The sequence below is a fragment of the Ascidiella aspersa genome, chromosome 2 (genome assembly GCF_963924565.1).
Source record: "Ascidiella aspersa chromosome 2, kaAscAspe10.2, whole genome shotgun sequence".
Taxonomy (NCBI): domain Eukaryota; kingdom Metazoa; phylum Chordata; class Ascidiacea; order Phlebobranchia; family Ascidiidae; genus Ascidiella; species Ascidiella aspersa.
Genome location: NC_139448.1, coordinates 3949993 through 4002563, shown reverse-complemented (window position 1 = coordinate 4002563; position 52571 = coordinate 3949993). Strand labels below are relative to the sequence as shown.

The window sequence follows — 52571 nt, the reverse complement described above, 5'->3', positions numbered from 1 at the left end:
TTGTAAAGAACGACTGCAAATGTTAAACGAATACGTCGATTTATATATGCCGGTATATCTAACTGAAAAAAAAACTATGGCAACTACTATAAGAATTTAGTTCTGATTATTTACTTTTTTAGAAAATGTGATAAACTGATTTTTATAAACACTGAATACAAAGTATATGCTGTAGCTTAGCTTAAAGGTTCAATTTGTAACCTAAACTAGAATACTTAACAATTAAACAACAAAAATATTAGGTTATGTGTCACAAACTGAATATTGTTTAATTGTGTCTGTTGATTTTGCAATTTTAATGATTTATGAACAATGCCTGACTGCATTCCATAATTTGTGGCCGCCAAAGATTTACGCCAAAATTTGTTTTGGCTGCAATTCTACGCCAAAATAGGATAATATAGGCCAAAAACGGCTATTTTTCTTAGTTAATTCACCAGGTCGGCGATACTTCACGCCAAATGACGTCACTGGTATAGTTTTGGGCAAGCATTCCACGCCAAATATCTCTGGCGGGAAGGCAGTGGAATGCAATCAGGTGCCAATGGGCAAGAATCATTTCACTGTTTTAGTTGTAACAAAACCAGTGGTCAAAAGTTCCAAACTGAGAGTATCAAAATAATATTAACACTTGAGTTCATTTTATCCTGTTTGTCAATCAACATTGAAGTTCAACAGTTAATTGAAAAATTTCTAATGTTATCAAGCTCAAAAAATTCTTGTTTGTTTAGACATTCAATTATTTATTTGATGAAAATTCTTGACCTTCAAATAAAGAGAACAATAAACCATACCCTGATTTCATTTGTATTTAACATTAAAGGGCGCTCTTTCACTATTGTACGTAAAAATGAATAAAAAAAAAATTTATTTAAATGCCGCATACCACAACACATATTGTTTGGGTTAGGGTGCGGGTTAGCGTTTGGTTGAGGGTGGGTCAAGTTATTATTAATAATAAACATAATATTACTTGACCCACCCTCACCCAATCGCTAACCCGCACCCTAACCCAAACAATATGCGTTGTGGTATGCGGTATTATTATTTTTTTTTTTGCATAACTTTTCACGTACAATAGTGAAAGAGCGCCCATTAAAGTGCTTTACCCAGTTAAGTCTTCTGTTTTATATATACATTTAAAAATCAAAAAATTTTTTACTTATTTTTAATTTTTTAGAAAAATCACTAATTTTCTTCAAACCCTTTTTTACTGTTTTTTTGATTTACTGCCAAAACATTATCGTGTTTCCAACATGTCAACGACCCCCACTGATTCCAGTTTGGATCTGGAAGATTTGATCCGATGCGTTCACATTGGAAAGTCCTCAGTCGACAAGGTTGCAATCTTAATTTGTAAATATATATTGTGCCACTGAAAATCTTTCTTAGCTAACCATGATAAAGGAATTTTTCTATATTCCAGATAGAAAACTTCAAATATTGCACAGAAATATCTACTGCAGCTGAAATTTGCAAAGCCATTGTTAAACTTTGCGCTGCTTTAAAAATTACTACCAAAAACCACATGCACAAAGTCTTGTGCATTCACTTGGCTCTTAAGTTTTTACAGTTATTTTCAGTAAAATGCGTTGATATTTTGTAAATTTCAAAATGAGGCTGTCATCTTTATCTATATATATATCACACTGTTGTGTGTTTTGCTGATATTAAAAAAGTTGGAACACATGGGTTAAGTTATACCTTTAATGATGCTTTCGATATAACTTTTTGTGGCAACAAGTTAACTAATTATTTCCAAATTTTTATATATCGACAAAATCACTCTCTATAGCTCCTAACCTGAGTTTTTTAGGGTTGGTACTTACACACTTTAATTTATTTTTGGAGCATAATGGTTGGAGGTTGTTGTAAGACGTAATAAGAATATCAAATCCCAAATGGTACCTACTTCTAAATGGGCTTTGATATTCTTATTACATCTTAATTACTTTTGTGGTTGTATTTTTAGATCTTGGGAAAGGTCCTTACAAACTCTCCCATTTCTTCTCGTCCTGTCACCAGCTACCTTTCGACGCCGACAAAAAGTGGCGACTTCGACCCTTTAAGGATTGAAACTGTCCAAACCCTCGTCATTGAGCTCGATGAACGAGATTCGACACCTTGTAAGCGTTTCAAGCTGCAAGAAGAAGCTAAAAGGAAGCTTGCGTCAAAAGACGATGCCGTTTCAGACTGTACTCAAAGTAACTTGGGTTTGAAAAAGTGCAAAGTCTCGAAAGTGCTTTACCCAACAAGTCAAGATGCCAAAGAACAAGAAGTGCCTAAAAATAACGACAACATTCCAGAGGCAAAAATCCTGACTGATAAAAGTAAAATTGTTGACACTGTCAAGGAAAAAATCAAAAATCGTAAAGAAACAAAAAGAAAACGACTTCTGGTGAATGAAGAATGCTTTTTGCTTGGCGAAAATTCCCCGGAACATTTTGGCCCACCGAGTGAAAAGAAGAGATCTATTGAACGCATTGAGGAAATAAAACAGTCAGAACCAGGTGACGAAAATTAAAACTTTTGTTTTACTGTAGTTCAAAGTATATAGAAAATGTTTGGTCCAACTTAACCAGATGAATAATAAAATTAATTTAACTGAAAGTAGTTTTCTTATCAACTTTTTTATTTGACCACAGGCTGAAAAGATGTATTTGTGCAATCAAGATATACTGAATGTGTAATTATTTGTGGTTTGTGCGACCTTATTTGTGGTTTCTATGCAGCTGCCTGTTTTTTCAAATGTTTTTATTCAAAAAGACCTCCCTGGCTATTTGAGTATAATATTTATATTTAGTTTCGAAATCATCACATGTAGTAAGCAACATCCCTTATTTAATCAATTTGAATGTAACGTAGGTATATACCATTTTTAAAATTGGTAAAATTCTGATATTTTAGTGAAAGATGATGGAAAAAGAATCTGGCTCCCTCCATCCCCTGATAGTTTGTCTGAAGAGGAAAAAGATAGACCTTTGACGACAGAAAAATCCGATTCTGTGTCTGTCAATATATTGGAAGAAAAAGAACAAAATCTAGATCAGGCAGAGGGCGAAGATCAAACATGTCAAAGAAATCATGAACAAATTGAAGCCACCGTCACACCAAACACTGATAGCAACGATATAAACTCACAAACTGCTACGCAAAAGTTAGAGACTGATTCTGTTGCACTAGAGAGCAAAGATTCTGGTGCCAATGTACAATTTGAAGTTGAAAACAGTGCCAGTGACACACAAACAAGTTACACAACAGAACATCCTATGTCCCCAGAAGAAGACCAACAGATTTGTATAAACATTACTATTGATGTACCCCTTGACGATAGTTACCCAGCGTGTTCAGGTAATTATCCTAACATAAAGTAAAGATACTTTAAGGTTGAGTAGTTTAAATGCTTTAAATTAGCTTCTAATTTTTTTAAAGTTTCAATTTTTCGTGCTGTTAATAAAGCTTAATTGGTCTTCATGAACCTAAATTAACAGGTTTTACCACAAATTACGTAATTTGCTAACCTTATAGTTTTTTCAATTATACATCTTGGTATAAGCTAGTGTTAATTGCAAGCTTAAATACAAACAAATGAACTATCAACAATATATTTACATATACACACTCAATTGCTGCTGAAACTATTTAGATTTATCTAAATATATAAAAAGGTTAATAAATTGGTATAAGCTAGTGTTAATTGCAAGCTTAAATACAAACAAATGAACTATCAACAATATATTTACATATACACACTCAATTGCTGCTGAAACGATTTAGATTTATCTAAATATATATAAAGGTTAAGAAATTTGTTATTATTTTTATGTAGATATGGTTAAAAAAGACGTTCAATCAGATTCTACAACAACTTCAACTGATGAAGAAAAAAAAACAGAAGAAAATAGTTCCAGGTAAATAAGTAGTTGTGGCACCAACACATCCAAAATTTGTACGACATTTTTTTGAAACTTTATAAGATCTGATCACCAGGTATGTAAGCACTAACCTCCCATAAGCACTAACCTCCCATACTAAAATTTCCTCGGAAATTTTATTTTTTCTTTTGTAATTTTTTAATTTTACTTTTTGTTTATTTTTATTGACAACAGGCACTTTTTGTGTTGCAGTGAAAAACAGGAAAAGCATTCAACCAGAAGTCTGAGAAAGAGAATCCGCAAAACCTTACCGCCACAAAAGGTAACAATATGAGTTATTGTGCTGTGTTCGAAAATCAAATTTAGTATCTGTTGATTAACAATACTATCATTTAACATCGGGTATCAACTCCAAACCAATATTACTGGAATCTCTAATTATTGCAATGTAGTACTGTTCCTTAAATCTAATAAATAAAAACTGTTTAACAGAAAAAAGCACTCTTTAACAGAAAATTATCTTATGTTAAATAAACTAGGAATTTTTTTAAATGTTGTGTTGAAGGCTTTTTTAAAAAACAAAATTTGATTTTTAAAAGGTTAAATTAGTTGTTTGTAGAAAGATGACATTGTATTAACGCATTAAAAGAATTTTGATCAAATTTGACTAAAGTATTTACTTTTTTCACCGGGTGTTATAAATAACATTTTAAATATTTCAAGGTTCGCCAATCTCCGATGGGTTTGCCGCGCCCTCTGCGAATAAAAAAGGAATCTTTTTCCCTCGAAGAAATCTACACAAACAAAAATTACAGCACACCAATCCCAAAATCTTGGGAGACCATATTCGAGTATCCAAAGGAAGAAAAAGATGGCACAGTGAAGTGAGTGAACTGTATTTTTGATCATACGGATAATATCGGGTTGGAGCCGATACCCAGTGCCAAGTCGTGTTGGTACTCGTCCGATACTAGGGTGGTATTGTTGCTGATACGGTTATAAATTGATATGGCCATTTCAGCCATGATTTGCCATCCAACGCTATAACTTCTAACTTGGGTACACTATGCACGGATCGGTAATGTAGCTTAATAATAAATTGCAAAGCCAATCAAGATAATGTCGATCTACTCAACCTTTTTGGCTTTGCAATTTATTATTAAACTTCTAACTTTTTGTGAAATAAAGTGTAAATTTTGCGAAAATAAAGTGTAAATAAGAAAATATGAAGTTAATAACTTAAGTGGAACTAAAACTTCATCATGCTAAAGTCAATTTTGAAAACTTCAAAACGCTGAAGCAAAAAACTTAATAATCAGGAAAAAAGCCTTTAAACATTCCAATTACATATTGATTGCGCATATAAATAACGTCAATCGGTAATGATCGGATCGTGATATTTTTAGTCTAAAATATAGGGTACCGGTACCGGAATAAAATGTATTGAACTTTCCTAGCTAAAACCTATATTGTAACAAAAGTTGTGATTTTTACCTTTTTTCTCGTTTTTGGTGAAACATTCAAACTTCAAAGTAATCTCAAAATATTTTCGAAAGTTTTTAAAATATTTGTTTAATTGTATGTGGTTGTTACTTCAGATATGTTGAAAGAAGGAAAAAGACTCGCGCCATGATTTTTTATACAAACCCATCTGAAAGGCCTATGAAGAAAAGGGTGAGTTGATGATTTTTACAATTCACCAGAATTTTAAAATTTTGTTTACTAACCAGGTGTGAAATTAAAAGCAATTTTTACTATAAATCAAATAAAACAAAATGTTTAAATTGACATTTCCCGGTTTAAAGTTTACATTACATGGCACTTCATGTCAAATTAAACTGAAAGTGTGAAACAAATTTTTAAAACCTAAAAAATGAACCAAGATCTATTGTTTAAGAACTTGTGAATTTCTTGTTGTAGATTTTTATGGATGCGTAATTTAGGGTTAGGATTGACGGACAATTTGGGATATCGAAACAGACACCATGTGTCGGTATTATCCAATACTGGGGTGGCATCGAATACAGTACCTGTGATCAGTGTTTTTTCAAGGTGTTATGGGGAACCGAAACGGTCCCCAAAATTTCTCCGGGGGTTTCCCAAATTTTGGACTTTTTGGCGTTTAGATGAAATACTTGCGGTCTCTTAAAACTACTTAGCGTTCACCCAAACCAAACCTTACAAAAACACTGCCAATAGCTTTAATAATATCCTATCTTATATTTAGTATCCTATCGGTGGTACATTTTGCCAAAATTATCATCGACAAAAGATTGGTTTCACTCTTAAAACAACGTTTGTTGTTTTTCTTGCAGAAAAATCGAACGACAAAGCGAATTTCAACAAGGAGAAACAAAAACAATATTGAACAAAGCCAAAACAAACTTGACAACATTTTAGCTGAGCTGGACCACCAGTTACAATTACACGGGATGTCGCCATAATGTAAAACAAATTTTTTTGTCGAAATTGAAATAAAAATTCAAACTTGCCAATATAGCTGTCATTCTCCAAAAAACAAATTTATAGAATAATTTTATAGGTAGTAGCTGTATTGTGCCTATAAACACTTTTTATGTCATGTTTAATGCGTAAAAACTAAAACAAATGTAGTAGCGTTTAGTAAACTTGATTCTTTCCTTTGTGAAAATTTTTTCAACGATTATGTATTTTGGACATCAAAAAATAATATTTTGAATACATTATTCAGTTCGATTTCTTTTCGAAATTCCCTGTTTCATTTTGTTGTATTCAGTTCAAAACTTGTTTTAAGTAGGAAATCTCCGATTTGCTTTGTGGGATGGGTTTTTGGCAATAGTTAACCATCCTATTGGTTTTCGTGTATCTGTTACACTGCCATCGTTATGTATTTATTTCTAGCCAAATAGTTGTCTTAATAATGGGTTCTTACCAAAGTTGTTTCAATTTTACTGATACACGTTGATATTGCTATGGAAACGTCGTTTTTGCTTTAACGTCTATTCCTTAGTAACAGTGCTCAAAGTAAGCCGGAACGGTGTCTGGTAAAATAATAAAAGGTATTTCGCACCGGTAAAACGAACATTTTTTCCCGTCATCTCTATTAATGAATTTAAACTAAGATATTAGCTGCATGTGAACTACATCAGACAAAAACAACAAAAACCTTACCCACTTTCCTACTTTTCAGCTGTGAGGTTCAACATACTAAGAAGTTAAGTTCAAAATTTACGATTCTTATTCGCAGGTTTTTCGCACCAGTAAAGCAAACATTTTCCCGTTATTTCTTTGAATGTATTTCAACTAAGATTTTAGCTTCATATTTGCGCACTACATCGAACAAAAACCTTAAGTTTCCTAATGTTACTTGGTTTAGACATCCCGTTATGACGTCATCTTTAAAAATATATTGCGTTTCGATAAGACATTTTTCATCGTTCCATGCCGAATTTTTTTTTACTTTTGCCCCTGCCTAACAAGCTATAGGTCATGACGTCACTAGTGGTGCATCCCTTGTTTTGAGAAATACGTCACTGTTGATCGAAATGTCAAAAAACTCCGTTTCTGTTGTGATTTGATTTTAAAAATTAAAGAGGAACCGTATTTCTTTCCCTCACGTGTTTTCGGAATTGATTTGTGCTCTTTCTCGATTCGATGAGTGTGTCGCCAAGAAGACATATCTTGATATTTTTTACGATTGTGCTTTTCCGTGCTGCATTTCTTTTTAATGTTTAAATATATTTTACCAAATTTCCTTAGTATGTTAACATCGTTTTTTATATACAGAGGGCGACAGCTTAAAGGGTTTCTTAACTGTTTGCATGCCCCTGGGGTCTGTTAGAAGTTTTGAAGGGTTCCGTATACCATTTCTCATTTTGTAGGCTGATAATAAATTATATTAGTCGGGTTATTGCTTGTGTACGGTAAGTATAGTTAGTATGAGACCCTATCTGAATGTTAGTGTAACTATTATACCAAAAAAATGTAAATTTTCGCTGTTTTAAACATTAAAGGGATCCCAATATTTTAAGGAAACATAAGGGCTCCCCAAATAAAAACGCTCGAGAACCACTGGTTTAGAGGAAAGCCTTGCATTACAGTCCGCATTTTTAAATACTTATCCTCGTAGCGTGTTTTTAAAACGTATGTGTAAGTTGGCACCGATTTTGATTTCCGACTTTAAGCTAATTTACATTAAAGCGGCGTCAAAACCTTAGGCTTGATACAGAATTTACGATATTTCGCATTTTATTCCGATGCCCGATATTTAAGGAAGAGATTACGTTATCTAAAAAGTGTTGTTTTTAAACAAATACTGTTTTGCAAAGGGTAAATTTAGTACAAAACGCTTAAAATTGAGAAATGCAAGTGAATTGAGTAACCACAGCAAAGACGTTAACAGAATTACTTTTTCAGTAAACTTAGCAATTATTTTATATGCTGTTTCTAGCCACGCTTTGAAAATTCATTGTAGCTTACTTGCGACACAGCTAGCATCAGAGATTTCGAATTGGTTTATTCGGCTTGTTTGTGTTAATTACCTGTTTTTTTTTTTAAAGAATAAGGCAAATGGTCATTTATTACATCCGTTGTGTTTTGATGCCTAACAGAATCATATGGCGGCGCCCTTAAAAAATACAACAACGTACAGTTAATGAAGATCTGATGTAGTTTTGAACCCTTCTTGTGGCTCAAACGTCTACCTTAATTGGGGGTCGGATCTGGACCATATCAAACAAGTACCAATAATTAACTTAGTATATTAGGTTTTGGCTCAAATTCGAAAACATCAGATATCCCTACTTACTGGCAGTGTTGTAATTGACCAATGACTTGACTAAGTCACTGTTTTTAAATGACTTGACTTTTTAAACAAAACGGGCAAATGACTTGACTTGACATAATTCTTTCGTGCAAATGACTTGGTTTCAATTAAGTATTTTTTTTTTATAAAACTGGCTCATATTTTGCACATAAACCATTTGCTTGCTATATGTAGTGTTTTTGTTTTTTTAAGTTAATTTATTGCTCAAAATCAAACGAGTTTACCAATTTTATTAGTTTAAACGTTTCATTTTTATAACAAGGACTTGACTCTAATAATGACTTGACTGGGACTTCAGTTGTTATTTTGTCAAAAAGACTTGACTTGGATGAAGTCATTTCAAAATGATTGTTGGCAACACTACCACGTAATCGTAAATTTCTGTAGGAAGACCTAAATAATCAGGCGAAAGTTTTCGCATATATTCCGATTACTGGCATTGGACAAGTCTAGTTTATGGTATTTCGTTGAAAAAAGGACTAAATTTTTTTCCGCACATTAACAATGCTTTGGAGGAATTTATGAAGATTGGCGTCCTTCAATGTAGCACAATAGACAATGCGTTGCAAACTAACATACATGACTCTACCACGTTTTTCATAAAAAAGCTGTTTTATGCGATGATTCACTAAATGTGCTTCTAGTGAAACATATGTTGGACAGAATGACGATTATTAAATCGCTGCTGTAAATTTTAAATTCCACATTTAGACCTAAACTATATTTTACAACCCACAATATTTACAAGTTGCACAAATTCTGTGATACCGTTTCAAGGAACTTTTATTCTCAATTTCCTTAATCTTCACTGTGTGCCATAAAAACAAAACTCCAAGCACACCAAATTCAAGGCAAATTCATAATAAAAAAAGGTATATTGCACAACTGTCCAATTGTAATGAATGGAGCCGTATAACACCTCCAACGTTTATTGTTCGAGTTAGAAAAAAGACTAATTAATCTTAATGTAACTATTCAGGTTTTTGTTTAAAAAATTGTCTAAAAATGTAAATAAATGCAACAAAAAACGTTTAAAGAAAAAAAGTAAGCGCGCACTACAACAAATAGTCACTAAGCTGTGCCCCAAAAATAATTTTCAAAGTAAAATTGTTCCAAAACGACTAAAAATATTTAGAACGAAATTACAAATGCGATATGGACATGTGGTCAACACCAAGACACCAGCATTTTCATGTGTATTACTCGGGCGAGAAGATTCAGTTCTGTTAATCGGTATCAAGCGTTACGCATTAGATGGCAAAATCAAACGAAAAGTTGTATCTTTAAAAAAATTACAATTGTTAGATTTTTCATCAAATTAAGTTGTTAAACGTATCCTTTTTATTTGCGAAAATAAAATGTATTTTCAAAATATCGTTTAAATTTTTCTTGCCAGGCTATCAATTTAATTAAGAAAGTTTAGTTACCTCTCGTTGTTCACTAAAGATGTTTTTATAAATTTATCTTTCAAGATTGAATTGTTACGTTTGATCTCAAATTATGGCTGAAACTACCGATCATTTTGGTATCGGATCGGCACCGATACGACCCTAGTATCGGACGAGCACCGATCACCCTAGTATCGGACGAGTACCGATACTGCTACATGGCCTTGGGTATCTGCTGCGATCCGATATTTTTATATTATCGGGCGTCCCTAATGTCAACCAATCAACCAAGTAAAATAAGTACTCGACGAGTGATTGTGCAAAACTTGTTACTCGACCAAAACGTTAACCGTTTAAAAAACTCCAAACACGGATTCAAATCAAAAAATGACCTTATCTTCTACCTTTTTTCTTTTTTTGTGACGAATTTTTGTTGTCTTGAACCAGCATAGCGTGACCTGAGGTCTTTAAGTGCTGGAAAAGTTTGTTTCTTGTCGGATATTCGCGGTTACAAGTCACACAGAGGTTGGCTTTCGCTTCACCACCGTGGGCAACTTGCGTAGAAGCGGGTTTCGAATTGTCTTTTTTGGCGCTTTTATTTTTCCGATTCTTCTTAGTGTTTTTAGGCGGGACTGTCGTGGAAGGATCTACGCTCTCCGGCGCCAATTCGTCATTTTTCGAATCGCAGTCTGTTTCTTCAGGGATTTGAGCGTCAGTTTGGTCGCCCGACGGTTTAAGTTCGATTGTTGCGTTGAGTGATTCGCCTTCGTTTGGAGTCGGATTACTTTCGGCTGTTTCCGGCGTTTTTTCGTCGTCTTCATCGCTTTCTTCGATTTCAGCGGCGAAAAAACTGGCTTGCTTTTTCCGTTGCTTCTTCTGCTTTTTTGTTAATCTGCTCGAGAAAGAACGGAAAGTTGACGGAATAGAGGTTTGAAAATTTAACCGCTGCAATAAACCAGAGGTTCTTAAACTTTTTTTAACCTGGACCACTAAAAACAACTTTTTGGTTCGGGTGGACAAGGGTTGGCAAGAAATTTTGTGGAGCCGGCGTCATAAAAGAGGTAAACTTGATAAAACCCGTTGTTTTTCATCCAAAAAAAGTAGAACTGAACTTGGGTTTAAAAACATTGATTAAGCTGGCGCTAAAGCGTTTATTTAATTAAACTGTTTTTCAAAAAGTATCCATCAAACTATTCACTAAGGTTTCATTTTAGTTGGCCTGCAATTTAAATTAAATTTACTTAAAACACACATGACGTACTTTTTAGGCTGAATGTCGAAATCTTCATCGAAATCATCCAATTCTTCTTCTTCTGGTAAAATAGAAAATGCATATGTTACTTCTAATCTGCATATGTTACTTTTTAATAAACCTTAGCCTGAGAAGTCAACCTTTTCCAAATGTTGACTAAATGTTAGGCATTTTTCAGTTTTTAGTACTTAATATTCTTGGGATAACAAATTATATAATAAATACAATTAACAATACTATATGATTCGTATAGGTTGATTAAGTCTTGTTGAAGTTACATAACAAATATTGGTAAAAATAGCATAATTAAAGCGTAAAAAATTCAAAGAAATATTTTCCAAGTTCATAAATAATAAAAACACTAGTTGTAGAAATAAATTTAACCCAAATATTAAAACCTTACCTTCTTGCTGCGAGCTTTTTGTGAAATCTTCTTCCTCTTTCATTTCTGCTTGCAGTTTTGTAATCTTCTCTTTGTGCTTCTTTGACTTTTCATGATTCTTAACTCTGCCCAATAGAACAAGAGGTAATATGAAAAGTGTCGCCCGTAGGTATTACAAATCCGTGTGTTCAGAGCAGGTAAACGAAAGGTCAGGACGATTGTTACGAATAGCGATTGAAGTTTATTCAAAGGCATTGGCAAGTCATTTTGTTTGGCCATTTTACTTCGGTCAAGTCAAGAAGTTTAAATAAAATGATACAAGTCATATAAAGCAGTTTGAACAAAGTACTTCAGTCAAGTCATTCAATTTTAACGCATAACTTCCACTGTCCGGGGTTAAAAAAAACTGTAAAACATAAAAAAATAAAAATCTCAGGTCGTTTTGGTATCTCACAACATATTATGTTAATGAATATCAAAAGCATTTTAAGCCAATAAAAATAACAACATATATATTTAACACCCACGCCATGTTTGTCTTGAAGTGCTTGTTGCAGGCGACGCAATAAAGTTCATCCACATGATCTTCTTCTTCTTCCTCATCATCATTGAGATCCTCGTGGACATCTGATCCTTCCGATTCCTCGTCAGATGAAAAACCAAACTCGTGCTAAAATGAGAGGGTTAAATAAAACATGCAGACAAACTAAATATTGACACATAGTGAGGCATGTTATTTTGCAGGCCTTAACAAATTAAAATTGTACAAGGGCGCAAAACATAAAGCTGAATGCATTATTAGGGAGGGCGTTACAAAGCTACGTAATAACATGGCGTCATACTAAAATAAATATTAAGAACACTGCGTTTATTGGATTTCAATTGGCAAAACTTTCAATTTAAAAGGTGGTTTATTAGGCACATAAACTTGCTTTATATATTGCTCGAAACTACAGATTTAAAGTCTGTTCTAACTATGATTGCTCGGACCAAGCTGTGGTAAAAATTTACCCAGTAAAAGTTGGCAAAAGTAGTAAAACATGGACGTTAAACCATTTGACAATGATATTGTTTGCTTTTTAAACATGTTAGCTGGCCAAAGTGTAACAACATGCTTGTACGCATTATCTACCTAAATTCTATTTATCAAATATATGTTTCGATCATTTCCCAAATACTACGACGCCATATTTGAACCCCTTTCGCATCAAAGCCAGAAGTTAAGTGGGGAAGTTTTCAGCCCACATCTGTTTTGCTTGCAGAAACAAGTTAAGGAAAAAAATATATATATAATATAAAACATACAATAAAAAATACAAAATATCAAAAATAAAAAAAAATTAAAAATTAAAAAAAACCCACCAAGCCCTGAAAATATACCCCCTGACAAAATATACAACAACCGCACCCCCGTCTAGTTTTATATCATTTTTAATTGGTTTTCACAATTATTTTGTGGACTTGTTTTATTAAATTTTTATTTTCAATGCTAACTTTTTTAGAAACAGGAGACAGTAAGTTTTACTATGTGCAAAACTAATTAATTGTGTTAAGTGATAAAAAATAATAAAATAACGGCAAACAAAAGAGTAAAATATACACTTTAAACAAAAAATAGAATAAAAATAAAACATAAACAGTACTAAAACATTGCTGGTAACTAGAAGAAAAACAAATCTAAAATGTGGTATTTAACTCGCATATCTAAATGACGTTAGGCAGACCAATAAAAACCGAAGTATAGGCGAAACAGGTGAAAATTATAACTGCATAATTGAAAAAATAAACATGCAACCCACTTTTTATGATAATAAAATTACTCTACAAATGGTTGTGTCCAGAAAAAAAAGAAGTACTTTTTTGACATAATCAGATTTTCAAAACCAACCTTTAGCATATCCTCAAGTTGAGAAACTCTGTTTGCATGTTCTTCGTTCTTTTCGCGATGAAGCTCCTCGTATTTGGCCGCTTCTTCCAGACGAGATCTGGCACAAAATTAAATGTTTTATTTTAACTTAGAGACTGAAGTGATAACAAAGGTTTTTTAAGTTGCAAGATCATCTTAAAATATTTAGATTGCATTGCATTTAAGCGAGACTGCATCCTGCTCTTATTAAATATGAAGAGTAGCAGTTTTTATTCAGAGTATTTTAAACCTAAAATACACAACAAAGAGCAAACACCTTGGCAGTTCAATCAGCCTTACACTGAGAAAAAAGGCGGTGTTTAAGAAAAGAATATGCATTGAAAAATCATCCAATGTTATTAACCTGGACCTTGTAATCCTTATATCTATATATAACTGTTAGATGATAACACTATTTGATCAAAATATGCTTAAAAAATCGCTCCGTACAAAATCTAAAAATGCACAAATGTTTTATACAACTGTAATATCGTTTCTTGATAATAACAACCTATGTATCATAATTTTCATAAATAAACAAAATTCTTCAATAAAAAGTAAAAAAAATCATGCTGTCTGTCTTTAAAATTATTAAAGCCACAATTTACCCTGCAATTAACTTTAAACTCAGAAATGATCTAGCTGTACAGAATTAATATTAATAATATGTTGCAAAATCATACCTCAATAACTCATCCCTCTTTTGTTTGGCTTTCTCAGCTTGTTGGATCGCGACTTCTTGTAACTTCTCCCGGTTTGCTTGAACCCTCGGGTCTCGTTTACGCACAAACTTCACCAGGTCCTGTCAATAAAGCAACATCACATTAAAAAGTGGTTTAAACCTTAAGCCAAATCACTGTGTGTGGTAAAGTAGAATTGCAACATTTGGTGCTACAGTTACATTTAAATCATTCCAAAAGTTTAACATTGTATTATAAGATACTGCAAAGTGTAGAATGTAGACAAATGCATTTACAGTAGAAAAGTGAACAATAACAACTTAACATGAAATGTTTTTTGATAACATAAAGTATAATGGCATATTAGAAATAACAAAAATCATTCCACACTAACTAGAACGGTCATATATTAATCATAATGTTACACTTTTAACTAAATAATAAAAAATAATAAATTTGATATTTTATTAAAATACCAAAGGAGTAGTGAAGGACATGCACAGTTTTATTTATTTGATAGCAACTGGCTCAAGCTTAGAAAAACCTAAAATAAAAAATACTAAATTATGTCAGCAAATCCAAAAACAGCTTATTTTTTGTATAGTTTAAACGCACCCTTATAATTTCATTTCTCTTCTTTTTTTCCTTGTCCCTTTCCTTTTTGTTTTCTTTCTCGATAAGTCGAGCGATTCTGCGTTCAGGGGCTTCGTGCACGTCGTACTTTTCAACCCACACGTAGCTCAGCTTGGTACAATAAGACTGCCATGCCGCGTAGAAGGGGTGAACGACCTTAGTAAGGTGGTAAAGGTTACTACAAGTCAAAACGGTTTTAGCACTTGGGTAAAGAATAAGTAAATAGTGAATACCATTAGAGGAAAAACGCAAAGTATATCTACAAAGAAGGAATGCACAAATGTTTTTTTTTTGGTTTTAGTGACAAAGTTAACTTGAGTTATGATAAAGATTATCTTGTATTTAACAACTATATTTAACTGGCACTTTGGAATGTATCTTTGATTTTTAAGTTTTTTTTTAGAACAATTAATAGAATGTCTGAGGGTCAACTATTTAAACAAGCAATGAACTAAAATATGACTGTTTAAGGTTTGTATATGACCCTTTAATCAAGTTACTTCAGGTAAAAATCAAATGTAGGGATGTTTAATAAAAAGTACAACTATCAGTACTCATCAATCAAGGTTAGCTTCTTTAAGCATGTAGTAAAGTTTCATACATCTCAAACCATAAGCTCAAAAAAGTAGCTATTTTACAAAACACAGCATTACCATTGTACAACCCAATTTTAAAGGTTTGAAGGACAGTTATTCTTACCACAAAACTCAAGTATATCAGGTTAAAAGCACAATATTTGCCAGCAAACCCAAACTCACATCGTCATAGCAACTGTCTCCATCTCCGAACTCGGGCATTTCATCAACTTCCTCCGAATCATCTTCGTCCTGAAACCTCTTGTCATCCTCCGAGATCCTCTTGAAAACGTCACGATAAACCGCATAGAAGCCCTGAAGCAAGACAAATATTGATTGTCGCACAAAACTTTAATTTGACATTATACGCAAACTGCATACATTACATATATATGTAAAATATACTTGTCTATACTATGCACGGATCTGTAATAACCAATGTAGCTTGATTAATTAGGAATTGCAAAGACAAAAAGGTCGATCAGATCCACATCATCATAATTAAGACATTTCAATACAAGCTTGTATCATCTTAGATAATTTGAAATTAACCTATGATTTTTTTCTCAAAGAATGAAAAAATAAAGCGCCATAGAATTGACTTCAGTTTTCTACTACCTTGATATCTATCAAAAATATGGAAATTAGGGGTTATTTAGGGCCAGACTATAACACATTTTTTATCTGTTTTTTATCCATATTGATGTAATTGTAAAACAAAAGTCCTTGGTGGTTTATAAAAGTTTTATAAATACTAAAATATTCCCAAATAATTCCCACACCCTTGGGTCGTTTCCAAAGCCTCTGTAAGCTGAAGGAGTGAAAAACTCGAGAAGATCCGTTGTTGTGTCCCTGAAGTTCTCATATTCCTTTTTGTGAAGGATTTCTAATCTGTGGCGATCATACCTAAATATAGGGTTTAATGATAGGTTGTTTAAATTTGTGTTTAATCAATTTAGTGTGCAGGTTAAACAACTAATTTGGTCCAAAGAAACATATCCAACTGCATTGCGCCTTCCCGCTTTTGCCCAAAACAACACCAGTGACACTTTTACAAGAAATATTTCTGTTCTAGATAATTTACAATGAAACATAGACGGTTTGAGTGATTATATATTTATATTGTCTTGTTTTGGCATAGAATTTTGGCCAAAAATATTTTTTACATGAATCTTTGGTGGTCACAAATTAGGGAATGCAATTGTGAAACAAATATGGATAGGTGGTCCTGAAAAGCATATTGTTTGAATTTAATAGCATGGCCTTTAGTCTAACAAAGTCTTATCTAAAAATCCTACACATAGACTTGGCATAAGAACGTAATTAACATTTGGTTAGAATAATGCAAATAAGTGTTATTCACCAAGCTTTTTCCTGTGGGTCTGAAAGCACATCGTAAGCTGCTTGGACAATTCGGAACTGCTCAGTTGCTTCCTCATTGTTCTCAAGGTTCTTATCTGAAAATAAAATTATGTAGTTAGATGAAATATCCACTAAAATGTGTCAAGAAAATTTTTACATTTTACACGAACCTATTTAAAAGTAATGCTATAAAGCATCCAGAAAGCTTCAAACTTTCCGCCAAGAATCTGTTATTTCAAGGTACAAATAAAATTTGAGTAATATCAGAGAAGAATTGAAAAATTTTTGTTTTAAAATGCTGAATGATGACCAAATGAAAAAATTTAGATATTGTGTGTGGAGATGTTTAAGAAACTTGAAATTGCTTAGCTGTAATAAAGTTTCAGTACTGGTCTAGAATTCTACCACAGTAACCACTGCATTGAAAAAATTGTTAAATCAATGCCTAATATTTGGGTTAGGGTTTAGGTTAGTGTTTGGGTTAGCGTGGGTCAAGTGCTATTATATAATAATATTCGGCGCTGGTCTAGAATCCTACCACAGTTCTAAAATCATCGCACACAATTTGAGTTAGGATGCGGGTTAGCGTTTGGGTGTGGGTGGGTCAAGTATTATTATATTCCTAATTTAATAATAATACTTGACCCAACTTAACCCAAACGCTAACCTGTACCCTAACCCAAATGGTGTTTCGTTGTGGTAGGATTCTAGACCAGCGCCTAATATTCTTAACCTACACAAACCCAAACCCTCACCCGCACCCTAGCCCAAATATACGGGTCGTGGTAGGATTCTTACCCAGCACCAAAGTTTCTTCTCAAATTTTCGCAGCTATAAAAACGTTACCTCTGAAATGCATTTTATAATAAACAAGTGTACAACGTAACATACCAGGATGCCACTTCAGCGCCAATTTCCGATATCCGCGTTTAATATCGTCTTCAGTTGCATTTAAATCCAAACCAAGAACTTTGTAATGGCACTTCATTGCGACGTACACAGCTGAACTGGATTTAAGTGAACCTTATTGTATATAATCGGAAAACTAATTTTTATTATTGCACGCTCTTATGAAATCTTTTTAATGTTACGCTGTAGAAGTATCGCTTGTCGCTGAAAAGCGTGTTTCGCGTCGTCGCGTTGCCAAATTTAATTCTCGGTAATTCGCTCAAATATTGTAAAATAAATATTTTCAACTAATCATAGTCTTATTTATTTAGTATTTTATTGCTAAGCATATAAGAGGTATGTTTTTATAAGCATATATATATATAAGTAGTTGAAATTTTCAGTTGCCTGAAGTTCCCTGGTAAATTCCCTTATTAGCGATAGTTTGCAGACGATAGTTAACAATCAACTTTTGTACAAATATTTTGTTCTGTTTATTTTATTAATTATTAACAGAAGTTCGACCTTTTTGTCGGCTACTAGAATGGTCAAAGTATAATCAAACAATATATTTTTTTACTCAAATACACGCTATTTGAAGATTGAGGGTTAAAGGTTAATTCATATTTAACTGAGTATGCCTTTAGGTTAAAAAAACAATATGCCCAAGGTATGTCATGGCAATATATGTTTTGCATGAAAAGCAAAAGACATAATTTTCGCATTCTTGAGCATTCTCGTTTAGTATTAAGCTGGGCGCTGGTCTAGAATCCTACCACAACGCACATTGTTTGGGTTAGGGTGCAGGTTAGCGTTTTGGGTTAGGGTGGGTCAGGTGTTATTATTAAATAAAGAATATAATAACACTTGACCCACCCACACCCAAACACTAACCGGCACCCTAACTCAAATATTGTGCGTTGATTTTATAATTGTGGTAGGATTCTAGACCAGCGCCTTAAGCTGAAATGTAAAAAACCTAAATTAATAAAAAAGTTATGATAAATAACATAAAACACATATTTTTCTGTTTGTATTCCGACTTTGCTTAATGTGTTCTCGTTTCCAAGAAACATGTTTTAGATTTTACAAGTTCTTCGAATCTGCAACGTTTCCATGTTTGGGCAGCAACTGCCAAACAGTAGGTGAGTGTTTACGTCCAATATTTGATTTACGACTTGTTTGTTGGTTTTGTTCAATTATTAACAAAACGCCACTTACTGCACAAGACACCGACAAGCAAAATTGATTTTCATAAATTGCATTTGTTGAAAATTACGGTATGACAGTTTGTGCAGAAAATACGTGGCCTGGTTTTATCATGTTTAAATTATTTCTAATTGTTTTGTGCTGCAAATTTTCAAGCAGTGAAAAATTAAATAGCACATATGGTAGGTTTTGTTTGTTTGCTTTTAACAGGTAGTAATACAAACTATTGGATTTCAGTTATGAAGCACAGACCTTAAATTACCTTACCAACTGTTAAAATAAATAATCAATGTTTAGGCATAGTATAATAAAATATAATATTGACTTGCTTTCAAATTTAATGTCTGTGCAAACAATTTAATGTCTAGCTAGCAAACAACAATTCTATTCTCAGCTACAAGGTTTTATGGAGCCACAAAGTAAATAAAGCCCTACGTGTGGAAAAACCACAATGTTAAGTGGCCTTATATTTTAGGATCTTGTACAGTAGTCCCCAACCTTTTATGCCACCTTGTAATAATAAACAGATTGTGGTACCCCTAATAAAATTTTGGTTATTAGTTAACTGTAATGCACATCATTTAAATAAAAAAAATTTAACGTTGTTTTTTAATTATTTTAAAGTGTTTTATGATGTAAACTAGATGCCAACCTGACAAAAAATACCTTTTGAAATAACATTATGATAAAATAAACAAGTTTTATTCAATGACACACTATTTTACTTGCTTTTTATATCATTATGTCCATACAATAAGTATATGATGTTGAATTATTTGTATTTAATTAAAAATACCTCAAAAACATGTATATTTGACGTATATAAAATACTCAAAACAATTAATGTATTTTTGAAATGATTGGTTTTACATATATAATGTACCTCAAATGAACTAATATTAAATTTTATTTTAGGCCCGAAATCGCCCTCTTTTTACACGATCGATCTTTCAACCTCCTTGAAATGGGATGTAGATCCATCATGGAAAGACAAAAATCCACAATATTTGGTGCAAACATGGTAAGATAGGCACTCTAACATATAAAACTATGCAACCTTTGTTGGGCCTAAATTGTGAAACATATTTTAAGATATGGATGTTAAAAAGTTTAACAAAACTAGCAGTGCCACAATCTAATTAAATTTTTTGTGTTTTCCAAAAAAACGAGGACAAGGATTTAAAATTACATTTGTTTTGCTAGTTTTGTACCTGATTTGGTAAAGCTATCTATATTTTAATTTTTCTCAATTAAAATACTGTCCCATTTTAGCAAATTGCAGTGATCCAAAAGTGTGGTAACAAAGTTTTTTAAACATGATGTGTTTTGAAATTTAAATTAATTCAGTTCTGTTATATGTAGCGTCAGTGAATGTTTTTTGGAGTATCGTTGGAGAAACCAGACTTGCAGATTTGATGACCTTCATTATCCCCAAAACGACCTTGAAGCGCAATGTCATTTGGACAATCTTTCACCCAGCTTCAGCGGTAATGTGAATTTACCAACTCTATTATTAATTTGTCCTATTAATTAAATTGTAGGAATTCTTTAAATGATGTTTCTGCAAAATTTTCCACTGCTTGGCTAACTAAAGTATTAGGACTGTAATGGTTGTGAATGACAATGATGAAGTAAATTAAATGCAATTCATTTTTATAAAGATTGATTTATGTGTTTGGTTTTATTATGGGATTATTTTTTCTTACAATTTTTTTTAGTTTTTAAATTTGAAGAAGTCTCTCATTCCATTTACATTATAAGAAATATTTGTCTGATGCAATACTAAGCTAAATTTGGATAAATTTTTAAACTTAATTACAATTTCGAACAACTTACTTATTATGTATTTTGATAAATATTTTTTTATGTTTCATTTAATAATAATAATCAAGTCAAAAAAAAAATAATAATTTTATATCCGGCCCGCAATCCCTAATCTTTGTAGTTGTAGCCGTTTATGAAAAAAGTTTGGTAACCCTTGCATTAAACTATGATCCTAGGCTTGTGATTATAGGAAAAACAACTTGACATGATCTTAACTAACTACGGAGTTAATTGTTTTCAATACTAGTTAACATCTGTTTGAAATTAATTATTTTATTTAACCTATTCAAACCTATTCAAACCCAAAACCTATTCAAGATTATGTGACTGTTATATCTTATAGGAGAAGGAAGACTTTTTGTGTTTTTGAATGGAGCCAACAATGTAAGTGGTGGAACGTGCTCTTGTACAAGCTGCGGTTGTTTCGATCCAGCTTACGTCAACTTCTACAACGCTGCAATACGCAGTAAGTGTGGTTTCTAAAATGATTAATTGAACAAAAAGAGAATATGAAGTAAGCAGAAAAAAATTAAAGCTTGATACCCTAATATAGTTTTGTCTTCTGTCTATTTTTTTTCTGGTATAACTGAATATTTTAGAATATTTTTGCTAGACTTTTCAGCCTTTTTTAATATTGTTATCAATAAAATTGCATGAGTTGTGATTAAGTTTTTTTTTTTTTAAATTGAATCATTTAACACTGTTATTTAATAAAGAAACATTAAATTTATAGTATTTCTTTAAATATGTCTGGCCATATCCTACCTTATAGAATAGATGCTTTGACAACATAGTTTTGTGAATAATGTTTATTGAGGTTTTATTGATTGTAAAATATTTCATTTTTAGGCCATTTTAGTGAACCGATCATCAAGGTTGTTGAAGCATTATCAGAATCAATTAAAATAAGTTTAAAACTTCCAAGTGCCAAAGTTGCCTGCTACTATGAGGATGTTGTTGCCTACATTACAGCCACAGAGATGCAAGGTTTAAAAACAAACATAAAAAATACATTTTGTTAAAAAAATCATTTTTCATACAACTCTAACAGTTTTTGTATGTGTGATATTTTAAATGGTGAAAAACTAAGTTACATTTTTGGAGTATAAATACCATCATTCTATTTAATTTAAAGTTAATAAGTTTATTGTATTATGGATTAATATAAGTCATGCCTTTACATGACTTTCATTAAAAACTTTTGCATTCCTAATAAAAATAGGCTGCAAATGTACTACTTTTACTGCCTTAACTCTAGTACTTCTATTTACTAGTACTTCTATTTTGTAGATATTACAACTCAGTCGTGCTCTAGCAGTTTCAAACCAAGTTCCAATGCAACTAGCAACTCTGTAAACATCAACTTTGCTGTGACTGGAGGCGTATGTGTTTTGGCTTATCATGAGTTAAAATTGTTGATTTTGAACAAAAAATCATTAGTTTTGTAACACCAGGTTGCTAATTTTAAAGAGTGGCTTTTGTCGCAATTTTTCCTGAATTTACGCCTATTTTTATTAACTCAAAGAAAGCTGTTTCAGTAGTATGCAATAAAAAACCTAATAAAGAGAAATGCCTTTACATAGAAAACAATGTAAAACTAAAAAAATCAACATACCTAAAGTAACTAATATATATAAAAAAGAGAGATTTTTGCAGAACCTCCTAAACTTCTTTACGACCCCATTTTGAAAACCACTAGGGCAAGGGTTCTTAAACTTTCCATAAATTGACATTACAATACAAAAAGACTTTAGAAATTTGCAGTTTTCGGTTCACAAAATGTGAAAGTAAAGCAGAGTCTAAATACATTCAGTGCAAAAATGTTTTACTTTTAATTAAACTCTTCCTTAGAAAAATTGAAATATTTCTGGCCTTCATGGCTCTCTAAAACTAGTTCATGGACCCCCAAGGGGTACATGGAACCCAGTTTGAGAACCCCTGAACTAGGGTTGTATTTGTATTATTGCTTTATTGTGAACTTATTTTATATTTAATTAAGAACTCTTGCGAAAGTCAGACATACAGCCAACTAAAAGAGATAGACGCTTTAAGTCCAGGTAAAAAGTATTGCGTTGCTGCAAGCTACGATCCATATTTAAAGGAAAGTGAAAAAGCTTATCTCATCGTGTCAACACAGCCTAAAGGTAAATAATAAAAATATTTTTTCCATTTTTTTGGTAATTTTTTCCTAACTTATTTATGTTTTGAATTAGGTAGCATTTTGTGTGCATTTAAAACATTTTTTACCTTTAAACTTCTTTCTAACCATGTTAAAAATAAATAATAAACAAATTATTTAAATCCTAATGGGCTTTGATCATTTTTTTTTATGTTTAACTACAACCCCGATGAGTATCTTTGACAATTTTTAAAGAAAGATAGTTATTGATATTGATGAACATTTTTTTGAAGCATAAATGCTGAGGGTTGTCGTTAAATGTAGAATAAATTTTAAATCCTGTAAAGAGGTAAAAGTATATTTTAAATTTTTTGAATAGTTATTTTTCCAAAAATTGCTCGAAACGTTCAACATATGTTCTTAACTTCTGTATGGGCCTAAAAAAATTATTATAAGTATTTTTTTAAATATTAACAAAAAATTTTTTTTTAGATTCAACAACCAATATAATTGTTGTTACCCTTGCTTTGGTCATATCCTTGCTGATTGTTTCAATTCTACTTGCAACTTTATGGACAAAGTTAAAGCATAATTGCGATTTTCTGTACAAGGAGCCAAATATTCTGGCAAGTGTTCAAAGATTAATAAAAACATTAAGTGCTAAGGCTTTACATTAAAGTTTAGTTGCACTTTTGTGAAAACTTTGTTGTATTCTACTATTAACACTTTCTATTGTTAGATAAAGCTTTGACAGAAATTATTTTGCCTAAAAATGTAAACCTAAAAAGGATAATTCTAGGAGGTTAGAGTCTTAATATTTTTAACATTAGTGAACTTTTTTAAGGGAGCAAAATGTTTAATTTATTATTTTTCCATGTTAAAACGGCTGTATAACATCCTAAACCATGCATTGTTACCAATACTGTATTGCCAGACAATAATTCTAGATCTTTTCAGTGATAAGTAGGGCGATTATTTTTTGACCTAAAAAATAGAAAATTTTTACCTGAAAAATCAAAATTTTGACCTGTTAGAAATACAATTTTGACCTGTTAGAAAATTGATTTAAATACCCTTTTGTTGTATGAAGAATTAGTGTCTTGACGTCTTAACCACAAGTTTTTGATGTTAGGCTGTAAAACTCAAGAAAATACTTGGTTGATTTTTTTTGTCATATTTTGTCAAAAAAGACAAATCACTATAAAACTACCAAGAAATAAAGAAGCTGGTTATTTTAGAAAAAAATACATTTGGCCAATTCAGAGAGGCCTGGGTGGTTAATTATACCGGCTTGTGTATACCGTATATTGCTCTAATCAAGATATAATACAGTTAAAATGTTGTTGTACATACATCAAAACTAATTATTTTGATAAAATTGAACAACAAATTGTGAGAAAACTGAACGACAATTTTAAAAAGCTGACTATAAGCGTTTTTTTTTCATTTGAAAACCAATTATGTGCATCTTTATTCGATCTTAACTTGAAATAATTTTGACAAATTTTGACCTAATATGTATATTTTGACAAAATTTTGACTTTTTTTGACAAGTCAAAAAATAATCGCCCTACTGATAAGTTGTAACTTCAAAATGTCTAAATAGGATTTTAAACCTTTGTTGTAAAGGGGAGTTTTTGCAATGTGGTGTTTTTATTTTTAGCAAATTTCACTGCAAAATATTGACTGTCAAATTTCATCAAACCAGTCACTATCAAATGAAAGGTATGAATTCTCTCATGAAATAGATTTTATGTAAGGCTAATTTCAGGCATTTATACAAAATATGTGTGTTTAATGACATAGCAACTTTAACCAGCTATCTGTTTTGAAATAATAAGTTTAGAGACCTATGTACTATTTTTGTATCTAATGTAAACTCGTAAATGTAATCTATTGATATTCTTAATTTTTTATTATATAACTTAATATTCACTAAATGATATAAAATAAAACCCAGGCATTTTGTCAAAAGGGGCACAATCACTATGCAAGTTTTTCAATTAGATTAGGTATAATCTACTGTGTACTTGAACCTGTGTCAAAATAGTAAATTGGTTCGAATATGTTTTTTTTAGAAATCTAGATCTGCAACAAATATTTTTAATAAAAAAATTTAGGTCCTAAACTGTCTTGCATGTCCTAACTTTTCATTGTGTTTTGAGCAATTCCATTTAATAAATGACCCTTGTTATTTTTAGAGAACATTTTGATGAGTTACCAACTTCAATAGATGATTTATGGCAGTGCTTTTCAACCCGTGACACTTGTGCGGATGAAAAAAATTGTAATGCGGATGACAAACGTTGTGCGGATGAATGTGCGGATGAAAATGGTGCATATTATTTTCTTGCATTATGATATGTAAAAATCATTTCTTTTAAATTGACGTTTTAAATTATTTACAAATAATTGCAAAAGGCTTTTGCGACATGGTTGTCTTAAGTTTAAGGTTTATTTATACTCATTTGTTCTCAGTATACATTCTTGTTTATTAATTTTCATTAAAAATGGCAAAATAAAGAGTACAATTAAACCCACAACCCCCTCACATGTTGTTGTTAGGACAATGATCTGTAATTTGTTAACAATTTGTTAACTTTTATTTTTTCTTAGTTGGTGAATATGTCCAAAGAAGAAATGATGTCGCCTTGGCTTCTGTAGGTTTTTGTTTTTACTTTATTACTTTATTTTGTTCATTTATATGCATAAAAATTGATAAAGCAATCCACTTTATTTCTGCTTTACTAAATGACTTTTGAATAAAATAAGTCAATTTAAAAATTTGCCACATTTTTAATAATCTGTAGCTTTTAGCTTTGCTACGAAGTTTAAATACTTCCATTCGTGATATGAATAACGGCTTTACCTTTTTTCAGTCAAGTAATTTAACAGATGTAACAACAAGTGAAAATTCCTCTTCTATTGTGACATCAGAAACGTCCCTTTTGAAGGTAAATAAGTGGATAATAATCAATATTAGAACAACTTTAGCTTGCTCTTCATTTGTTGTTCGTTTACTTGGGTATTATATCAAGTCCAAGTATTGCTGTAAGTTCATAAAGAAACTTTTGTTTTAAACAGCAAAAAATTTTGTATTGATACCCCTAAACTACACCCAGTTTAGTCCAATTTAATCTAAACAACTTCTAGTTTATTTCATCTTATTCAGAATCTGTTCAAATAAAATTTGTTTAAATTACAAAATACTTCTTCTTTTGTCATTTTTTTTCTAAATAATAAAAATTCAACCAAATAATATCAAATAGTAGCCATTTCTAGTTTAAATAAACCAATTAAATATGATGGGTTAAACTATTTTATGTTTTGGCACCTCAAGTATATCCGTTTTTTTTTCAAGGTTAATTTAAGCATTTTTTTATTTTTAGTCAAGTACTTTAGGATTGGAACAAGTCAAAGAAGTGAATGACCCTTTGATAAACAACAATACTTGTAGTATGCCGGTAAACAAATTATATATATATATACTATATAGGCTAGTATTAAATTATGTTATGCAGATAAATAAATAATAATTTATATATATAACTTTTATTATTTTTCGTGCAAATTTGGCCTTTTTTTACTCTCCTACCTAATATGCAATGTAGTTTAGAGATAGATTGATATTTTAGTATCTGTAAATTTGGGCTGATATTTATTATGAAAATGTTATATGATTTAAAAACAAACAAATTCAGCTTTGGATTCAAAAAATTGTGAACTTTTTTGATTCAGTTTTGCATCATGCTAAGTTTGTATGCAAAACAATAGTTTCATGAATTAGGTAGGTGGATAAACTAATGTTGTTTATATTTAATTTTCAATAAATTTAAATGACACCAAATCCCAGCATTCCAAGGTATATAAAATAAATTGTTATCGGTATCAGTCTTAAAAATGGATATCCGTATCTAATGTACATATGCCACATGTAAAATGTAAAGTATTTTTACAAGAGCTGCCCTACTAAAGTACAATGTTTAGAGCTTCTTAACATGGAAAGATTTTCATTCAACAAAAGGAAATGATGCAACTTCACAATCCATGCAAATGTATTTCAAACCTTAACATTTATTCGAAACGTTCAAAATGCTACCTACTTCTGTATGGGCTTTGATATGCCTTACTACAAACACTTATGCTCCCAAACTTATACTTCTATTTTCTTTTTCCACGTGTAACCTCAATCACTGCCTCTAGTGTCTCTGTTATTGTAAATACTTGTTGTATAATACCTTCTTAAATTTATTGTGAATTTATGCAATGACACTTGTTATAGTGAATTTCACATAGTAATTGCAGAAATATAAATGATCTACCTTGTACCTAATCATTTTACTATATCTTAGATTCAGTAGAACTTCAGGCAATTCTAGCAAAGAACATTTATTGTTGTTTACTAATAATATTAATCATAAATGAATAAACGCAACTTAATTGCCAAACCAACCAATTGGAGAAAGTAGTAAGAGTGTTTGGATTGGCATGATTGAAAGGCAGGCAGTAAAACCAAGATTTGGGAAGAGAAAAACAATAAACTTTATTAAGTAATTTACTGATTCGTCATTTTTAATTGCAGTTGAAAATAGGAATACTTTCAAAACATAAAAAAACTTTAATTTACCCCAATTAGCATATTTCTTGACTTATTGTTCTCAAAAGTACAATTTTTAAAAATAAACATAGCAAAACTAAATATGGTCAAATAGGTTGGCTATTCAGCCTAACATTGCACGAAAACAAACATAGGATTTTATATGTTAAAAAACTAATGCATTAGCTGAACTTTAGTTTTCTTGAGTGCAGTGGCGTCTTATTTATAGCGGACAAAAATACTGCATCTTCTATTGAGGGAGCTGTTCTAATCAATTTAAACAAAAGAAGCGTCGAAAAACATTCAAATCCAAAGTTAAACAAAGCGGATTGTCTGTGGTAATATAATCTTTTATGAAACATGTTGGCTACAAAACTCATGACCGAAGGTCAACAATGACACATTTTGTAGCAATACGTACAGGCCAAACAGATAACATGACTATTTTTTTTATAATGAGTTTAAGTTGGTGCATATCTGGTACCATAATATTTTTCCATACTTTTCAAAATACCAGACAAAGTGTCAAGTGTTGGCAGTTATATAATGGAATACAATTTAGTTAACCACTCCTGACCAAAAAGGTTAAATATTTGAGGGCTGCCGGGATTTTCCAATAAGGCCCACGAGTTTAACTGTCAGGTTAAAAATAAAAATATGTAAAAAAATAAACTGGGCTAATTATTACTAATGGCTTAAAAGTTTGCAATAAGGTTCTAATCAGAATATGTAAAAAATAACCTGTGCTGATTGTTCCTAATTCTTGAAAACATTTCCGATAGGGTTGACATATTACTGTAAAGTTTAAAATCAAAAATATAGCCGTGGTTGATGTTACTAATGGTTGAAAACGTTTAGCTGGTAAAACGATTTTTTAATTCTAAGTTATCTTTTAAGTCTTTCTTGACCACGATTTTGTTAGCGCGGTTGCCTTTACTGTAAAAAGTAACCAGGCTATGATTTGCGTGTGTTCCATGTAAAAGATTGAGGGGGTGTCAGTAATAAGCTCCCTCAAACTTTGGCTCCAACGGGCGGTTAGTGGGTGGTGCTCGGCCAAGCGTGAAACGTCGAAAGTTGATTCTGCAAGCATTAAAACCTTGCATTAGCTCTTCGGTGGCAAAAACACATCACAATGTTATTTAGGGCAAGATCGTTTATTCGCGATACAAAACACTAACAGGTTTTTGCTTGAAACAGTACAAAAGTGAAGAACGACCGATAGAAAATTGAGTTTCCAAAGTTAACAAAAAAAAATATTTTTTTTTTAATCAAACCTCTCTTTATCTTTTACAGTAAATATGCCATACCGATTTTTCAACAGTAGAATCATTTTCTGAATTTTTAAACAAAGTGTGTAAAGCAAAGAAAACATTCCAATAACACAGGTTTTGAACTAAAGACTCATTTTCGGCAGAAAACAAAATAGCCACAGTATTGCTCATACATCACACCAGAAAAAGGCCTGGCTTTAACAAAATTAAGTTTTATATATACTTGTTGTGCATGCACTTTTACCGTACCCTTGACGTATTTTACAATACTAAGAATCACAACTGACAAAATGTGAATAAACCTTAATAAGTTACTCAAGTTTTTTCATACATAATTTTTCGATCAAAAAGTTGCACCCTGGATAGATGTAATGGCCAAATGGGTGGAGAAACAATAGGTACCTAAGCGAATTACAAAATTATAAAAATTGCCAAGCAGCATGCTGCGTTTGTTAAAAGATATATTGAAAAAAATAACAGGCACCAAAATAACAAACAGGTCCTAGAAGTAAAGTGCTGGCAAATATAGTATGTTACAAAATGTATTGTAAATACTAGGTTTGAGAAACTAGTTTATGTTTGTTATTGATTACATTGAACTATTAATGTAATATATAAATGTTTTTTATGAACCAATCACAGTTTATTTATGTTTTTTGAGGAAAAGGGTACAACAAAGGCAAATTTTAGAGATACTAGTTATACTAAAAGTTAGGATGGAACACAGTGCAAAAAAGATCCAAAAACGAACTTTACTTAAGCTATTTGTCAAAATGTAGGAAAATACAGTTTTGCAACGTTAGTTTAAAAAAAGGTTATTAAATATGACAAAAATATTAAAAACAAAATTTGCTAACATCTGAAATTAAAACTCAAAATAAATATTAGTGTATGAAATATATGTCAATAATCCAGTAAGTTAAATAAAAAAAATAGCAAAGAGGAAAATTTGGATTTGCAGACCAGTTTCCCTTTTTAAACCACCTTTTTGGAATTTTCTTATTGAAAAGCACATTCAATAACATGCAGTCTGGTATGAACAACAACGAACAAGAAATACAAAAACTTATCCATGGGTTTAACGATTTTGGTGCTTTCAACGAAAAAAATGCTTAGAGCATTTTGATGTCAATATCACACTAGCAGAAAAATCCTATCAAAAAGCAAAATCTTTGGCAAAAATAACAAGAGTTTTGTGCACCCTGGGGGCCGAAGGGTCTGGGTTAGCGACGAAGGGGGGTAAAACTTGTTAACGGCTGCATGCCCTGGTACCTGTTGTTGTCAGGGGCCTGGGGTAAGGTGGTCGGGGTTTCGCTGCGATCCGTCGCAATGCTTAAGAAGTCACTCTGCGACATCAGCGAGTCTTTTTTTAGCTCGCCAACCTTTTTCCAGATACCCAGATAGTTGGCTGTGAAAATAACAAGTATTTTTTAGATGTTAAATTTTGATGATTTTTTAGGAAAACAATTTTTGTTTCAAAATTCTCTATTAAGGTAGAACTGGAAGGGTAATAGCAAACTTTTGTCTTAATGCTTTTAAAAGAGATTTTTTTTTCAGTAATTTTTTAACATAAAGCTTTGTTAAAAGAATATATACATTTTTGGTTGGTTATAACAGTTTGAAGTATTTTTTTACCAAGACAGTGATGCTCTTTGTGGGCAGTATTGGCACAATTGTGAGACTAAAAGTAATCTGTTAATTGTATTTAGAGAATGCAGCATTGTTTTAAAATAACATTGTTAGGTTTTTCGGTAATTTTTTTAACTCAACATATTCATTTGTTGAAAGAATAGAAACATTTAAGTTTTTCTAATGTAAACAAAACATATTGTGTGCCGATTAGAGACATAAAATATCCCATAACATCTATAAAAAATTATATATACATTTATCAAACTTACCCATCCACAAAAACACTTGGCCGTCATCACCACTGGAAAGCACAATCGTCCCCAAAACATTCCATGTCACATTTACAACCTAAACAGAAACAATAGTCAATTAGAAAATAGCATACTGAAAAACTTTTGAAATTATGTTACAAGATAAACAATACCAAGAGAGTTAATCAGCTTCGATTTAAGTTTAACCACAAATCTTTAATTTCTTATAAAATCCAGGTTTTATCACTTTATTAATTTATATTAAAATTAGGGAAATTTCTTTAGGTGTGGTTATAGGATGGTTTGAACTTTCCAAATATACTGACCAACAATTCAGTGCTTTCAATGATTTTTTGGACATAGTTCTAATCACAGTTTAAGTAATTAGGTTGGACTTGACAACGAATGTCATTGGATCAGAACCAATACCCAATCCCAAGTGTTAGTATCGGTTTCTGATCGAACATTTCAATTTCATCTATTTTGCTCATTTGAGCAGAGAAATGACGTCATTTTGGAATCAGATCAAGTATCTGACATCCCAAGACATGATAATGTAATTTATAGGTCAAAATATGTTTTTTAATTATTTAATCTTGTCTTACAACCTACTTTGCATCTGTGTTGATTAAAATGGGCAACTTCTTCATATTTCAATGCAGTCGATTCTGTAGTTGAAAGCTCATCACTGAAAAAATATGAGAATTAAAACCTTATTGAATGCAATACATTTAGATTTTCTTTACTCAATCTGTATTGTGATAAGCTATACTATCATTATGCTATCACATTTGTAAAAAGTACTATTACTATCATGAATGTTTTGAAGAAGCTCATTCAAAAGAGCACAGGGAAATTTGGCAGAGATTTTGGACGTAAAAAAAAATTACTGCCTTACACTATTTTGAAAGCGATTAAAAAAGTAATCCACATTGTTCACCTGATTGGTTTGAGGTTAAATATCCTGAGGTCGTCAGAAGCTACGGCAAGCACATGATACTTCTTCGAGTTGTTGGGTGAAAAGCAAAGGTCACTCACAGGTTCCGTAACGCTCATTATCGTCAGCACCTTTGTCCATTCCCTGCAAGAAACAAAGTTAAGGCTGGTAATGTTATAATGCTAGGGATGTCTAACAGAAGCAGATAAAATAAACTAAGTTTGAAACATATTGGTTGGAGGTTTTAGTTAGGTATTGAAAGAATATAAAAGCCCATATAAATGAGGGTATACAATCAATTCACAAATTAGATTAGAATTAGTTGAATTCTGCTCTAGTTCTTTAAATTAAGAGGTAAAAATTGTAAGAGGTATAGACTGTGAGTGTTTTATTTACCGTAGGGCATCATTGTATTCGAATATAAAGACTTTTCCTCCACCATTTGAAGATTGGTCGTCGCTGCCCACAGCGATCATGGGTTGGAAATATCGATAGCTAAAAAATAAATAAACAGTCAGTTATGTAGATAATACTTAAAAATAAGACTGTTTCAATATACCACACTAAAGCAGGTTAATTTTAATTTGTACAAATAACACATAATTATTTTTCGTTTTCTAATGTGACTTTTGTCAATGAAGCCAAAGCTAATATTCGGTTAGGATAAAAAAAAAAATTGGTGATTGTTATATGAATGATTTTTTCTAATAAATTAGTATTATTATGATAAAACAAAATTGATCATTGTAAAAGCAATTCAATCTTACAGTCTATTGAAAATAAACAACTTTAAACAGAATATATAATTTATCATTAAATTTATGAAGTATTTGAGTTGCCATGCAAAATATAAACACAAAGTGTAAGTTCTTTTTCCAAATCTCGAAACTTACGGAGATGGATTCCAGCTGACACAACTGCATGATATCTTGCAGTCGATGTGATACTGTAACGACCAATGCATTAGGTTCATCACATCTGGGGCTTCGTAGATTCGGATCAAGCCGTTTGAAGAACAGGTCGCCTAAGTTGTTAAACACAACAAGTTCACAATACTGCTTAGAATCAAGTTAAATGTTTGTGGCTGAAACGCAGCAGACACATTAAAATCACGGTTGTGGAGTCGGGCTCTCAACTCCAACAGATTACGTTGGATTTGCTGGAGTCTGGCTCGGGACTTGGGTAAGACTACATAAAACTACTACCAGAGTCCCATGTAGGTATACACATATCAAATTTCAAAACTAAAAATTGAAAACTGTAAATCGTAAAAATGGAATAACATGTGGTAGAATTTTTCCAAAAACATATTGAGGGAGGACAGATTATATGACACCTCTAGAAATCGATTGCCGAATATCCATCTTATTTTTAGTTACGTAAGAGGAGTTAATGCTATAGAGTTGGAGAAGGACGACCCAACAAAATCAGTACATTTGACCAGAGTTGGATGTGGGAGTTGTACCCTAATTGTTGTTTTTTTGTGCCGACTCCGCAGCCCTGATTAAAATAATAAACAAAAGTAGTCAAATTATTAAACCGGTCACCGAAACTAATTAAAACAGTGCCCTTAAGCATAATCTTGCTACAAAATATGGTCTTGAAGAGTCACATTAGTATAGAAACGAAATAATAACCAATTGTGTTGCTTTTAAGTTTAACAACTTAGGCCTAAACTTACAAGTTGAAGTCCGAGGTGCTTCGGTGCAAACTTAACATCAACAACAGAAGTTCTGCTATCAACTAAACTGGCATTGTGGATCTGAAAGAAAAAAAGTAACAAAAAAAGTCAAACCATATTTTTGACCAGCGCATGTCTGGCAAAAAAACAAAAAAAAAAACTTTTTAATTTAAAAACCAAATTGTGTCTAACTTACCCAGCGTTTCTCTGGTTGGCCGGTACTGGTGTTTTCAATGACTGAAAAACAAAAACAATAAAAAAATTTACTGTAATTTACAATCCAGGCTAAATAGGAGTGGTTTACAATATGCAAGTTAACAAACAGTTTTGGTGAAATTATTTTTTTTTAAATGCTTTGCATACCACAAGTTTATAACTACGGCTTTAATGGCACCCATTATATTGGCATTAAAAAGTAACTTTTACCCTTACCCATCTCCTCCCAAATTGCAGCTGTTCTGTCGAATGAGCAAGTTGCTAAAACTTGTCCGAACTCGGGATGGGCCCAGGTCACCTTCCACACGGAGGCGCTATGGGTCTTCCACGAAGCGGTACAATTCCACTCGTCATTTTCGTCAATGCTCCAAACCTAAAAAAAATAGTTTTATTTTAGGAAGGGACAAGTTTTTAAAAATTACAGTGATGCTGTTATCAGAGAATAAATATTACATGGGAAGGGTGCAGTCTGCACTTCAACAGATATTGGAAACTTTGGATTTTGCGCGGGGGATGATTTTGCTGCTTGACTGTGCGGGTGTAATAACATGTTCCGCTCAAATTTGTACAGCTGTAATAACGTTATTTTTAAGATTTGTGCGACTGAAAATGGAGTACTTTACTGAAAACCGTTAGCACGACGAAAGTTTTGTGCATTGGACTGATGTTTGAAATGTTTGGCTGGATAAATCCCCTGCTCAGGCCGTACTTTCCAACCTGGCTTCAACCCGAGATCTTGGGTGTGCAGCGCCAAACTTAAGGCGTTCAACTGTTTAATTATGTTTTTTGCACACCTTAGGTTGGAAATAATACCAAAATTTAAGCTTGTTTTTGAAATTTAAGTGAGAAGTATACCAATTCAGGTTTGCACACAAATTTCTTTAGAAAAAGTCAGGTGGACACGCATGTTGCGTTTCTAAATTTGTAAAAAAAAAGCTAAATTGAAGCAGGACTTCCAACCTAAGGTTTGCAAAGAAACTAATTAGCTGATTGCACACCTGCAGACCTTCAAAACTTTATGAAATGGAGACTGGGGCACTGGTCCACAATCCTACAACATTTTTTGGCGCTGGTCTAGAATCCTACCACAGTTCTAAAATCAACGCAAAAAATTTGAGTTAGGATGCGGGTTAGCGTTTGGGTGTGGGTGGGTCAAGTAATATCATATTCCTAATTTAATAATAATACTTGACCCACCTTAACCCAAACGCTAACCTGTACCCTAACCCAAATGGTGTTTCGTTGTGGTAGGATTCCAGACCAGCGCCCATTTTTTTTACAGTAACAAAACGACTTGATAAAAAGAAATAAAATAAATACTTGGCCAACCCAAATGCTAACTCGCACCATTACCCAAATAATGTTATAACAATACAAACGTCCGGACGAAAATGTGGTAGGATTCTAGACCAGCGCCCAGATCCGCACATAGTGTACCTGCTATGACCCCTTCAATTAGTTCAAATACGTTGATGTAATTACCTTTACGGTTTGATCGCTTGAACATGTGGCAAATCGTTTGCCGAAAAAGTCGAAGGAAATATCGTGAATGAGGTCTTTGTGCTCCGTGTTGACATTCTTCACCGAATAAACTTGGTCGAGGGTGTTTCCCTCCATTATTTGACCGCCCTCTTCTTGCAAATTAACTTTAATTTTGCATTTGTTGGCGAAAATTGAACTGGAACCCGCAAAAAATGTATGTAATTTACGTCAAGTTGATAAGGTGGTAACTGCAGATTAACTGTTTAAAAATTAACTTGAATCTTAGATTAGAAATGGCTTAAACAGTTTTTCATTTTACTTATGTAACAATAACAACTCTTTATAGACTAAGATGTGCTTTTTAGTAAAAGAGAAGTCAATAAGTAACTATGCAAACTTCATAAACCTTACTGTATAATACCGCGCAGTTAACTACTGGTGCATAATAAACAAATGATTTCTTGATATATTTTGAATGTTATGCCTTTGTAAGTTGTATGTTTTGTTAAAAATTACGTTTACATTATTTGTAATAAATTTGTTATACTACCAAAATCCGAATATTAAGATGTTTGCAATATTTTTTAGTAATAACTGCGACACGTGACTTTTCGTGCTTGACTAGCTAAGCGTGAAACAGGAGAAAGATGTAAATCACAAGAAATTTGTTGGAAGTAAAATTGATTTTCGTTATGTAATTATAATTAATGCTGATGCTATTATCTAAATTTAACCAAAAGTTTTCAAAACAGATAAATAACGAATACCCCAATATATCTACTAAATAATCATAATATTTTCTTTATTAAACTTGTTTATTTTGTTATAGTTTAATAAAGATGACATTTTTAAAGTACTCTTGAAGATACGAATCGTTTTACCTAAATACGACGACGACACAATAATTATCTCCCAGGAACATGGGAGTCCTATTCACTAAATTGATGCAACTTTTTAGCAATTCAGGTAAAACATAATGTAGTAAAGTTCAATTTGTTTAGTGTTTCTTCACCTGTTTACCATATAAGTTGACAGTTTTCTTAATCCTCTTTCTTGTATTTCATCCAGAACACAAAGTTATCATTGTTGGACTGGATAATGCTGGAAAGACAACAATCCTGTATCAATTGTAAGAATATATATACGTTTCTAAAACAAACAATATTTTGTTAGAAATATAATTTTAAGGGTACAAATATGTTTCAAACAATTATATTGAACCCTTAAAAAAACTGGAAACAAATCAATGGAATTCCATTTATAGAAAATAGAATCATTTTCTTACATCATACAAGCTACTGCCTAGGTGTTTACATGTTGCTTTTGTAATCTCTTCCTGTTGTTAAACCAATTCCCTTGAATATTTTTCAGTTAAACACCCCAATGTAAATTTTGTGAAAATAAATCTATTATAGCCTGTAGCTTATCTGCAGTCATCACTTTTATTTGATTTCGAATTTTCTATATAATTTGTGATGGCATACAATCTTAAAATGTAAAAACGAAACACAACTTAATTGTAGTGATTAGGGATGCTCAAAGTAGAATATCGAATCCTTGGATTCGAATCCAATTCTGCCGTTTATTTCGAGTAATTGGAACCGATATAATTTAATGATTTGGCGCCGATTGTTGCGCCTAATTGCACAAACGCGTGTGGTAAGTTGGCCTGTCGCTGCGGCGACCAATTTATAGTGCTTACTTTAAATGTAACCTGGTAGTGCAGTGTCAGCGTTTTTTCGGGCGACCAGTTACCGCGTCTCGCGATAACGTTCGTCTAATAATTAAGTGTCAATCAAGAGTTATTGGGCGAGCGACTAACGTGTAAAGTCTGGTGTGGAGTGCGCAATTTCCCTAAAGCCGATAAGTTGCAAAAGTAACATTACGTTGTAAAACGCTCTGGCCGTCCACAAAATGCGCTATAGGGTTACTTAAGGTCAACTTTAGGCCAAGATTCAGGACCGAACTGCTTAAGACTTCTGTGTGCAGTGTTGCATTCTACTCACTATTGGCAAAAATATAAGTTTTGGCAACAACCTGGACAGTTGACGTATTACAGTTTACACAACTGCTTCAAATGACAGTTGTTAAGAATGTTAAACATATGGGAGATTTTTTTTATTATAATGTACACATGTTAGCAAATTGTTTGGGCGATTTATTGCTGTGATTGTGGGCCCTGTGGGGTAGATTAAGATTAATCCCTTCCCCAAACAAAATCGAGGTTAAATAATTTAATAAAAATATACTAGGATTCGCTATTCTGGATTCGTTATTCTAGATTCGAAACCTATTATTCTAGAATACCTTGGGATTCTACTTTGAACATCCCTAGTAGTGATCCAAGATTTCTAACAAGCAGCACCTTTTCTCAGTACGTTATATAAATTCTAATTTCACTGTGACAGTTTAATGAACGAAGTGGTTCACACTTCACCCACCATCGGAAGCAACGTAGAAGAAATTGTTTGCAAGAAAACGCGCTTCGTAATGTGGGACATCGGCGGACAGGAGTCGCTGCGGTCTTCCTGGTCGACTTACTACTCTAATTCCGATGTAAGTTGATCAGGTTATTTGGCCACTTTTACTGTTCTTTTTTACTACTTTATTTTTGTTCTTATCATTATCAATGGTATTGTTTTATGTCTGTTGACAAACTCATAAATGTTGCTTATAAATAAATTAGCCTTTAGGAGAAAGCTAATTATTCTAGATGATCGATTAGACAAACCGTTTAGGAGATGATTTTTTTTTAAGACCATGCATTGTAATATATTTACTAAAGATAGACCGATATATCGGTTTACCTATAATATTGGCTGATATTTGGCTTTTACTGATATATCGGTATCGGTAAATGTAGGCCGATATTTTGGTCGATATTTTTGTAAAAAAATATAATATGTTTTTTCCTGTACAACAAACAATTTACCAAATTTTTGATAAAAAAAATTGGGTTTTAGCATCACGCCAAGTTAATACGCAAAATAATAGTTTAATTAATAATAAAGGAGAACAAACTAAAACGTTATTTGGATTTTATTCAATTAATTCAAGTTTTTAACATTTCCCAGGTATATAAAAAAAATCGGGTATCGGTATTGGTCCAAAAAATGAATATCGGTCGATCTCTAATATTTACATTTTAATACTCTTTGTAATACAGTATTGACCCATTAAAAGATGTCAAATTTTCTCTGTAATCAATAAATTACTTATGTTTATCTATTTTTGATTGGCCATTCAAATATCTGGTTAGCATAACAGCAAACAAAAGATGAACTAATATTGGTTGGTTTTACTTATTTAACTTTAGAAGTCATTTATGTTTTTACTATATCATTTCCTTTGCAGGTATATATCTAGCTTAATAAACCACCACCTTGTGATTATTGTAAAGTTTCTGATCCTGGTGATTGACAGCACTGACAGAGAACGACTTCATATTTCAAAAGAAGAGCTTTACTCAATGTTACTTCACGAGGTAAAATTTTCAATTTATTGTTGTTTATCGCATTCAATCGGCCTTGTAATATAGATATTTTACATATTTCCATTGACTGTCATGTTTTTCTTAGATTTAACCTTCAGGCTGAATTTTTGTCACACTGTGACTCTTTAGGTAGGATAATGGAATTTATGGGTGTCTGTAAATCATTGCATGGAAAAAAAATGAAACATTTTACCTGAACTGTCGCTAGGATTTCCAATATGGTATAAACGAAGTCCTACCAAATACAAAATAACATTATTGATATAAATCAAGAAAAAAAATTATAATACAACCTGCAAAAGGGTATTGTTTTCCACAAATAGCAAATAAGGTACACCATGCGAGGCTGGATGACAAATAAGGGCTAAGCTTCAATAATCTGGTATTAAATCAATACTGGTACCACCAACAGCTCAGCAAAGGCTCTAATTCAATATGATTAGTTTTCTACTGTGGCCGTACCATCTGAGCTACACAAGCTAATATAATAACATTTTTATCTTTGCGAAATACAGGATTTAAAGAAGTCGCGGTTACTTGTTTTGGCCAACAAGCAGGATGTTAAGGGACGAATGACTGCGGCCGAAATATCGCAAGAACTCAAACTGACCTCACTGAAAGACCACACCTGGCAGATACAAGCTTGCTGTGCTCTCACTGGCGAAGGGTGAGAATTCACATAGACTAGACTTGTTTTCTAATTGCGTTTTGTCGGTTAGGTATTAAACTGCTACCCTCATGATTTGTTTTGTCTGTCAGACTGCGTAAAATTTTGCCCAGATAATTTTTGAGTGTACTCACTATTTATTTTAATCTTTTTAGTTTTTTTTCTATCTGTTCTTCATTGTTTTTCATAATTAATTCAATGAAATTTTTAATCTATGAACTGTCATGTGACGCTTATAAGGCAAATAAGGAAACATCATTATACCATAGCCAACATTAAGTGCTAGTAATACATGTTTGAAATACAAGCTTACCATTTAAGTTCTCTCATTGTAAAAATTGCTATGTTTCAATAAACCAAACAAAAACAGATGTAACTGCCTCAACTGCTGCAAGAAATATGGCCTGTATGTTTAATAAACCTAAAATTATTATCATATTCATCTAGGTCCTAAAATATGTCATATTAGCAAATCACATTTATTTAGTTAATCAAGATTCATATCTTGTACCACAGTATAAGGAACTTTTGACTAAAGACATAAAATGTTGCTTGTTATTCTTAACCCAGCCAGTAGATTTATTTTTCACCAAGATTTTATTGTTTACAGTTTATCGCAAAGTCTTGAATGGATGCTTTCACAGACCTCGAGGTAGCAAAGACTTTTCTTTCAATTTTTTTTCCCAGTTCTAAGTGTTTTTTCCTTGCTTTGTTATTTATTTTTGTCTTGTTGCTTGGGTATAATTTATCTGAGAAACAAGTCCCAAATGTGTCTGCAAATTGGTTTGTAATATATTTGAACACAACTCACATAAGTTGTTATGTAATAGGGTAAAGACCTATGATTTGTGCATAACAAACATATCGCCCGCCTTGTCTATTTTCTTGCATTTGTATTTCTTCACAAATTTAAGTGTGAAATGTACGTTTTACTTTCCGAAGTGTATTGCTGAAAACCCTAAAATGGTTAACTTTTTTAACATTGCAAACGAATCTTAACATTTTGTATTTTCTTAACATGTGCTTAATGGAATTTTAAAACTTGTGCTAATTTGGAGCATAATGGTTGGATGTTGTAGTAAGACATCAAGATGTTGAAAATGAAAAAAGAGTTATTCGAAATGTTCAAAATTATACCTACTTCTGTATGGGCTTTGATATTCTCATTACGTTGTGCTAATTTAATGTTAAGAATTTGTCAGAATAAGACAAACATGTCTGCCTGAGTAAACAGCCTATAAATGTTTAAAAATATTTGTTACATACTCATCGGGTGGTTCATATTTTATTTTTGATTTTTTAAAGAAGATATTGATATGCCATTTAGTCTAGCTTGTAAACCAGAAGGCCTGTATGTATATTTATGTGAGGTGTGTGATCCAGCTAAACACATATGTACACCATATTCTATTTTTTGTGTGTTCTAAACTGTAAAAGTGTGTGTGTTTTTTTTAATTTAGTATACATATATATTACGAGTTTTCAAATGCGTGTTTGCAGACCTGTCTATCTGAAATTTTGTATACAACTAGATTTTTTTGCCATAATCAATTTTTTTATTTGTAATGTAGAACCTATGGTGATATCCTAATGTTTTTTAAAAAGTTATAAATGGTTGGGTGTTATACTTTTTTAACCATGGTTGGGTATATTATATAATTAAAACCACACTTTCAAAAGAAATACCATTGTACAACCGGTTCTGGGATCTTTGGAAGGAAGTAATTGTATGTTTGATCCAATAGGGCCTAAAAATACATAGTTCATTGTGACTCTCTTAGCAGCTTGCTTGTTGGCAATCTAAAACACCAGCACCAATGTGTGGTATGTTCATGTCTGATTATATGATAACATTTAAAGATTTTGATATTAATAGTAGTTTCATACCATACTTAAGTTATGTTGTGGGCATATTTTTAACGATGATTGCTCCAAAAAAAACTATTTACCTGTTGTAAGATGCCACTGAACTGCAATTGTACACATGTTATGTTTTTTGTTGACAAAGAAAGGGATGCTACATTTTAATTTATTTTAATGTAGTTCGCCTTGACTTAAATCAGTGTTTCTCAACCTTCTTTGCCGCGACCCAAATACTAAGCGTTAGCATAACAGCAAAGCTTCGGCGATCCAATTCTCTTCACTTTTTTTATAGACAAACATGAGACAAATGGCATAAATAAATTATAATTTAATTAAGATAAGCCATGTCTTATTTCTCACACAATTTTGACAAATTTGGAAGAAATTTTGCTCCGAACCAATACTAATAAATCTAACAATGTTAAAGACTGCAGTCGGTGACCAAATCAATTTAAACGGCCAACGTATTTTGGGTTGCGACCCACTGGTTGAGAAACACTGCCCTAAATATTCAATTTGATTGACAGTCTGGGCCATATTGCAAACCTTTTTCTAGACTTTGCACACTATATTGAAATTTACCACTACTTTATAATTGTATTTTTTTGTAACATCATTGTTTTATTTTAGGCCAAATTTGTTTTGTGGTAAAATATATATTATTGTATTGTGTAAAGTGTTTTTGATGAGTAGTATCAGTCTTATAGATAGCCTTTTCAAAATGCTGTGCAATGACAAAAAAAATGTTTCATTCGGCGCTCGTAAGGAAAAATTACCTTGTGGCACATTTTGGATAAAAGAAACCTTCCAACGGTGTTATGAAACTTGTTTTGTGAAGTTTACTTATTTTAAACTGTTGAATGATTATATTGCTGTCTGCCAACCTTTTAAATACATAATATCAAATGTAATTTTTCAACTAGTTGTACAGTGTGATCTAATAAAAGTGCATTCATCATTTTTAAAAATAGCTTCATTCATAATTAAAAAAAAAGTAATAATTTCTGTCAAGCTTAAATTCATGTTTTTATTCCAACTAGTACCACTCTGATAAATACGTAAGTTTTTTTCATTGTTTTTATCTGCACAGCATTTTGCAAGTAGACCTTTTTTTAGTTTGTTGTTTATTCTTTCCTTTGAGATATAAAGCCCCTAAGTGAACTTTCAATTGGCCAGATGCTAAATGGATTGTAATGTTCACATGTAAAATTGTGCCATGTGCCAGCTCTTTATTTGGTGAGGTTTCATAAAGTGACTTTTTTAAATTGTTGTTTTACGGCGTGATCAAAAAAAAAAAAAGTTTTGTGACCCAATTCACTTGTGGTTAATCTAAACATCAGAAGATCAGAATTTACCTCAAAACATAATGGCTGAAAGTTGTAATTAGACCTAGTATGATTTTTTCAAAGCTCATACAGAACTGGGTATAACTTTTTAAGGAATCTTCATTTATTTAAAAGTTTCCTGTAAGGATTAATATTAATTTTACAGGTAAGAATACAATGTTAAAGCTATACTAAGGTGAGGCAAAAAATATATTTTTAAATCACTATAAAAAATAATGCTTGTATTACTATCAAAACAAATGCTTATGCTTTATCAAATAAATTAATCAGTTTGTAGCAGTCTATAACACAATGTAACTTTTGTTTTAGCAATTTTGAACACAGTTTGTTTAAACCAAACTGGTTTGTTTGACCTACTAACATTTTGCAATTTAATAAGATTAAGTATGATTGTTTATGTATCCAAACTGCCAAAGTTATTAACTGCTTTATGTCAGATTTGTATCATAACTCTGTTTATCGAAACAGCAGTCAATCGCTAAGGACTACACATAGCCGCTAGCAAGAAAAATTTAAGACTTTTATCATCGGCATTGTGTTCTGTTAAAGGGCAGGATTCTGTTGTAAAAAACACATACTACAAAAAATGTTGTTTTTTATCTTATATTTGGAATGCGGCCACACAGTTACTGTAAATTTGCAGTGGTTTAAAAATAAAAAACACACAAATAATGATTTATAAAATGCACAAAAAAATGAAAAATTGACATGTACAGATTGGATTTAAAAATCATAAACTAAACAGCTAAAAATAATTGCATCACAATGATAATTAAAAATGTTGCATTAAATGTCATTTAATATCGTGGAACATATGTTTGTCCATGTAATGAAAGTCTGAAGTTTCTATACAATTGTATTATGAAGTTTTTTTTTTTTTCTATGACATGATTTCAAATTACAACAGCCAACAGTCAACGTTTTTTGAAAACGGAATTGCAACTTGCAAAATTACCCACTCAATATTTCTTCTGACAGCCTTAATAAAAGTTTCTTATCAAAAAGAAGCAAAAAACATGCTGTTTTTGGTTTTGTTTGATTTCTATGCCTCTTCACTGTCACTGCCATCTCTCGTATTAGGGGGAGTACCTGCCGGCCTGGTTTCAACTGTAAAAGTGGAAACATAAAATGATGCCTATGCACAAAATCTAGTTGGTGGTAAACATATGCTGAGTGACAGTAAATAGAGTTTTTGTCCCATAAAAAGGCCACTGGTAAACAAGGATGGAAAAACTGTGACATAATAGGGATAAATAATAATTCGTAGATGAGAATACATATAAATGAAATAAATCACTTGTGAAATGAATGAATATTTTTTTTTCTTCTGCAGAAAGTTTTGATTTTTAATGAAAGAAAGTATTTGTGACATGCTAACAGTATACCAAATTTTTTTGTTAAAGAACACTTATTTAAAAACGATAACAGTGCTGCAAACGCACTGTACAAAAACAAACGTTTTTAGGTTTCTTTTGTGTAAATGCAGACAACACAAACTCTTCACAATTTAAGAATTAACCTTTCAGGGTGGACATTTCTTCAGGCTGGCCGCCAGTGTTGCTTGGCTTGGGTTTATCTTTACCTAAAGAAAATATGGTAAACTCATTTTTTACTTTACTTTGCAATAAATTCATTATAACCAGTCTAGAATCTCTAATTAAAAGAGTCACTTAACAGAAGGCACTTTTCATATTACGAGAAACATAAAACTCAGTTGTATTTTTGGTTTTATCAAATTTATAAAAAAGAAAAAAACAAGGTTCCCTTTAAACATGATGTTGGTAATAGGTAATAGCAGCCAAAAAATCTGATTTATAGTTTAAAAAACAGATCATCTCATTCCAGCTAAAGTCACACCAACTTTTGTGACGTCACAATGCCTCACCTTTGCCCTGTTTGCTTTTAAGGTAAAATGCGACGCCTCCCGCGATGAGAAAGAGACCTCCGAGCACCCCAAAAACAATGCCAACTATCATTCCAGCGTCAGTGTACGCCTCTGCAAATCGAATTTTTTAATTACCATAATTACAAAGATTTATTTTTTTAGTTGTATGACCTCTAAGACATCAAAACTTAGAACAAACTATTACACATTAGTGTTACCCGACTATAAAACACATATAGTGAAAATTTGAACTGCAAAGATTAAAAACAATATTACAAGTGACAACCAAGCCAAATAAATTGAAGCAATCCAACATGTGTCAGAAACCAGTGTTGTAATGAATTTAATCAATGACTTGATTTGAGTCACTGTTCAAGTCACTGTTTTCAAATGACTTGATTTACTTGGACTGAAGTCCTTAGGTCAAAACGATTTGTACAATAGCCAAAAAATAAATAATTTATAAAAAAGCAACAGAAAAACATTTCATGTAAAAAAGATTAAAAAATGGCAACTTTGATAAAGATTAATTTCAAAATATCACTTAGAAACATATTTTTTTACAAGTCAAGCCATCAAAATAGATCAAACAAATTAGTTTGACCTAAAAACTTAAATTTAGCTAACTTGCTTGATATCAACAACTAGAAATTAACCCACTGGCTGTTTTCAACATACGTAAATGTGATCATAGATAGGTGATTTTTAGAAACTAAATGGCCACCTTTTTCCTCACAAACAGACGATGTGTAGGTAGACTTCATTTTTGCCACAACCTCAGCATTGTGTACAGGGTCGGAGGGTATAAGACAAGGCTGACTGTCGGGGGTGTACACCAGCATTGTGTAGTCACTTGCCCTCCACATGTTATTGCACATGTCTTCAGCACTTAGGTAAGTCTGTAAAAGAAAACCATTGATTTACTGGCAGAAAAACATTTGTTTTGGTCCAATTGGAAAATACCAGTGTTGTGATTTTTCAAGGCAATGACTTGACTTAAGTCACTGTTTTTAAGACTTGAGTCGTTTTTGGCAAAATGATTTGACTTTGACTGGAGTCTGCTAGACAAATGACTTAACCTTACTTCAAAAATGCAAATATTTCAAAAATCTGTTGTGCTAGAAAAAAATGAGGGCATTTTCAGAATTAGCACCAAAAAAACCCATTAAGAATCAATCTATCATATCTCCGTTTAAAATTTGCTGTTGACCAGTGTAATCGGACAAGTTTACCAATTAAACGTTTACTTTTTATGTCAAGGACTTGATATAACATTGACTTGCTCTAATTATGACTCGATTGCGACTTGACTTGTAATATACTAAAAAAGACTTGACTTGGAGTTAAGCTATTTTACAAATGGCTTGACTGGGACTTAGTTTGTTGTAAAATGACTTGTTTAAAACACTGGTAAATACAAATTTCATTCATACATATGACATGTTGTTTGCTTTACACTTTGCTTTCCATGTGTGTGTAATTTGAAAATGATTAAAATTGAATTAAATTTTAAGACAAAGTATCCCTTTTAACACCTTTTGATTTTTTTATATTAAAGTTTAAAAAAAAATTTAAGACCATTAGTAACTTTCTTACAACCATAGCAATATAAATAAGTTAGAAACCTTATTGGCTTAGGAATTGTACATTTTAACTTTAAAAATGTTATGAAGGCTTAAAATGTAAATCAAATTGGGGAATTCTAAATTATGACAGAAATTTTTTTCTCAGACCTGATTAAAAGACTTGCACTTTACAGGTTTTTTGCAAGGTTCAACGAGATTCCCGTTCTCGTCGTAGCCCCTGTTGAGTCCAGTAATCCAACTTCTGCCATCGGCGCATGTCATATCCATCTTAACAAAGAAATAAATTGCTTAAAGGACATGGTAAACAAAATTACTATTTACAAATCAACGTTGCCCAAATTGCTATACTAAAAAAATTTAAAAGATTAATTTTGCATCTGGAAAAACTCAAAAGTTGAAATGCATAATGCAAAATATATTAAAGTTTAACAATGTAGAGTTCTTCAAGTTCTAAGGTGCGAAGGACAAGGAGAAACAAAATAAAAATAAAATTAAGTTACCCAAATTGCAATACTTGCTGAAATGCAGAATGCCAAATAAATTGTTCAACAATGTAGAGTTAATAAAGTTTTCAAAGCAAAAAAATGAAAAATTTACGGTTCACCATTTGGCGCTACAGATTATACTATTGTTACTTTTTGTGGCATAACAAATAATAGAAACAAAATACTAACAAAACTTTGGCAACCTAATTAATTCACAAAGCTTTTTGTAAGCTCAAAGTAAACCAGTCACAAACAGGAGAACATCAAATCATAAAAAAATTAATTCCACGTTTGTGAGCCATATGTTTGAAATTTTTCATCTATTTTTGAGAGCAAATCTTAGTATATATACTAATAATGTAAACTTTCACTTTCGTTGAACCTAAATAATTAAACGATTCACTTTCGCGTCATGAATAAAAGGTTAAGAACTTTAGAATTAGATTAAATGCGTGGTCTCTTTTGTTTCAATGGTTTCTAGTTGCTCTGACAAGTCTTAGGGCAGAGTTAAGTGATTTTATCGCGATTTAAGATTACAAACTGTGTTCTAGCGCTTCTGAAGCTGCTTTTTAACAGTTACAATAACGGCTTACATATCATAGTACCCACACAGAAAGCCATCGCATAATGACCGAATAGATCACTGATGCAAGCAAGGCAGGCTAGAAAAACAACTATACACAGCGTACGGGCTTGTGGAGTTTAGTTGGTGGAGCAACTGCCCCGGATGGTGGGAGGCTGCGAGTTTGAACCTTACTGCCGGCTCGTTGCTTTTCTAACCTGGCATGCTTGCATCATTGATCCACAGATTCGGTGAGCCTGCAGTGGTTTTGGTGAACTGGGATGCATAAGCCGTACTAGTTGGTAAAAAAATTCAATTTTTGTTTTTAATTCTCACCTTGCAAGTGTGGAACCACCGGTCGCAGAAAGATGCACAGATTGGCAATTGTCGGACTTTTTTGAGGTTGTTGAACCACGGGTACAGGTTGGGTGAACACTGGTAGAAGCATTCCATATAACTGAACTCGTGCGAGCATCTAAAAGTATCATGTTACTTGAAATAACCGAAAAACATTCGGTTTACAAGCTGGAAGAGGCCATTCACCCCCACACCAAAGTAGCTCAAATCAACATATTATAGCGTAAAAGAGCGATCCAGTCAAATAGCCTATAGGCATCTCCTGAGGTTATTTAATCAACTAACAAAGTATTTGGCGCTGGTCTAGAATCCTACCACAACGAAACACCATTTGGGTTAGGGTGCAGGTTAGCGTTTGGGTTAAGGTGGGTCAAGTATTATTATTAAATTAGGAATATAATATTACTTGACCCACCCACACCCAAACGCTAACCCGCATCCTAACTCAAATTTTGTGCGTTGATTTTATAACTGTGGTAGGATTCTAGACCAGCGCCAAGTATTTAAATCGATTTGGGAAAAAATCCGTGAAACTATGCAAAACTTGGAAAATCAAATCCAAGTATCAATGAATAATCACTTGTTGGTGTAAGCGTAAAAGAGAGATCCGGTCAAATAGTCACTTCTAATAAGTTTTTAGATACAACATCTCGTCACTTTTGCGCTAGTATAGAGAAAATTCAAATTGTGGAGCCAAATTTATTTTCACACCGTTTGGTTCTAAACTTAAAACTTGTTTACATACGTTATTAACTGATTTTAGAAAATTGGCATATTTTGTTGTGGTTTTATTTGCGTGTGCAAGACCAACTCGCTCAGTAACCATTTTTATTTATTATTATTTAATTACCGTGTTCGCATTTGTGGCAATATATTGGTACAGTATATCTGCACAAAAAAATTGCTATGTCGTAACGCTGGTTTTGTTAAATTGGCATTTTCGATTTGTAGCAAAAACAGGCGTTGTAAACAGCTGAGCTGCGGAGTCGGACTCGGGACTCAAGTAAGACTTTATATGTAAGACTGTAGCCGATTCCCTAGTCCGACGTGCGCATACGCAATACCAATTTTCTAAATTGATAAGGCCGCCAACTGTAAACGTGAAATAGAATATGGTGGTATATTTCTAATTATGTATTATGGTTGATAAACTAACTGGTACCCCTATGAGTAGATTGATTTATAGTAGCACCTTTTTTAGTAACGTAAATGGGTAAAATACAAGCTGTAGGAGCCAGACTCGGGACTCGACTAATTTGCACATTTAGCCGGGCTCGGGTTGTTTTTGGCCTGAGTCGGATTCAATTTATTTTTTCGTCCGGAGTCGGACTCGGGTTTTTTTTGGGGGCCGGAGTCAAACTAGGGTTCATTTTGGTTCATTTTTTAGCTGGAGTTATACACTCGAGTTGATATTAACAGATTCCACATCCCTGCTGGTTGTTAAACACAAGAGTCGGCTTACGCGTCCGAAAAGCTCTTGTTGCATTGGTGGTAGTCCAGATTTCCCACATGGTCGATTGGCTGGATGGATATCTGCTCGGTGATGTTCGCTCTACAGCAGCTATTGCAAGAGTAGCCGTGACAGGCGTGCAGGTTTTTTTCGGCCGACGGTTCCGGCTAAAAATTGCAAGATTTAACAACACGTGTCCGAATAAAAAAAAAATTCGGGACACATAATTAAGATTAGACGAAAAACTAAAAGGGGCGAAGAAATGAATGTTAGAGCGATAAAATACGAAACCAATGGACTATTGGATTTTGTACTGGGAACAAATATTCCTCGCCTTAGATTGCTGCACTTTTCAGTAAATAAGAGTTTTGGGAGATGGGAGTATTAAGCAGTGTTGTAATTCTTAAAGTCAATGACTTGACTTACATGCACTTAGGTCACTTTTTTAAATGACTTGACTTGACTTAAGTCTATTGATAAAAATGACTTCACTTGACGTAAGTCTTTCGAGCAAATCCTCGGGTTAAAGTGTTTTCATTGACCCTTTGTTTTCATAAAATTGGGTTATTTATCCTAATTTTCCAAAATCAACCATATTGCTTGCTTTCTATATGTTGCGTTATTGGTATTTGCTCGTAATCGAACGAGTTACCTATTATAGCTGAGTAGTTTAACGTTTAATTTTAATGGGGACAAGGACATGACTTTTTCTTCTTTTTCTTATTATGACTTGGCTGAGATTGAGCTATTTACGAATAACTTGACTGGGACTTAAGTCAATTTAAAATGACTTAATTGTTTACAACACCGCTATTAGGCGCTTTAAAGTTTTTTCCTTTTAATAAACAAACTTATTAATAATATTGAAATAAAAATCAAACCTTTAGTAATTTAATTGTCAAACTAACTAAATTTGGGAATGTATAATATTTAAACTTTGTTAGTCACCAGCTATAAAAGTTGGCGATGATGTCATTTCTTCCTACGCTTACTTCCCGCAAATAGCAAAGGTCGAAAATTCTATGTGAGAACTTTCTCTTCAATTGTGGAGTTTTAGAACTTATTTGTTCTTAATTTCACTTAGCATTTTGCCGGATCTCGCCCTAATTGCTAAAAATATTAAAAAACTACCTAATTTTTCACTCATTTCAATAAGACGTTACATTTTTACTCCACTATTGTATTTGCACACGTATAGTTCGAAAAACAGCATCTTGTTTTGATTCAAATTTATAAAAAGTTTAAAGTTTACGAAACAAAGAAAGTGAACAAAGGTGATTGTGACGTCGTACCTTGTGATAGTCTCCTCTGGGGCATGAAGGGCCGTTGCTTGGTCCAGGGGTGGTAAGTTGGGGGGTGACAAGGTCAGGTAAAAGGACACACAGACACACAATAAATACAGCAAATTTCATGGCTATCGACCTATAGTTTTATCACCTTGACTTGAATTATAGGTTTCTGTTTGTCAAAACAAAGTAAGTTTTCGTAACATTTTTTGCGAACTTTAACCTATTTGCGAAACAAAACTTCAATGGCAAGCTAAAAGCTTGTCTTTTAACAGAGCAAAAGCGTAAGTGGGTACACTATGAACGGATCTGTAATGTAGATTGATAAAATGAATTGCAATGTCAAAAAGGTCGAGAAAATCGACATCATTTTGATATAGACGTTAACGTTAAACGAACTTATTCGTTCGAATTGAAACGTCTTAATGATGTCGATCTACTCGACCATTTTGGCTTTGCAATTTATTAAAAGGCGTTAGTATAAGAATGCCAAACAGGCAGCGGTTTAGATGGATTGAATTGGATTAAACTTTAGCTGCAGGTCACTTACAATAGAAGACAACCGAGTGTCAATAAAAAAATGAGGACAATCTATTGTGGCTATAACAGCTGGCTAGACGAATCGAGACGGGAATGTAAAATAAGTTTATTGTGCAGTGCCGGTTAACGTTTTGAAGCAATATTGGTTCACTACAACACAAATTTGCTACGGTTTTCAGTTGTCATTAGTGTTGGACCTTTGTTATTATTACATTGTTACAGCTTAATAATGAAAAGAATTACACTGACTTTTTAAATCATAATGTCATCAAAGACACGTATTTTTGTCAACCCTTCAGAGATAAATATTTTAGACGATTATACTTAAATAATTGCTAGTTAAAATACCGTTCCAATAATTTCATAGTTATAAATTTTCCATCTCCTAACACCACAAGTCATGAGTGCCAATTGCATTTTACATCTAAGAGGCTGGAAAGTGTTAATGTGTGTGTTTGCCTGATGTTTATAGCCCTTTAACTGCTGAAGGCCTGTAAAACTTAAAACAGCTGTAGTTACGTCATATTGAGGCTATAAACATCGGCGACATCTTTTAGGTAAAACATGAAATTCTCCTAAGCCATTAACAAATTCACGAGCCCTAAGCTTTTATCCGTCATTTGTAAGAAACTTCAATTACCGTTTCAGTCATATCTGTAGCCCGTGTTGCGCTTTGGGAACCTAATAAGTTTAAATTTTTAAATTATTACTCTCATATTCCTCGTTCCGCATTGTTAACTTTTGTGAACCATTTCTTAACAATGCTTTGTGGCCTTGTTAACCAGCTAGACTAGCATACATTGTAGAAGCACTAAGTCTTATTTCTAATCCTGTTTTGAGGGTATTTAATTGAAAAAAATGAACTGAAAACAAGTAGGCAACTGGTCTTACACAGAAAGGAATAACGTGCTTTGCGCTGTTTAAATTTCCTTCCGTATCTCAAACCTTTTCACTGTTGGCTCGACTGCAAATTGGTGAGATGTTTATCCCATTCTGAAGATTTCTTTCAGCCATAAAAGCCCGTAAACTCGTTGGCAAAACCACACCTTCAACCACATACATCTACAGTGTAATGCTGTGAGATATAACTGCGGGCTTACGGTGGTTCTCTATGTGTGTGGGCGAGCAAGTCTTACGCCCTTATAACGAGTTAACCATTAACCATGTCAGAGGAGCCATATACGCATTGAAAGTTGTCTGTGGCTCATGTACATGTGACGCAAGGCGTAGGCTTGGTGTTCTCAAGCAACAAACTGTTTGCTTTGATCTGATTCGACTGAAGATGACCTTAGACCAGGACTTTCCAAACTTTTAAATCAGCGAGCCCTTTATTAAACATAACTTGTTAGTTGTGTAATTTTATACGCATTTTTTGCAGTAATGTGCAACTCTATTGGGATTGTGTCTTGCAGTAGTTTACAGCGCGCCCCTTTTTGAAATTGTCTCGTGTTTTGCGCCCCCTGAGATAATAAATGTATCATATTCAAAGCAATTCGGTATTTGTCGATTCTATATCAATGAGGCACAAAAACTACACATTGTTTTGATACTGTTTCTCAATACAATGGCTATTTTGTAAAACATTATATATTCGTGCAAACAGCGGAAAATCGCCAAGTCCCCGGGCGCTACCCCGTTGACACACAGAAAAAACATGTAATATAAATACTACCGGAAAGCGGGACACAATATTTTGCAGATTGTTAAAGCTGGTAAAACATACAGTTTTGGGGTGAACATATAGCTTGGTTTGTGTACGGCCCCTGCTGTACTACATGCACTTATATCATCCTCATTAACTGTAAAACTGTCCAAATCGGTCGTAAAAAGTAGCAACTATAAACAACATGGGTCCCAAACACCAAGAAACTTTCAAAAATTAATTTTCGTAGAGCTCGCCGCCCCAAATTGGTTGGCGCCCCTATGGGAGAAGCCCTGCTGTAGGCTAGATTACGATAATAGCTCGAAAAAAATGGATTTGAAGTTCGGCAATCACAGCTTTTAAAGATATCACCTATATCTGACTAGATATGTCCGATAATATTAAAGTTGGCTCCGATACCTGATGAAACGTACTGGTATCAGTA

At 32.6% G+C, this 52571-nt stretch overlaps 5 protein-coding genes across 5 annotated transcripts; 2 read left to right on the top strand and 3 right to left on the bottom strand.

Moving 5' to 3' along the window:
- Positions 1–1198: 1198 nt before the first annotated feature.
- Positions 1199–7564, top strand: LOC146163195 (uncharacterized). Its single transcript, XM_083382975.1, has 8 exons — positions 1199–1340; positions 1973–2510; positions 2908–3351; positions 3830–3911; positions 4128–4197; positions 4599–4759; positions 5474–5549; positions 6191–7564. Exons 1-8 carry the CDS (start codon positions 1257–1259, stop codon positions 6317–6319), a joined length of 1584 nt encoding a protein of 527 aa, XP_083239101.1. The 5' UTR covers positions 1199–1256; the 3' UTR covers positions 6320–7564.
- Positions 7565–9466: 1902 nt separating this feature from the next.
- On the bottom strand, positions 9467–17879 carry LOC146163194 (dnaJ homolog subfamily C member 21-like). The gene is made up of 11 exons (XM_083382973.1): positions 17749–17879; positions 16859–16952; positions 16278–16401; positions 15679–15810; positions 14903–15076; positions 14291–14409; positions 13590–13686; positions 12229–12371; positions 11723–11826; positions 11329–11380; positions 9467–10959 (listed from the first exon to the last, which is right to left on the bottom strand). Exons 1-11 carry the CDS (start codon positions 17843–17845, stop codon positions 10461–10463), a joined length of 1635 nt encoding a protein of 544 aa, XP_083239099.1. The 5' UTR covers positions 17846–17879; the 3' UTR covers positions 9467–10460.
- A 10433-nt stretch (positions 17880–28312) lies between these two features.
- LOC146163193 (nucleoporin SEH1-like) lies at positions 28313–35173 on the bottom strand. Its single transcript, XM_083381182.1, has 11 exons — positions 34965–35173; positions 33699–33855; positions 33463–33503; positions 33267–33347; positions 32479–32609; positions 31982–32080; positions 31589–31729; positions 31261–31336; positions 30667–30745; positions 30038–30173; positions 28313–28574 (listed from the first exon to the last, which is right to left on the bottom strand). The coding sequence occupies exons 1-11, from the start codon at positions 35097–35099 to the stop codon at positions 28490–28492; spliced, it is 1161 nt and encodes a 386-aa protein (XP_083237308.1). The 5' UTR covers positions 35100–35173; the 3' UTR covers positions 28313–28489.
- Positions 35174–35706: 533 nt separating this feature from the next.
- Positions 35707–42284, top strand: LOC146163192 (ADP-ribosylation factor-like protein 5A). The gene is made up of 6 exons (XM_083383253.1): positions 35707–35930; positions 36033–36093; positions 37373–37520; positions 38365–38448; positions 38973–39124; positions 39735–42284. Exons 1-6 carry the CDS (start codon positions 35885–35887, stop codon positions 39778–39780), a joined length of 537 nt encoding a protein of 178 aa, XP_083239379.1. The 5' UTR covers positions 35707–35884; the 3' UTR covers positions 39781–42284.
- Positions 42285–42954: 670 nt separating this feature from the next.
- On the bottom strand, positions 42955–50070 carry LOC146163191 (folate receptor gamma-like). The gene is made up of 8 exons (XM_083382972.1): positions 49951–50070; positions 48671–48825; positions 47188–47326; positions 45952–46071; positions 44943–45117; positions 44219–44329; positions 43853–43915; positions 42955–43440 (listed from the first exon to the last, which is right to left on the bottom strand). The coding sequence occupies exons 1-8, from the start codon at positions 50068–50070 to the stop codon at positions 43376–43378; spliced, it is 948 nt and encodes a 315-aa protein (XP_083239098.1). The 3' UTR covers positions 42955–43375.
- Between the last annotated feature and the right edge of the window lie 2501 nt (positions 50071–52571).

Coding starts and splice junctions, on each gene's coding strand:
- LOC146163194 (XM_083382973.1), bottom strand. CDS start 17,845: ATGAAGTGCCATTACAAAGTTCTTGGTTTGGATTTAAATGCAACTGAA. Junction 15,811..16,277: donor GCTTTGGAAACGACCCAAGG/GTGTGGGAATTA, acceptor GTCTTGCTTCAG/GGCTTCTATGCGGTTTATCG. Junction 11,827..12,228: donor CACTTCAAGACAAACATGGC/GTGGGTGTTAAA, acceptor TCTATTGGGCAG/AGTTAAGAATCATGAAAAGT.
- LOC146163193 (XM_083381182.1), bottom strand. CDS start 35,099: ATGGAGGGAAACACCCTCGACCAAGTTTATTCGGTGAAGAATGTCAAC. Junction 32,081..32,478: donor GTCAGCTGGAATCCATCTCC/GTAAGTTTCGAG, acceptor TTTATTTTTTAG/CTATCGATATTTCCAACCCA. Junction 31,337..31,588: donor TTTAACCTCAAACCAATCAG/GTGAACAATGTG, acceptor ATATTTTTTCAG/TGATGAGCTTTCAACTACAG.
- LOC146163195 (XM_083382975.1), top strand. CDS start 1,257: ATGTCAACGACCCCCACTGATTCCAGTTTGGATCTGGAAGATTTGATC. Junction 1,341..1,972: donor GAAAGTCCTCAGTCGACAAG/GTTGCAATCTTA, acceptor TTGTATTTTTAG/ATCTTGGGAAAGGTCCTTAC. Junction 4,760..5,473: donor GAAAAAGATGGCACAGTGAA/GTGAGTGAACTG, acceptor TTGTTACTTCAG/ATATGTTGAAAGAAGGAAAA.
- LOC146163191 (XM_083382972.1), bottom strand. CDS start 50,070: ATGAAATTTGCTGTATTTATTGTGTGTCTGTGTGTCCTTTTACCTGAC. Junction 48,826..49,950: donor CCAGAGGAGACTATCACAAG/GTACGACGTCAC, acceptor TGCAATTTTTAG/CCGGAACCGTCGGCCGAAAA. Junction 47,327..48,670: donor AACAAGAGCTTTTCGGACGC/GTAAGCCGACTC, acceptor TGATACTTTTAG/ATGCTCGCACGAGTTCAGTT.
- LOC146163192 (XM_083383253.1), top strand. CDS start 35,885: ATGGGAGTCCTATTCACTAAATTGATGCAACTTTTTAGCAATTCAG. Junction 36,094..37,372: donor ACAACAATCCTGTATCAATT/GTAAGAATATAT, acceptor TCACTGTGACAG/TTTAATGAACGAAGTGGTTC. Junction 38,449..38,972: donor ACTCAATGTTACTTCACGAG/GTAAAATTTTCA, acceptor TGCGAAATACAG/GATTTAAAGAAGTCGCGGTT.